Raw genomic sequence first — 72,089 nt, 5'->3', positions numbered from 1 at the left:
CACTTGTGAGTTTGATTAGGGAGGCTCAAACTGAGGGTGTTCAAGATGAGAATCAGAAGATTAAGAGAATCAGGGGTGAGATTACTTGATTTGTTCTAGACAGTCATGGTTTGTTGACCCGTTGCGGTCAGATATGGGTTCTTATAGCTGGTGGGGTCTGAAAGATTGTGTTGTAGGAGGCTCATAAGTCTCATTTTTCTATCCATCCGGGGGCCACCAAGATGTATCGGGATCTAAGGTTGAGTTATTGGTGGCTGTGTATGAAGAAGGAGATCTCCTGGTACGTCTAGAAGTATTTGACATGTAGTATGGCCAAGGTCGAGCATCAGAGGCCGCATGGCAAGCTGCAGCCTCAGGAGGTTCCCATGTGGAAATAGGAGCAAATTTTGATGGACTTCATCACCAAGTTGCCGAATACAGCAAAGGGTTTTGATGTTATTTGGGTCATCGTGGACCGATTTACCAAGAGTGTCTACTTTTTAGCAATATAGGACAGCTCGTCAGCCGAGAAGTTGGTTGATGTTTATATTTGCGAGATTTTTGCTCTCCATGGGGTTCTAGTGTCTATTGTTTCAGACCGTGATGTTCGGTTCACCTCCTGATTTTGGCAGAAGTTCCATGAGGAACTGGGCACAAGGCTACACTTCAGCACAACTTATCATCAGCAGACCGACGACCAGAGTGAGTGGACCATTCACACTCTCGAGGATATGTTGCGAGCTTGTGTTATTGATTTTGGTGGAAGCTAGGACTCCTACTTACCTCTTGCAGAATTCTCCTCCAACAACAGTTTTCACTCCAATATTGGTGCTCTGCCTTTTGAGCTTTTGTATGGACGGAGATGTCGCACCCTAGTATGTTGGAGTGATGTTGGTCACAGGTTCATGGGTTGGAACGAGGTGGCTCTGCAGACTACAAAAATGATCCATCAGGTCAGGCATAGATTGCACACTGCTTAGAGTAGGCAGAAGAGTTATGCTAATGAGTATCGATCTGAGCTGGAGTTTCCGGTTGGTGACATGGTGTTGCTGAAGGTCTCACCTTGGAAAGGTGTGATTCCAGGAAGAGGTGAAATTGGGCCCCCAATATATTGGACCATTCCGAATTGTTACTAGGGTTGGCAAGGTTGCTTATAGATTGGACCTTCCGGAGAAGCTCAGTCAGATTCATAGCACTTTCCACATTTCGCAGTTGCAGAAATGTGCATTGGATGAGGATGAAGTGATATCATTGGATGACATTCAGGTTGATGGGCGCCTGAACTATGTTGAGAGGCCGGTAGCTATTATGGAAAGGAAGATAAAGGTTCGGCGTAGCAAGGAGGTACCTTTGGTAAAGGTACAATGGCAGCAATGGAGGGGATCTGAATGGACCTGGGAGCCGGAGGAAGAGATGCGGGAACAATATCCGGATTTTTTCACCATAGCAGGCTTCAAGAATGAAGCCTAGTCTATGTGGGGGAGAGTTGTAACATCCCGATTTCTAGTTATGAGATTTATTAATCAAAAGGCAAATTTTTCTTGGAACTCGGCGAGTTGATGGCCTCAACTCGACATGTTTAAAGGCTTTGGGTTGCACATCATTTTGGACCAACTTGATGAGTTGGAGAGGAAAACTCGACGAGTTGGCGGCTGATTATGAAACCCTAAATTTTAGGGTTTGCACCCTATATAACCTCTTTGAGTCCATGAGGCTCATCTTTTATCATCCTCCAAACCTTATTATCGGTCTTGTGTATCCTAATCATCATTCAATCTCTTATTATGAGCTACTGTGGTATTTTGGCGCAAAAGAAGGAGAATATTGAGAGAAGAAAGCAACGATCAACCAAGCAAAGCTCTTATCATCAGTTTGGCACTCTTTTGGACCATTGTAAGTGTTCAAAATCCGTTTTTTAATCTATCTATGTAGCTAGATCTTGACTTTTGTCCTTTTTTCTTCTTTTTCTTGGATGTTGCAATGGACGGACTTCATAAAGTTTGCAATTTTATGAATCTCCAGGTCAAGGTGACCTTATAGTGGGTTAGATCTGGTCTTTATCCAAGCTTTGATGCCATGCATGAAGTTTAGGTCATATTTCCACTTGTTAACCCATTTTGGGTTCAAGACATGCATTGGACAAGCATTTCTATAAAGCACCAACCTTTAGACATTTTGAGGCTAGAATCTCTTCTGGAAAAGTTGGGTTCCAGATCTCTAGGATTTTGTGCTTAATGGTTAAGCCTATGAGTTTTAAATCCTTGTGGAAGGGTTTTTGAGCATTTGGAGTAGCCCTAAAGGATAATGTTGGAAACCTTATCCTTGTAGATACATTTGGAGTTCAGATTTGAGCCTTAGAGTCCTTGGAATTGATGAATCATCTGAATGTGTTAAGTTGGGGAAAACTCGACGAGTTTCCCAGCCAACTCGACGAGTTGGCTAGGGTCTTCCCCGAATTTTTGAGTATTGTAGAACTCAACGAGTTCAAGAGGTGCACTCAACGAGTTGGGTCAACATGGACTATTGACCTTGACCATTGACTTTGACTTTGACCATGGTTGAACAAGTTGGATTTTTAGGGCATTTTGGGTATTCCGACATTTTGATGGGTTTGGTCATGATGGTTGTAGGTGTGGAGTGCAAGAGGTTATAATATTGAATAACTCCCATTAGATGTTTTTCTATATGTATTAAGTAGTAGTTGGTATTCTTTTTACAAATACATAGATTTTTTAATAAACAAATAAGAAGACATTGTTTATTTACAGCAATAACAATTAAAGTGATTCATAAAAGTTGATGATCTAGATCCATCCGTGGCCTGTCATGACTTCAATGGAGTTACAACAGGAACCATTAAAGTGATTCATATTATTTGGTGATCCTGATCTATCTGTATCCTGTCATGATTTCGTTGGAACTGAAGAAGGAGCACTGCTGCCAATTATTGCATCTCGAACATAATTTGTGTGTTCAAATATTGGTCTAACAATTTTTAGTTTCTCTCGGTCAAACTAACTCATGTTTCATCAACAAAGGAAAAGATAATATAGTCTTCAACAAACGAAAATAAGTTCAAGTTTGTAAGTACAAATGTTATAATCTCCAGCCTCCGATTAAGTAAAGTAAATACGTAGTAAACACAACTACCTTGCACATAGGACATTGGTGCGTATGTAGCAAAAGCGTGACCTATCATATCTGATAAGAAAAACATTTGTACTTAATAAAAAACGAAAAGGTGTTCATCATTCCCATCTTATTTAGGAACTAAATGAGACCTTTATTCTAAATTTTTTAGCAATGCGCAGTAAGGACAACTATCTTTATGTACAATATAGGTTATTCTCCTTATATATGTAACGTAAAACAATAACAAAACTTATGAACAATGACCATTTCCATACATATATTACAAAACAAAACATTATAGCTTTTTTTTTTAAAACCAAGAAAAAATATGTTCCATATGTTTTCCTTCACAGTAAAAGAAACATAAACTAAACACACACAACAAATATTTTCATCGATACTTATTTTCATTTACATTCTACAATATGCCAATATGTAACTAGCCTTCCTGCATATATTCTAGCCCCGGTAATATGTAACATACAGGAATTCGAATAACATAGTGTTCCTAAATGTAGTTAGTGGCATCTTCAAGAGTTGAATCCAGATTGGCAAAGACAAATTCATAAAGCTATTAACAATTTTTTTAGGACAAGCCCTCCTAAGTGTATTTAGCCAAAAAAAATATCACAATTGGGTGGTTCATGATCAATAAACATGTAAACTGTAGTGCTCCAATCATCAGGAAAAATACTTCGTTTAACTTCAAACTCAATGTGCAGTGGTATGAGACCATAATCCAATGTCTGACCACATATGAGCGAGCACCAGCTTACCTTTGTTTTTATCCCAAGTTCACTTACAATGTCTTGGAGTGTTTGAGGAGTCAACTTATGACTGTTAACAAACTCAACATAAGTGATTCGCTCTCTAGCATACTTCCTCTTGGAGTGTTTGAGGAGTCAACTTATGAATGTTAACAAACTCAACACAATCGATTCACTCTCTGACATACTTCCTCTTAGGTTTCCTTAGGAAAAACCCATGATGATGCACCCTTATCATGATATACATAACATTATAATATCCGTACACATTAGAAGGAGGCCTTGTAGGTGTCGATCCTATGATCACCCAAGGGACATTGTACTTGCCCATTCTTACAGAAGGGATTTTAGAAAGTGGATATCAAATTACGTAATAAAAATAAGTTAAAATGATGAGACTAATTTATAGCATTTATAAGAGCTTCAGGGTAAATGAAAGGTCAATAAGCTTAATGGTGAAACTAAAGTTTGTTTAATTGAAGCGATGAAGATAATCATCATATTGGAATTTTGAGACTGACTTAACTAATAAAATATAGTAATTATACCATGCATGTTGGTCTTTTAAATTTAATGACCCTTTAACATATAAAGTCTTTAATGGAGACCTAGATGTATTACTTAATAAAACTAAATAGGTAATAAGTACATTTCTATACTTAAACTTTAATAACAATACTCTAAAAGTGGTGTATGTTTTGAGTAACCCCTTACATGTATATGTTGAAGATGAAATCTTGGAAGTTGCAAGGAGCATATCAAACCAAGAGAACGATGAATACATATGTTCTAGCCACATCGTAAATGGTATGTATATAGTTGAATTGGTAACAGGTACACCAAACTCTACACCAATGCCAAAATAAAATATACAAAATAGTAATGAGTAAAATGTACATTACAAAATCAAAATTAAACATAGTAAGAGTTATAAATATTGCGTATTGACATACACATCAAACCTCTTTGTGATTCAATAAACTATCCAAATGAAACCTCCATATCTAGAGGGTGTTCGAGAAGCGTCAGAGAGAAATTGATGAGACAAACTATGGAATTCAAGAACGAAGCATCCACTTGACAGTCATATATAAGCTGACTTATTCAAATTACTTCTAAACCTACTAAAAAAATCTAATCAAATTAGAAATTTATACTAGTAGATCAAAATTAAATTAAACACAGGAAATTAAGTGAAAGAAAGGATTCAAAGCAAAAGATCGAGGGTCTAAAAGGGATTTGATGTCATAAGTTCTTCATATTGCTTAAGACCTACAACAAGAAATCAAATCAAATTAGCAAGAACAGGAATAAAAGATGAAGGAAAATAAAAACATGAATAGGAGGTGGAGGCCTTAATCCTCCTTGAAAAAAAACTAGACACAATTAATAGTATGAGAGTAAGAACTTGAGGTATGAGTTACACTTATGAGAGGTTAAAGGAGATGTGAAGTTGGAGGTTGTGGAATTGTCCATTAAAGAATGAATGTGTGGAAGGAGTTGAACTACGGATACGAAAGATACTCAAATTCTCTCAAGTACTGCTAATATGGATCTATTTCATTTTGCACCGATTTTATGCATAAAATGCTTGTATAATATGTTGAGGAGTGATCGTATGCTTATATATAGATGATATGTTGATATTTGTTGATGATCAAATGCAAGTTGACATGACCAAATAATTTTTATCATCTCAGTTCTCCTTGAAGGATATAAAGGAGGAAGAAGTGATTATTTGAATAAGAATTAACTGTGAACATCAAGGAATCTCATTTTCACATTCTCATTACACTAAGAAAGTATTTAAGAAGTTCAACTATTCAGATTGTTCTCCTGTGAGTACTCATTTTGATCCAAGTTTGAAACTTATGCCAAATACTGATGAAGTAGTTTCACAAGTTGAGTATTCAAAGGTCATATGTCATTACCACATCGTAAATGGTATGCCTACAATTGAATTGGTAACAGGTATACCAAACTCCACAGCAATGTTGAAAAAAATATACAAAACAGTAATGAGTAAAATGTACATCACAAAAACAAAATTACACACAGTAACAATTTTAAATACCAGTTATCGACATACACATCTAACCTCTGTGTGATTTGGTAAAATATCCCATTAAAACCTCCATATCTAAAGGGGGTTCGGGAAGCGTGAGTGAGAGAAATTGATAAGACGAACTGTGGAATTGAAGCATTAAGCATGTAACGTCTGTAGATCCGGGCTAGTCAATTTAGAGATAATAGGGGTCGAAAAAGAATTTTTGACAAAAGATTATTTAGAATAAATAATCTTAACCAAATTGTAAAATACGTCTTAAGGGTTCCGTACATATAAAGAACCCCAAAATCCGAGTTATAATGAAGAAGTTATGGTCCTTCGAAGTTTTACGGCAAAACCGGCATGACACCGGGAGACGTAAATAGTGAATTTAGGATTGAGGACTTTTTAGCCTTATAAATCTAAAAAAAAAAAAAAAAGTTTTAGTATATGTTAAACCGAGAACATACAAAAAAAGAATGCCCAAATCTGACTTCGTATGAAGAAGTTATGAATTTTCTAAGATTTTGCTTAGCAGTGCACACCCTGAAACTCGAATTTTAGATCGAGCGGCTTTTGGTCTATGCAAACTAAATGAGAATTGAAGATACCATTAATAGTAACTAAATGGTAAAAAGATAGACGAAAACAGAGTTCGTATGTAGAAGTCATGAATTTTACGCGGACATTTAACAACATAATCTCCTCGTACTTTTAAATTTAAGATCAGTCGAGAATTAGCCAACGGAGTCAAAATGAAAGTTGTAGATCTTATTTTCACGTACATGTGGATATAAAGAACGTAAAAAATGGAGCTCGTATGTGAATGTTACGGATTTTAGAAGTCAGAAGTGTGATGTGCGAAAATGGGTGACGTGGCATAATCTTGGCCATTGCTTTCTCCCCAAGTCTTGCCAGCATATGGTGACACGTGGCACCAATTTCAGCCATATTTCACCCTATAAATAGAATCTCTCTCACCTTCATTTTCTTCACACCTTTCCCATTCTTTCTTCTCTTTACTCTCTCTCTAGAACCTCTCTTTAGCCCCGAAACCCCCCGTAAAGCCTAGGGAACCTCCCTAGCACGAGGCAGAAGCTCCGAAGTGCTTAACGGCTCCGAGAAAAAGAGTTTTTCGGTTCGGGAATGCTGCTCTAAACAAAGCCTAGCTTTCTATAAAACCTGTTATAAGTGAGCTATGCCTATGCTATTTTTAATATAGATTTTATTTAATTATAGTAACGTAATAAGGAACTTATAATAAGTACTTGGGCTATTATTATGGGTTATATAAGTATTGTTTAATGCTTATATAATAGTAATAATAGCTATACTATTAATTAGTCTCATCGAATAATAGACTAAACTCTAGTGATAATACTACTAGGTTTCGTTGAGGGAAATCATTTTTAAGAAACGAAGCGCTGAGTTCGGAATCACCACATTTTCAAGTGAGTGCATAGTTACTTTAATCTTACACATAGATATGAAGTATGTAATATAAATTATGTGTTGTGAGTGCATAGTTACTTTCATCTTACACATAGATATGAAGTATTTAATATAAATTATGTGTTCTAAGTGCATAGTTATTTTCATCTTACACATTTAATATGAAGTATTTTATATAAATTACGTCTTCGTTTTAGCACCACTTTCCACCCCTAGACGGACGGGCAGAGCGAGAGGATGATTCGGACTCTCGAGGACATGCTCTTGGCATGCGTTCTAGACTTCAGTAGTAGTTGGGATACATATCTTCCCCTAGCGAAATTTCCGTATAACAACAGTTCTGACGCTAGCATGGACCGTCCTCCTTTCGAGATGCTCTATGGAAGGAAGTGCAGGACCCCGATTTGTTGAGGTGAGATCGGTTAGTGAGTCATCGGGAGCACCGAGGTGGTGCTCAAGACCACAGAGTTGATCCAGCAGGTTCGTAGCAGACTGCAAACTGCACAGAGTAGGCAGAAGAGTTACGCCGACAGGAAACGTTTGGACTTGGAGTTTCAGGTGGGCGATATGGTCCTCCTGAAGGTATCACCCTGGAAGGGTGTTATCAGTTTTCAAAAGAGGGGAAATCTGGGCTCCAAATTCATTGGTCCTTTTAGGGTTTTGCTCGGGTGGGTCGAGTTGCTTATCGGTTGGATCTTCCGACGGATCTTAGCCAGATCCACAACACTTTCCATGTTTCTCTATTGATAAAGTGTTTGGTGGACGAGTAAGTAGTTGTACCCTAGGAGGATATTCAAGTTGATAGCAGCCTGAATTATATCGAGAGACCAGTGGCGATCTTAGATCGAAAGACGAAGACCTTGAGGAACAAGGTGGTTCAGTTAGTGAAGGTGCATTGGCAGCACCGAAAGGGTTCATAATGGACGTGGGAGTCCGAGGGGGAGATGAGGAAGCATTATCCAGAATTATTTTCCGTTGCAGCCGTAGCAGCAAACTTCGAGGAAAAAGTCTAAGATAAGTGGGGGAGAGTTATAATGCCTCATTTCTGGTATGTGATTTAAATAAAGTATTTTCATTTCTTAAGCGGTACTTGACGAGTTTGTAGCTCGACTCGTCGAGTAGAGACGGGATGATCACGCAAATTGAGTTGGCTACTCGACGAGTCCATACGCTAGGACTCGGTGAGTCCGCCTATCTGGATGAAGCCCTAATTTTAAAGAGTTTCACCCTATTTAAACGCATTAATGCACCCCAACCTCACCTCCATCACCCTCAGAGCATCCTTTACAGAACCCTAGCCCCCTTAAAGAGTGTGTGAGTGATTTTTACTTTGTGAAGGAACTTTTGGAGCAAGAAGAAGAAGGAGAAGGTTGAAGAGTTCAAGGAAGAGGAAGTAGATCCATAACACACTCATTTGTGGTCATCTTTTCTGGTAATAAAGTCTCCATCTTGCTTATTGATCTAGTAGATCTTGTTTGTCCCCAAATTGTTGCTTTTAAGCCCAAAAACCCCAAATCCTTTGTGATAAAGCGTTATGATCGGGTTATACTTCAAATCTGGACCGCCATTGCATTTTAGAAGTGTAAAGTTTCAGTTGTGGTTGTGATTGAGGTCCCTCTTGAGCTTGGAACCCCATTAAGAGCCTAGATTTGGCATTTAAAGCCTTTAAAGTCATGCATGCACGTAATGTTTGCAACTTTACGTGATAAGCATGCCCTAGAAGCTTGGATCTGTGATTTGCAGGCGCTGCATAGCTCAAATCAAGTCTGTATGGAAAAAGGACTAAATGGACTCGGCGAGTCGTAAGGTTGACTCGGCGAGTAGTATGAAGATAGCTGTGGACTCGACGGGTTGGATGAGCAACTTGGCAAGTCCGATGAAGATTGCCTTAGACTCGACGAGTTGTTCATACAACTCGGCGCGTCGGATGAGTTTTCCCAATTAAAGTAGATTTTGAGTGAAATAGCTTCATTCCTTCTGAGTTACATGTAAAGTTACATTTTCAGATGGTCCCAGGAGCTTAGATCTACGAGTTAGATGCTCTGGAATGGATTAGAATCGATTGTATGAAATTTGCACGTTAGGACTCGTCGAGTTGTTCTTCGGACTCGATGAGTCGAGTCGCGAGTCCCTTGTCTTTCTTCGATTTGTGAGTTCAGGGTGAATCAGTGAGTGGGGGAAGGGACTCGGTGAATTAAAGTCATAGTTAGTAATGGAGGGACTCGGCGAGTCTACGCCCTGACTCGGCGAGCCCAGTGAATTGGAAGTTGACTTTGATCGGGGAGTTAACTTTGACCAGGGAGTTGACTCTGATCAGGGGTAAAACAACCATTTTACCCTAAGGGCATTTATAAGTACCTGACCTAGTGTTTTGTGGGATCTGAAGCCGGACAGTTCCGGAGCAGCAGCCAGCTAGCGTTAGAGTTAGCATCTCAGCAGACAGCATTACGAGGTGAGTTTTCCTTCCAGTAGGAATGGGTCTATGGCCATAATGCCGGCCTGTTTAGTTAGCAGTAGTTCCGAACCTCGGTCCGATGTAGTAGTTAGAATTCTTGATGTCTTTGTGATTCAAGCATGTTTTGTGTTATGTGTTCTGGACTCCGGTCCAATTTAGTATGCAGTATATGTGTTCATGCTAGTTGATATGTTTATGTTTATGTTATGATTCAGTCAGTTTCGGACTTCAGTCCGATGCAGTCAGTTCTGAACTGCGGTCTAATGAAGTTAGTTCTGGACTTCGGTTCAATGCAGTCAGTTCCGGACTTTGGTTCGATGCAGTTAGTTTCGGACTTCGGTCCGATGTAGTTCCCGAACTTCGATCCGATGCAGAGGGAAAGGCCCTAGTTAGTTTTCGGACTTCGGTCCGATGCAGTTTCCGGACTTCGGTCCAATGCAGTGGGCAAGGCCCAGTATGTGCTTTATATGTTATTGTATGGTATGTGGTAATTTGGGGGATCTCACTAAGCTTTGTGCTTACAGTTATCAGTTTTGGTTTCAGGTACTTCTGTTAGCAAAGGGAAGAGCTCGGGTTGATGGCATCTTACACACCCCAGCTTCAGTTTATCCTGGGAGTTTATTTTGGATATTACTATGATTGATACATATTAGTTTGACACAGTACTATGATATTTGAGTTTCTCATTCTGTGGTTTTATTATATATGATGTGATTTTTAGTATTATTAAAATAAAAATTTTTTGGTTGTATTTTGGGTTGTTACAATTTTATACATGTTTTAAAATGATTTAAACTGTATATGTATTTTATATCCATAAATATGTTGAGTATGACATGAGTAGATGAATAATGATAGATAAAAGATGATGTGAGTAAACATTGGCAGCTATAGACTTAGTGTCTAATAAATAACATCAACAGCTATGGACTTAGTGCCTATTGGACATACACTGGTAGCTATGGGCTTAGTACCTATTAGGTAAACACGGTTAGCTATGGAATTAGTACTTGTTAGGTGTTGGTAGATATGGACTTAGTACCTGGTAGCTATGGACTTAGTGCCTGTTAAATAAACATTGGTAGCTATGGATTTAGTACCTCATAAATTAACTTTAACAGCTATGGATTTAATGCATTGGCAGCTATGGAATTAGTGTCTGTGTTATAAACCCTGGAAGCGAGGGACTTTGAAATGAACGAATGCAGGATATATGACTCTTAGGGTAGACCCTTAAAAGTAAGGAAGATAATGGGGATGGGTAATTGGGTTGATTGTTTGATATTTAAACATAATAATTATATTATTGTGGGTTGAAAACCCTATGTATTCACCAAGTTTCCAAACCTGACCCACTCAATTTATTTATGGTGTTGATATGAAGTCGCATTACACTGAGAGATGAAAGAGATATAAATCACTAGTGATAATGAATGTAAGTTCTGTTTATGCTTATGCTTATGTATTCACGATGACATCCCAAATGTTTTAAAATGAATAAAAATATTTTTCTTCGGAAATGGTTTGATAACGTATTTATCATGTTTTACTGGGAACAAATTCCGCAACATTTTTATTAAAAGAGATACTTTGATTTTTATAAAGCATAAACAAAATCGATCTTTTATGGCCGTGAAAATGGGAATGTCACAAAACATCCAATTGACAGTCATATATAAGTCGACTTCTTCAAATTACTTCTGAACCTGCCAAAAAAATCAAATCAATTAAAAAATTATACCTAGTAGATCAAAATTAAATTAAACAAAAGAAAATCGAGTGAAAGAAAGGATTCAAAGCAGAAGATCGAGGGTATGACAAGGATTTAATGTCATAAGTTCTTCATATTACTTGAGACCTGCAAAAGGAAATCAAATCAAATTAGCTGCAACAGGAACTAAAGACGAAGGAAATAAAAAAATGAATAGGAGGTCGAGGGCTTAATACTCCTTGAAAAAAAATTCCAAGATAATCCGTAGTGGGAGAGTAATAAGGTGAGGAAGGAGTTGAACTCAAGAGAGGTTGAAGGAGAAATGAGGTCAACGGTTGTCCAACTGTACAATACGTTGAGGAGTGATCATATTCTTATATATAGATGATATGTTTATCAAAGGCAAGTTGAGATGACCAAAGAATTTTTATCATCTGAGTTCTTTGTAAAGGATACGGGGGTGGCAGAAGTGATTCTGGAATAAGAATCAAGCATGAACATCAAGGAATCTCAATTTCATAGTCTCATTGCATTGCGAAAGTATTTAAGAAGTTTAATTGTTCAAATTGTTCTCGTGTGAGTACTCCTTTTGATCCAAGTTTGAAACTTATGCCAAATACTTTTGAAGTAGTTTCAAAACGTAGGTATTCAAAGGTCATATGTTGTTGCCACATCGTAAATGGTATGTCTCAAATTGAATTGGTAACAGGTACACCAAACTTCACGCCAATGCTAAAACAAAATATACAAACTGCAATGAGTAGAACATACATCACAAAAACAAAATTGTACATAGTAATAGTTTTAAATACCACTTATCGACGTACAGATCAAACGTCTTTGTGATTCAGTGAACTATCCAAATCAAACCTCCATATCTACAGGGTGTTCGAGAAGCGTGAGAGAGAAACTGATAAGACGAAGTTTGGAATTCAAGCACAAAGCATCCAATTAGCAGTCATATATCAAACTGACATCTTCAACTTACTTCTACACCTACCAAAAAATTAAATCAAATTAGAAATTTATACTTAGTAGATCAAAATTAAACTAAACAAAATAAAATCAAGTGAGAGAAAGGATTCAAAGCAGAAGATTGAGGGTCTAATCGGGATTTGATGTCATAAATTCTTCATATTACTTCACTACAACAATAAATCAAATCAAATTAGGAGGAACACGAACACAAGGCGGAGGAAAAAAAATGAATAGGAGGTGGAGGCCCTTATACTCCTTGAAAAAACCTTCCAAAGACAATCAATAATAGGATAGTAAGAACGTTGGGAACGAGTTGAACTTATGAGAGGTTGAAGGAGAAGCGCGATCGGAGGTTGGGGCACTGTACGTTAAATAAGGAATGTGGGGAAGGAGTTGAACCTAGGATACGAAAGATACATCATTTCTCTCAATTGCCGCAAATATTGATCTATTTGATTTTGCCCGGGTTTTGCGCATAAAATGCTCGTATAATACGTTGAGGACGAAAAAAAACGTAAAAAGTTCTATATATATATATATATATATATATATATATATATATATATATATATATATATATATATGTTCAGGTTCATTTGAGACCATTTTAATTTTGTGAGACTGTGAGACCAAATCTAAAAATAATTTTAAAATGCAAAATAAATGGAAAAATCCAAAAATTCTTTTTTTAAATATTATTTTCGGAACTTGAATTAACTAAAAAAAATATAAAAAAATAAAAAAAATCCGTTTTTTTTTGAAAAATACGTGAAATATTCTAAATAGAATATTACACTGACATATTATAAAAAATAATTTTAAAATGCAAAATAAATGGAAAAATTTAAAAATTCTTTTTTTAAATATTATTTTCGGAACTTAAATTAACTAAAAAAATAAAAAAAAAATTCTATTTTTTTTGAAAAATACATGGAATATTCTAAATAGAATATTACAATGTACATATTCTAAAAATAATTTTAAAATGCAAAATAAAAGGAAAAATCAAAAAATTCTTTTTTTAAATATTATTTTCGGAACATGAATTAACTAAAAAAAAAATATAAAAAAATTAAAAAAAAATAAAAAAATATAAAAAAATGCGTCTCACGGTCTCACAAAATATAGGTGGTCTCAAATGAACATAACCCTATATATATATATATATATATATATATATATATATATATATATATATATATATATATATATATATATATATATATATATATATATATATATATATATATATATATAATTTTGTCCGGGATTTACGCATAATGTTTAGGGCTAAAAAAAACATAAAAAGTTCAATAATATGTGTATGTAATAAATACATATAAAATATGTACTTATATGTTTAATACCTTAAAAATGCTTTTAAGGTTTTCTTTTATTTAATATGTTTTTTTTTTTTTCATTTTGGAAACGTAAAAATACTTATTTTTTTTCTCAAAAAGTTGTAATAAGAAAATAAAAATAATATATATAAATTAAAAAATATGTATACATATAATAAATATATATAAAAAATGTATTTTAAATGTATTTATATATGTGTTTATTTAATAATAATAATATAAACAAGTTAGAAAAATAATTTATTTAATTATGTTTTTAATAATAATAATAATATAATAATAATAATAATAATAATAATAATAATAATAATAATAATAATAATAATAATAACAATAACATTTAAATCTACAAATCTACAAAGGCTATATATATTAAATATATATTTTCTAGATTTATGGGTTTCTTATATTATAAGAAATTTTAAATTTTAATTTTTTTTTTCCAAAATAACAAGATTGTACTATAAAAAAAACCCAACAAATTACAATTCAAAAGATTTTTTTTTTTTTATGGGTTCCATAGTAGTTTCAATAGCAGCGCAGCGTTTTGTTGTGTTACTTTACAAAATCACCAAAATTGTTCAAAGTTTGGAATTCGATTGTAGCAAATTTTGGAGTTCGGTTGTCGCAAATTTTGATATCAAATTATTATTTTTAAGGCCCATTGGAGATGCCTTTTACAGTATTTTAGCAAAAGATCTTAAATACCGATACCGAATGAAACGAACAGAAAAAAATAAAACAGAATAATTATAATACTCTTTAATAATAAATAAATATATTTTTATGGTATATTACATTTTTATTTATTTTGCTACATGTAATTTTATGATTATTTTAAATTAATTTTTATTTCACATATCATTTTATGGTTTTTTTATTTTTTATTTTATTAAATGTTAAATAGTGTTTAAATGCAATAATAAACATATATCAATTTCACTAATGAACTTTTCTTCTAATTTCAAAATTACTAAATTAAATATTTATTAATTTTATTTATTTATTTATCTAAATTATTTATTTAAATTTAAAAAAGAAAAAGAAAACATTTTAATTTTTATAATTCAATATTTTCTCACTTTTCTTATAAATTTATACTTCTCAAATGTTTAAAATTTTATATTTAATTTTTCTTTTAAATAAACTCATGTAGTCATGTAATAGATGAGTCTCACGTCTAAATATATTAAATGAAAAGTGTTTAACAATACCGAAGTTTATGGATTTTACAATTTTGCCGCCTTATTTTATTCATTTTTCCACCTTTTTTTAATGTGGACTATCATCCGCTTCTTCCATACGTGTTGTTTTTCTGTGAGTTTTTTCTGTTGGAAACATTCTTTCCTACATCGATTTCACTTTTGCATTTTATGAACAATTTCTCCCACCACTTACCCCCGCCATTCTTCTTGAACACTGTTGTTCTTCCACTTTTGCTCTTGTCAATCGCACCATTACGCTGGAATATAAGGAATAATGGTATGTCGGATAGCCATTACGTTTGATGGTTTGAATATGATGTGGAAAAAATAGAGCTTCTTTGGATGTCAAATTGGGTCCTCCAAAACCAATATGAAACTCACCTTTCTTCAAAAAAAAAAAAAAAACCATTGATTTTGTCTTTTTCTACTAGGTCGCTGCTCGACTTCCTTCCATCTTCTCTCATTTCTCTGAACCTACGATGGTTGAAGTCAGGTGGCAAGGCATCAGATATGTGAGCAGGTCCCCCAACGGTTACTATTTTTCTACATACATTCGAAAGATTTCATGAAGACTACGCTCAATGAACTGTATCTTAATATTACTTTATTTAGAACCTAATTTTTGAGAAATTTCAATATAATTTCTGTTTTTTATTAGGGAAAACGACAAAATGCCCTATGAATTTTTCTAAGGTTTAGCCATTGAGTCCCGAAAGTTTTTGTCGGACTTTATGGGTCCCTAAACTAGGATATGTCCCGCTCTTTTAGTCCTTGTCAACCTCTAATAGCCGGTTCAGTAACATTTTCGACAAAAAAAAACTCACATTGTGCTCCTATAAAGCCAAAAAATAAGTTGGGAAATCAATTCGTACAAAAAAAAAAGTCTCATTGTCTTCCAAAGTCGATTCACACTCAATTTGTACCCTCCTAAGAAATCGACCGCTGCTCTTCTTTCCGTCTTCACCCTCGATCGTCACACAAACTCATCGAAAATCACAACCCTCTTCCCCTTTTAAACGATTCTCGATCACAACCCCTTTCCACTATTTTTTTACTACCACAACCAAAAAATAAGGGCATTTCTGTCTTTTCACTACCACATGGACCATTTATGAAGTTTTGAAAAAAAAATTATTTAATATTAAAGGTCTCTCTCTCTCCCTCTCTCTCTCTGTCTCTCTCTCTCTCTCAAGAACTTACGATTCCACACGGTGGCACCACCTTCCACCATAAAATCGCCACTGCCATCACCTCCTTCCTCACTGGAAACCACAACCCAACCATTCATCTTCAATCCCGTTTGATCACTCAAACCCACCCTCAAACACCACCATTTACTACCTTCCATTCACCGTTTTTCTACCGCCCTTCCCCTTTTCCTTCACTACCAAGAAACACCACTACTCCCAAGGGTGTTCTTGTTGTTGTAACCATTGAGAACCACTGTAGTTCTCCCTCTCTTACCACTAATCAGAGCAAGCTATCAGAAACCACCCAAGACCACCTTCCCTCGTCACTCTCTCTCTCATTACTCACTTCACTGGTGAAAAGGACCACCACATCCGACAATAGCAACTTCTTTGCCTCCTCCTGTCGTAACCTACCACCACTAGACATCCTGGCGTCGTTTCTGCTTTCCCTTTTGTTTCCTCCCACCGCGTGCTGTCGGATAGAAGAGAGACGAGGTAGCCAGAGCTGCCACTACCACCACCGTCACCCTCCTTCCATCGCTGACCAACTTCGTTGTCGTCATTATTGATGAAAGTCCGACCATAACCATTTTACTGCTGCTGTGAGTAAATCGGTCACCACCACTTTTATTTTTTTAGTCGATTGTTTCCCTTGTTCATAAGTCAGCCGAGATCGAAGGAACAAATGGGTATCGTCTTCAATTTCGTATCCCCCCCTTATGCATGATCTTTTTATTTTCTGAACTGGATGTACGAGGGGAATGTTTAATTTGCATGCTCTCGATATTGATAGTTTAATAATTATGTTGGAAAGTAGGGAAGATAAACCATGCACTGAAGGTGTTCGACGAATTGTTTGAGAGAGCATTGTTGCCCACATTCAGAATCTTGAGACACTGCATCAGATGTTCCAATGAATGGATCCCTTCAAAGTTTAGTGAGAGAGAGTGTGTGGTTGGGTTCTTGATGTTCGTTGGTAGAGAGAGAGAGAGAGAGAGAGAGAGAGAGAGAGAGAGAGAGAGAGAGAGAGAGAGAGAGAGAGAGAGAGAGAGAGAGAGAGAGAGAGAGAGAGAGAGAGAGACCTTTAATATTAAATATATTTTTTTTAAATAAGACAAAACTTCATAAATGGTCCCTATGGTAGTGAAAAGACAGAAATGTCCTTTACTTAACGGCTAAAAGTTAACGGAGTTAACGAAAATGATCACATGTTAAACGTTTTGAAACCACGGGGACGATCCGTGAGATTTTTGTAAATTAATGACTAAACTTCAGATTTCCGAAAGCCACAGATACCATTTTTGAAGTTTTGTCTAAGTAAAATGAAGTTTAAAGTGGAGAGGCATTATAGTAATTTATTAGCAGAGGTTGAAAACTATTTTGCAACCGAATTGAACATACACCGAAGAAGTTACACAACAAGAAAAGGATTTAAAGCCTCTATACAACAACTAAAACATTCCATTCTACAATTCGACCTTACTATTTAGGTATTTTTTTAGTATTCTTTTGGGCTAATTCCGGAAAATAGCAACCTATTTTATCCTTTTTTTTAACAATATAAGAAATTTATATTTTTTAGTCTATAATAGCAAACACGTACAAACTTGCTGCAATGCACGAACGTTTTTACTAGTTTACATAAAAGGTCTATATGTATTTTTTTTTTTAAATAAAAATGGTCATTGCCTATAAAAAATTTATAGATTGCACCACCTTCAAAGTAGACATAAGTAGATACATGCGTCGTCACAGAAGCGGGAAAAAAGCAATTTCTAGTAATTATAATTAAAAAAAACTTTGTAGTGGATATGAAAACGATTAGAAAGTGTCTTGTTATTGAGGAAAACCCAATAATAGTTTTAGACATGTGTTAAAAACCAATTAAACATAATGTACTTAAGCATATAGTTGAAAGTTTCTGAAATACAATAAAGATATATAAATAAACATAAAGTTGAAACCAGCTCCTTAAACTCTTTATTGGAATCCACATATGGATCGGTTAAATCCTTGGAGAAAAACATGTTAGATAGAAGATTCAGGGTGATTCTGAAAGCATCTCGGTTGATGTTGACTGAATCTCTGGAGTGGCTAGCTTTTCGGCAGTATGCCACGAGTTCTTGTACTTTCCGGTTCCATCAGTATTGGTTAACATCAAGGGAGCTACCGGAGAAAATGTTGGTGTTAAGGAACTTGCAAAGACTCTGCCATTGGGTAGTGACAGGGAGCCATGTCGAAAATTTTTAATGACCTCCTTTATTGTTAATTTTAAATATTTTAAGTACCATTTCAAAAATGTTTATATCTCTTTCCCCTCTTTTTCGTTGACCCATCAAGTTTTTGTACGTCCCGTTGAACTTGGTTACCGTCTTGTTCATTTCAAGAAACTAGGTCGCACATTAGTGCATTGTATGGTACTCGACATGACTTATTTTGTTGAGAAACAACTCGGTAATGCATAGTAAAAAATGATCATTTGGTTGCACATTTTTATTCATGAAATTCTTGAAAATGTCAGACCATGATTCTGCTAATACTTTCTCTTCTTCTAGTGTCCATTGTTGAGGGGCTCAATTTTTTATCGTGTTTTTTCATTTCCACTTCCTTTGGGGTCAAACGATATGAGATTGGGATTCGGGTTGCATTTCCCGAACAAACCTGATTTTCGGCTTCGTCAAGGATTGGTTTCCCCAAATGTATTTAGGGGGGGGGGGGGGGGGGGGGGGATTTATGGAATATAATTGGGCTAACAAGTGTCATAATGTAATGTGTTGATTAAGAATTTGTTGAGGTTGGGGTGGGGGAGAAAAATAAGTGTGGTCCATGGCACCACCGCACATTGGTTGTTGTGGTACTGCTATGGTGACACCACCTTACATTATGTTGTAGGGCTTGTAGACCCACCGGCCTAACACATGTTCAAAATTACCATATTAATAGTGGGACAAATAACTATTCAATCAGAAAAATGTCAACTTTTTATTTTATGTTGCTGATTTTACACTTATCAAGTAAAATTAAATGTGAAAAAAGTAATTCACCTCACGACCTGGCATATTTCATTATAGGATGTTCTTTTATCTTTAAATTTCATCTAACTAAGTGTTACTTTTCATGATTTTCTATCCAATATTTACTGCATAAAAGAAATAGACAATGGTATGTGCCATTTCTCATCAAATTTATACTACATAGCGATGCATGCATAACATATAATCTTGAAGAAATTAAAATGTAATTACATTACAATCCTTATTTACTTGATATGAGAATGACTATGATGGAAGATAATTAAAAACATTAAAATAAAAGTAAACGATATAAATACATAGAAATTAATTTATAGGGACCGGAAATACACAAAGAGGGTTTGCCTTTTGCAGGGTGATCCCATATTTCTCATTCATATCCAATTCGTTATGTCCAAGTCCACCATCAAGCTTCCAATTAAAATTATTGAGTAATGATCCCAACATCACGGGAAGCACACGATTTGCAAGTGGTAAACCAGGACAAATTCTCCGTCCGGCGCCAAAGGGAACTAGTTCAAAATCACGACCCCGAACATCAAGACTTGAAGTCAAAAACCTTTCTGGCTTGAACTTCATTGAGTCCTCCCAAAAGGTCGAGTCTCGTCCTATGGCCCATGAATTGACTAGCACTTGGGTACCTTTTGGTATAATGTAGTCGTTGAGTTTGATCTCAGTATGATTTTTTCGTGGGATTAAGAAGGGGATTGGTGGATGAATCCGTAGGGTTTCTTTCAAGATGCATGCTAAGTAAGGCAACCTTAATATGTCAGATTCTTCTACCATCTTCCCCTTACCAATAACGTCTTTGAGCTCCTTTTGGGCTCTGGTCAAGGTGTGTGGATTACATAGTATTTCTGTCATTGCCCATTCTAACGAGCTTAAAGTCGTATCGGTGCCAGCCGCAAACAAATCCTACAAACATATATAAATAATAACATATTAATTTTAGAAATGAGAAATAAAACTACTGAATCGATTTTTGGTAACAAAAATTATTTGGAAACAATCAAATAGTATTATGAAATTTATTGCAATGTTGTTGGTAGAAGAGTTTAAAATTAGTGCACACATGTTTACTAATGGAGATTGATAGTGTCAACCTCTTGTAACAAATTGAAAGTAAAGTTGAGTTAGAATTAGAACTTAAAGGAGTTGGTTATTGGGATGAGCTTTAAAATTGGACAGGAACCGAACCGATTTGGAACCAGAATCGGATTTGTCATACTATATGAGCTGAGAACCAGACTTTCGGTGTTGGTAATGGTACTGATTTTTTGGTTATTTTTAGAACAAAATCAGTTTTTGTGATTTGCAACAATAATGCACTTTCAAAATGGAACCAATTTAGAACCATGAATATCAATAGACTTTCAAAATGGAACTAATAATATCAATGCACTTTCAAAATAGAATCAAGAATAGCAATTTACTTTCAAAATGGAACCAAAATAGTAATGCATTTTCAAAATGGAGCAAAGAATAACAACACACTTTCAAAATGGAACCAAGAATAATAATGTTGAAACTATTAAAAAAAACGCAACAAATATAGGTTGTCTTCTGGGGTCTGTATATGATTCAATATCTAACAAAAATATGTCTTTTTTACATTCTAAAATAAATTACACATTTGAGAAAATGAAGTAATTCCGATTTAATACAAGTGAGTTATGTATATTTTTAAAAATAGGACAAAAATAAAAAATAAAAATGTTGAAATAGAAAAAAACAGAGCATTGATATTTATCTTTCCAAGCTTGTAACTGTTTCAATATTCAAGCAAAAGATGTCTTTTTAGTCTAAAATGGAGTACAAACAACAAATCATATGTTGGAACAAAATCAAGTAACTCCAACTTCATATGAGTGATTTATGCTTATTTTATAAAGCAGGACAGAATAATAAAATATTCTGAAAGCATACAATCAACTGCATGGATAATGTCTTTTTAAATTTAAGATCCGGTTCCGGTTCAGGTTTTTGAATAGCGTTTAGAGGACCAAACCGATCTTAAAACTGGGATTGGAATTTTTTATTTTGCATAGCCAAGAACCGAGCCGCTTGAAAATATAGGTCAAATTCTTGTTTTTCGGGTTCTTCTTGTAACACCTAGTTTTCGTGATTTTCTAATTTCGGGACATCCATTTTGCATAACCAAGAATCGCACCACTTGAAAATACATGTCCAGTTTTTTTTCCCAGTACTTCCTGTAACATCGAGTTTCCGTGATGTTCTAATTTCCAGACATTGGGTCAGAATTTGATCGAGTAAGGTCTTGGGCTTCAAAGGAATAGAGTCTAGAGCCTTTTGGATGTTGATAATTTTGGATTTAAGTTATTAAAGTCCTCGATTTGTGCCTTGAAGCAAAAGGGTAAAATTAGAAATGTGATATTTCAGGCTTCTTTCATGAACTAAGGATTTTAGATTGATACTGTAACATCCCGAAATATCAAGAGTAGAGTTGAAGGGCTAAAAGAGTAAATTGGGAAAGAGCGACTCGACGAGTCCATGTGTGGACTCGGCGAGTAGAGTCGCGACTTGGTCGCGTGTTAAGTGGCCGACTCGGCGAGTCAGTGTATTGGACTTGGCGAGTAGGCGCTGAGTGGAGAAAACCCTAATTCTCGGGGTTGAGCCTTATATAATGATCATTATGTCTTCCTCCCAGCCTCTTTATCACCCCTTGAGCCCCAGAAAACCCTAAATCGCGGAGAAGCACCATTTTTGAGTGGATTGGAGCTTGGAGAAGTAATGGTTGAAGGAATTTTGGGAAGATTGAAGGCTTGGAGCAAGGGGATTTGCTTGGATTCGAATTGCATTGCAGTTGGGGCATCACTTAGAGGTAGTATCTCGTTTTTGACCTGTTGATTATGTTGTTTCTTCATTTTGGGGTTTGTGAGAAGTTGTCTATGGATGAAATGGGAAGTCTAGAGGTTAGATCTGAGGTTGCTACCTCAGATCTGGAAGGGAGAAGAATCAGAGAGCATGAAAGTCCCTGTGTTGGGGTGTTTAGTGAAGCTTGCATGTCCCAAACCCTAGCCCCAATGTGCAAACGGCTTAGATCTCTTTGGATTCACGTAAAGTTTGCCACTTTACGTTATGGATGAGTGGTAGGAGGCTAGATCTATGTCTTGGAGCAGTTGCATGGCCTGGAATGCTTCGGAATGTATTCAGACCGGTGGTACTCGGCGAGTCACATGGGTGGACTCGACGAGTTGGACGAAGATGGCCTGGAACTCGGCGAGTTGTATGAACAACTCGGCGAGTAGGTTGAAGATAGCCGTAGACTCGGCGAGTCTGTTCTTAGACTTGACGAGTCTTGACGAAGAGTCCCAAATATTTCCTGGTTGAGTCGAGAATCGGTGAGTCAAGGGATGACTCGGTGAGTTGGGTGTGAGTGGACTCAGAGTTGTGGGACTCGGCGAGTCTCGTGGTGACTCGACGATTTGAGTCGCGATATGGGGAAGTTCTAATTATGGGAACTCGACGAGTCACAGGGTTGACTCGGCGAGTAGAGTCAGTCAAGGGTTGACCTAGACTGAGGACTTTGATTTCGACCAAGGGTTGGCCGTTGAGTTTTAGGGTTTGGACAGCGATGTGGCCTTTGGGCCAAGAGAGAGATAAAATAGTCTTTTACCCATAAGAGGGTGTTATGAGAGGATTTATTCTAGCCTCGAGAGTTATATTCATGAGAGTATTTGCCTTACGTGTTAGGCGGTGGCGAGTTCGAGATTCAAGTGTGGGGATATCTGCTTTCTGCTTGCCAGGTGAGTCTTCTCACTATACTTTACCTTGAGTAGGTAACCAGAGTTATGTGATTAGAGTATTTGTATGCTATATGTACGTGATGTGTTGTACTGCATTATTTCTATGTGATTTATGTTGTGCATGTTTATAGAGTTGGAACCGGAAGGTTCCCAGAGTTAGAACCTGAGGGTTCACAGAGTTTGGGTGCACGGACCCACAGAGTTATAGCCTCGAGTGGGTAATATGTGTTATGTGTGGTATTTTGGGGAACTCACTAAGCTTCGTGCTTACAGTGTTTTGTTTGATGTTTTACAGGTTTCTTTCTGTATCACGGGACGGCACCGGCTTGATTGTACACACCAGAGAAAGAGTCATATTTTGGAGGATCTTGGTTTTCTATGCAAGTGAAAATGGAGTTATGTTTTGTAAATCGACTATGAATAAGATTTTAAACAAGTGTTTCTAAGAGTAAAATGACTATTTTAAATGAAAAATTTGTCTTGAAATTTACGGTGTTACAAGTTGGTATCAGAGCCTTGGTTTGAGGGATTCGGATGCGCCTTCGGGTAAATCTGGACTTAAACTGAGGAAGTACGAAAAGTTTTTAAAGAAATAATTTTCTAAAAGTGAATAAGAGTTCAAAGAGAAAGCAAGAAGGAGCAGTGTGTACAATCAGCCAGAGCCCGAACGGTGATTTTCCAAAATACCCTTATTTTTGTGTTATGAGATATGTATGATGCACTTTATGAGATATTATTGCATGCTAGAGACAGGCTAGGTATTTCATATGTTAGGACTAGAGTGGCCTGATTTGTGATGCCTTAGCCTAGGACTCATTGTTATATGTGTTATGTTTTAAGTATGTGATGAGTGAGAGTATCCAGTTAGAACCCATGAGGGGTAGAGTTACAGAGTTCGGTGGTACTTTCGAGGATGAGCTGAGAAGGTGGAGTTATCACAGAGAGGGAGTCCTATGTATCCTTCGATGCTCGAATGTTGCTTGCTTTGTGCTTTGTGGAACTCTCGATGATGGGAGTCAGCTACCAAGTGAATATGACGATATTCAGGAGGTAGATGGCTGGCATCATTAGGAGCTCTTCGGCAGCTGATAGCAAAGAAGTGGGAGGACGACGGAAGAGCCTAGGGAATAACCCTATCCAGATGAGTGCGCTTGTAGAGTAGAGAATTTCGCTGGGGAGCGAGCACGCGCGATGGGATTGGTGAAAGAGCAGGTCGAGCAGCTATTTAGAAGCTCTGGGATGGTCCGTGTGGAAAGTATGGGTAGATGTGGCAGGTAGTATGGGCCCGTACTACTGAAAGCAGAGGACCCATACTTGACACAGGGAGTATTTTGAAGGTTCTAAAGAGCAGATTGAGGAGTGATGTTATGGTTTGAGTACCATACATCGGAGCGGATCGAGGAGTGATATTATGGTTCGGGTACCATACATCAGGGCAGGTTGAGGAGTGATGTTATGGTTCGGGTACCATACATCAGAGTAGATTGAGGAGCGATGTTATGGTTTGCATACCATACATCGGAGCGGATCAAGGAGTGATGTTATGGTTCGGGTACCATACATCAGGGCAGATTGAGGGGTGGTGTTATGGTTCGGGTACCATACATCAGAGCAGATTGAGGAGTGATGTTATGGTTCGGGTACCATACATCAGAGCAGATTGAGGAGTGATGTTATGGTCCGGGTACCATACATCGGAGAGAATTGGGGAGTGATGTCATGGTTAGGGTACCATACATCGGGGCATATTGAGAAGAGATGTCGTGGAAGGAGTACCATGGTTCGTAGTGAATGATGTTTGTGGTTCTCTGGTTATTCGGTCACGAGTAAGTTCGAAGAGGCATCCCTTGAGAGGGAGATCGAGAGTCCCTCAGAGTATTCTAGTAAGGAGTCAGTGGAAGGGAGAATTTCGATCTGAGTTGAGTGATCAGTCGATAAAGGAGATGTCACCTCTTATGATCGGGGAGGTACTAATTATGTAAGTGTGAGAATATGAGAAGCATGATGTTTTGGTTTTGGGTTTAGGGGTAAACCTTGCAGGTCGTCATTGATGATGATTTCCCCCCAGAGTATCAGGTAACATGTGTGCCGCGAGGCAGTGATCTATCATGAGCAGATAGTCAGTTGGGACTAAGATAGTCGAGGGCCACGCTATACCTAATTGAGTATAGTCGGGTGTATGGTAGTGGTATCAGTGGGGAGTTCAGTCGAGTTTAGCGGTGCAGAGAGTTTTCTATCCATGGGGTGTTGAATATGGGAGTGGGTCCTTGTTCGTGGGGTGATCCCGGTGTTGGAGCGTTGGTTGATGAGTTGAGGTGAGGGGTACGGTGATTTTATGGTTCAGTCTATGAGCCAGGGATGTTGTTGAGCAGTTGATTTGTTGGTACTAGATTGGTAAGATATTTGGAACGACTAGAGGCAGACGTGACGAGAAGTTCTTGAGGAGTTCATCAGAGGTTCAGAGTATATGAAGTCGATTCATTTCCGTAAGGGGGATTATCGGGCGTTGTGTAGCACTTCCGGGGGCAGGTGCGATTTTGCTGGAGAATATAGTTATGGAATAGTTGTGTGCTATTTGGTGACGGTTTGAACCCTAAGTGGGGGAGAACCGGGTGCCGTATGTAAGAAAGCAGAGATTTGTCAGGAGCAGTTATAAGTGGAGTATAGAGATATGCGGTAAGAAATCATGAGACCATAGATGTCGGTGATCGAGGAAAGGGGTCGGAGTGAGTTAATGCGGGAAGTACTTGTTTGAGAAGGATGAATGTCTCCACGACAGGTGTTTATTAGTCAGGAATCTGGTATTGGTCAGTGTTGGGGCAAGTAGATAAAGAATGATTGGGCAGCCAACTCCCGGGTCGGTATGCGTATCCTTGTTTGGGTTTTGAGTGGCGGGAAAAAGGGTTTCGGAGAATTATCAGCGTATTTCGTAGCGTTAGCGTTTCTTCGTATTGCAATTGGGAAATTGAATACACCGAAGTTGCAACTTGGGAAAGATGAAGATCTAGTTACGGGGTTCAGAGGGAATGTATTATTGCATCTATATGGTGCTTGGGGCAGGAAACCTGTGGTTGTGGCAGGATCTTGTGATGATCGGTGGGGGTGTTCCGAGGTATCCGGGTATTGATATCTTTATTTCGAAGTTATTCGTGAATCTTGAGTTGAGACGACTTGTGGTATATCAGGTATCTATGGAACTAGTGATAGCCCTTCGAGTATGGGCATCCAGGGAGATTACTTGGGAGAGTGGATCTTCGCAAGGGTGGGCATCTGTTATGACGATTGCCTCCAGAGTCTGTGATGAATATTCGAGACGAGTATGGGTAGCCGCCTATGATAGTCTGTGGAGCACGAGCTAGTGGAGTCAGAGGGTGTTGTGATACTGCGGGGAGCCGTAGTACTCACTAGTCAGAGGGTGTTGTGATACTGCGGAGAGCCGTAGTACTCACTAGTCAGAGGGTGTTGTGATACTGCGGGGAGCCGTAGTACTCACTAGTCAGAGGGTGTTGTGATACCGCGGGGAGTCGTAGTGCTCACTATATGGCAAGAGAGTGTGATGATGGAATGTTCTCCGATCAGTGTATGATGTGGAAGAGTTTTGGGCTTGAGTAGCCCTAGTATTGAGTTTTTGGAACCTGGATGTTGGACCGGGGACGAGACTGGGGTCCCCGTCTCTGTCGGGGAATGTGGTGAGATGGCAAGGGATATGCGCAGCAGAAACCAGAGATCAGAGTGGAGATGATCCTCGGTTGGATTGTACTTTCTTACATAAGGAAAAGAGAATTTCTTGACTTGCGTGTCACGGGGCCGGGATAGTGGTCACGGGGAGGAAGTTAGTGGGATATTTGGATCATGATTTGGGTGACCTTTGGAGGCTCAGCTGTGGAGTCAAAAGCTGACCTGGTGCTCAGTTTCGAAGAGGGATATGTGATGAGCTAGAGCTTATCCTGATGATGTCGGAGGACACCTCAGAGGGAGTGAACGATTCAGACGCTCAAAGACATGCTTCGGGCATGTGTATTAGATTTCGGAGGGTGTTGCGGCACGTATTTATCCTTGGTTGAGTTATCCTATTTCAACAGCCATCATTAGTGCATTGGTATGCCACCCATTGTGCTGTTGTATGGGAGGAAGTGTTGGATCCTCATTTACTGGGGAAAGTGTTGATTCGCGGAAGTGAAAGTTGTAGTGAGAATGGATGATTTGGAGTATGGTGGTCGAACACTGTGTCTGTGACAGTGGTATGGAATGACATCATGATGGGATGTCTGCTGAGGACGCGGAAGGATTCCGCGGGTGTAGAGCCAAGAGTCTCAGGATGGATGTAGGGATGGAGTCTGGGACTCCCAACTTGATTCTGATCGAGGGCTGTGTGCGTAGTGGTGGTTTCTCCTGGGGATGTTAGAGACGTCATCATTGTGACGGGTTTTCCTAACCCGAGAGTGCGAAGGTTGGTGCGGCATGGGTGTGTGATTGCAAGAAGAGGACTCATGGGAGTTGCTCTGGGATTTAAGAGTGGGTCTTTCCGTCGTCACGGATTGGATAGAGAGGGATTCGAATCGGGGATCCGATGGTTCATGTCTTCTAACCCTTATGGGTCGAGTGATTGTTGAGATTTGGGGCAGTGATACTTCATGGGTAATTCTCGGATCGATGTGTGTGGTCATCAGAGGGTGCATCCGGTGCCCGGTTCGAGACAATGGTCAGGACACCGTAAGGAAATGGAAAGTGTGTTCGAGTTTCGATGGGTATGCCTTGTGAGATCTGGTCCGATTAAGGCCAGGTGGCACGTTGTGGGAGTAATTCTGGAGTTGAGTTACTGTAGGCTTCGAGGGCGAAGCCTAATTTAAGTGGGGGAGAATTGTAACATCCCGAAATATCAAGAGTAGAGTTGAAGGGCTAAAAGAGTAAATTGGGAAAGAGCGACTCGGCGAGTCCATGTGTGGACTCGACGAGTAGAGTCGCGACTTGGTCGCGTGTTAAGTGGCCGACTCGGCGAGTCAGTGTATTGGACTCGGCGAGTAGGCACTGAGTGGAGAAAACCCTAATGCTCGGGGTTGAGCCTTATATAATGATCATTATGTCTTCCTCCCAGCCTCTTTATCACCCCTTGAGCCCCAGAAAACCCTAAATCGCGGAGAAGCACCATTTTTGAGTGGATTGGAGCTTGGAGAAGTAATGGTTGAAGGAATTTTGGGAAGACTGAAGGCTTGGAGCAAGGGGCTTTTCTTGGATTCGAATTGCATTGCAGTTGGGGCATCACTTAGAGGTAGTATCTCGTTTTTGACCTGTTGATTATGTTGTTTCTTCATTTTGGGGTTTGTGAGAAGTTGTCTATGGATGAAATGGGAAGTCTAGAGGTTAGATCTGAGGTTGCTACCTCAGATCTGGAAGGGAGAAGAATCAGAGAGCATGAAAGTCCCTGTGTTGGGGTGTTTAGTGAAGCTTGCATGTCCCAAACCCTAGTCCCAATGTGCAAACGGCTTAGATCTCTTTGGATTCACGTAAAGTTTGCCACTTTACGTGATGGATGAGTGGTAGGAGGCTAGATCTATGTCTTGGAGCAGTTGCATGGCCTGGAATGCTTCGGAATGTATTCAGACCGGCGGTACTCGGCGAGTCACATGGGTGGACTCGACGAGTTGGACGAAGATGGCCTGGAACTCGGTGAGTTGTATGAACAACTCGGCGAGTAGGTTAAAGATAGCCGTAGACTCGGCGAGTCTGTTCTTGGACTCGACGAGTCTTGACGAAGAGTCCCAAATATTTCCTGGTTGAGTCGAGAATCGGTGAGTCAAGGGATGACTCGGTGAGTTGGGTGTGAGTGGACTCAGAGTTGTGGGACTCGGCGAGTCTCGTGGTGACTCGACGAGTTGAGTCGCGATATGGGGAAGTTCTGATTATGGGAACTCGACGAGTCACAGGGTTGACTCGGCGAGTAGAGTCAGTCAAGGGTTGACCTAGACTGAGGACTTTGATTTCGACCAAAGGTTGGCCGTTGAGTTTTAGGGTTTGGACAGCGATGTGGCCTTTGGGCCAAGAGAGAGATAAAATAGTCTTTTACCCATAAGAGGGTGTTATGAGAGGATTTATTCTAGCCTCGAGAGTTATATTCATGAGAGTATTTGCCTTACGTGTTAGGCGGTGGCGAGTTCGAGATTCAAGTGTGGGGATATCTGCTTTCTGCTTGCCAAGTGAGTCTTCTCACTATACTTTACCTTGAGTAGGTAACCAGAGTTATGTGATTAGAGTATTTGTATGATATATGTACGTGATGTGTTGTACTGCATTATTTCTATGTGATTTATGTTGTGCATGTTTATAGAGTTGGAACCGGAAGGTTCCCAGAGTTAGAACCTGAGGGTTCACAGAGTTTGGGTGCACGGACCCACAGAGTTATAGCCTCGAGTGGCTAATATGTGTTATGTGTGGTATTTTGGGGAACTCACTAAGCTTCGTGCTTACAGTGTTTTGTTTGATGTTTTACAGGTTTCTTTCTGTATCGCGGGACGGCACCGGCTTGATTGTACACACCAGAGAAAGAGTCATATTTTGGAGGATCTTGGTTTTCTATGCAAGTGAAAATGGAGTTATGTTTTGTAAATCGACTATGAATAAGATTTTAAACAAGTGTTTCTAAGAGTAAAATGACTATTTTAAATGAAAAATTTGTCTTGAAATTTACGGTGTTACAGATACGTTTTTAGTCAAAAGTAACTAGATAGATATGTGGGACTCGTTAATACCTTTTCGTGCATATAAAGATTGATGAAAATGGAGTTCAAACAAAGAATGTATGATTGAGTGAATTTGAAATGGAAATTGGGAAATTTACCCGATTGTAGGTGATGAATAGAGGACACAAATATAATGACCTATGTTGAGCGTAGGTTATGCTACATTGATCATAGTTGTTGCATACCAAAACCCTAACCCTAAGGTTTTGAGCCATATTTAAGGGCTCTAACTTCTTGGGATCATTCCCATGACTAGCCTCAATTACCTCATATCATTCCTTAAGAAACCCTAGACTCCACTCGATTGTTTTGAGCCTTGGCATCTTTTGTGAGCTTATTTTCCCCATTTGATGGTTGATTCTTGAAGATCAAGGTGTTTGTAAAGTGCATAGAATAAGGGTTCACATATAGATCCAATAAGGTTGCTTCATTCTTGCACCATTATGAGTAAAAAGCTTCTAACTTGCTCATCGGTTTCATAGATCTTTTTATTTTTTATATTTTTCCCTTTTTGGTTCCTTGAGTTAGTATTTAGAAGTTGAGACAACTCCAACAGAATTTGAGCTATATGGAATACTCTTGGGACTTGTTGGACTTGGTAAGTTATGCTTTGGTGCTTGTTCTTTAAGCCATGCAAGTTGTGTTAGCATTTTTTTTTTCATTTTAGTGCTTAGAGTTTAGATCTTGCTAGATGGGAGTGTCTTAATGGGTAAAGTTGGAAAATTTATCCACTAAGACATTACAAAGGTCAATATTTGAAAGTTTGATGGATCGACTTTTTGTATTAAGAGCTTAATAGAGTTTTTAGACTTCCGAGGCTATGCTAAGCATAACATTGTCTATGCTGAGTATAGGAAGGTCCTCTACGTTGAACATAGAGCAGTATGCTCCACTGAGCATAGGTCAATTGAGGGTTGACCATTGACTTTTTGACCGATTTGACTTTTGGTCAACTGCATTGGGATTTAGTCTTGGATGGGTAAAATGGTCTTTTACGCCAAGGAGGATTAGCTATGAACCAAGACTTTTTGGGAGTTAGTTATAACCTTAATTGTTAATTAGGGTTTTATTTTGTGTTTAGCATGAGGATGCTTGATATCCTGAGCTCGAGTTTGTGGTTCATCTTGTATGCTGATTGATGTGAGTTTTCTCGCTATAATTTGTACGAAAGTATATGTCCTTATATGTATGATGTTGTTATGATATATTTTTATGTTAGTCTGACGGATCTGCTATGATTAACGGTGTTTGCGTGTTATTGTTTTGGTGCACATGTCGACATAGTGTGGTAAGGTTGAGGCATTACTGTTTCATATTGTAGGCCAACAAACCCGGGAGCGGTCCAGCTTTATGCTGTAGGCTCAGGGACAATCCAGTCTTATGTTGTGGGCATGATGGGGGCAATCCAGTTATATGTTATGGACCCAGTAAAGGCAATCAAGTCATATGTTGTGGGCTCGGTGGAGGCAATCCAATTTTACAATGTGCATACATTGTATGTGTACTGTTGTATGAGGTATTTTGGGAACTTATTAAGCCCTGACTTATAATTATGGATTAATTTAAATGTTTTTAGGTACTTATCGAATTGCGAATGTGAGACTGTACACGCGCACGTCAACAAATTTATGGTTAAAGATTATGCATCGTTTTGCTTATAACTCTGATTCTGAATTATGGTTTCTAAACAAATGGTTTGATTTAATGTAACTTTATAAAAATAGGTGTTTATTATATTTTAAAAATAAAAAATTTTATTCTTAAATTTGTGACGTTACACTTCCGCTTATCCCTAGTGAGTTACGATGATACTATATAGTTGGTTTTGGTGAAAGGCTACGTATGCTTTTAATAAATTCTTAAAAAACTAAATTCACTTTCATCAATTTAAATACACAACTAAATTAAATGATTCTCAACATATGTATTGTTTTAAAAAAACACAAAATATGAATATAAGTCTGCATTACTATGTTTTTTTAAAATAATAATAAATAAATAAATAAATAAATAAGCAAATAAAAGGTTGCTAACAAATATATAATTATTAGTCATTGAAAAAGATCAAGAGCTTGTAAATTTATAATTTCACTGAAAATCTTTCATTTGTGGCTTGAGGAGTTTTTTCAAATTTCTAATAGTTTTTATTTTGAAAAAACTCCTTAGCTCAACTTCAACAACTACACTAAAATTTTGAGTTTTTGACATCATAGTAATGAAGTTGTTACTTCAACCACATACTAACACTTTATACTAAAAACATATTAATTTAATATTTTAGTGATTAAATTATATATTTTTTTTACTGTTTTTTTCACTTATGTTATATATATAATATCGGGCTTATCTTAAAGTTCTTAATGTAATATTTGTAATTATTTATTATCTAGAAATTAGTTTTTGACATTTATATTAATTATCTAACAAATTACACACTTTTGGCGGAGTAGCACACCATTTTGGTTTGTTATCGTACAAAATCACTAAAAAAAAGTATGGAAACCGGTTGTAGCAAAATTTGACACCAAATTATTATTTTGAAGACTATTGGAAAGGGCTTAATAGCTATTTTAAAAAAAAAAAAAAAAAAAAAAAAATCTTCGTAGGACATCTCCGGAAAAGCTCTTAGATGTCCAATGAAACAAATAGCACAGACAATAATAAAATAGTTATAAATTTAAAAAGAAAATGAAAAAAAAAAAAACGAAAACCTTTATAGTAAATTAGGAAAATAAAGAAAAAGTGTCATGTTTTTTTGGGAAAACCCCAATAATAGTTTTAGCCTTTTAGACTTAAAGACCAATTTAACTTCTGGGTAGTTGAAAGTTGAAACCAAGTCTGAAATACTAAGAAAAATAAATAAATAGGTACCAAAAGCAAGCTCTTGATGTGTGTTCGATTCATCTGATCTGGATTCTCTTCACTGAATTTCAAACACTCGTTTAATACATCATCCTGATTCGATCTATTCCCCAACCTATCTTCAATCAACTCCTCAAAAACCTCAAAAGCCTTCCCAATATAACGAGTCAATCTCCTCCTGATCCCTTGTGGATCGATCTTCCTTAACACCGGAAAAAAGTCCACAAGATTTGGCTTCCCGGCCTCCTCCATCATGTTTCCAACCAGCTCCTTAAACTCTTTACCAGAATCCTCATACGGGTCTGTTAAATCCTTGGAGAAGAATGTGTTGGAGAGGAGATTCAGTGAGGTTCTGAAAGCAGCTCGGCTGATGTTGACTGAATCTCCGGAGTGGCTAGCTTTCCGGCAGTATGCCACCAGTTCTTGCACTTTCTGTCTGCGTAAGTGCTGGTTAGCATCAAGGGAGTTTCTAGAGAAGATGTTGGTGTTAAAGAACCTGCGAAGACTCCGCCACTGGGTGGCGACAGGGAGCCAGACCACGGAGTAAGTGGAATGGTTGTGGGCGGTGAGGGCGTCGGGGATATGGCGGGAGGAGAAAGCAAGGTCTTGCTTTTGGAGGACTTCTTTGGCGGCGGCAGCGGTGGAGATGACTAGTACGGAGGTACGACCAAGGTTTAAGAACATGATTGGGCCATGTATAGCTGCTAGCTTGGCTAGAGACTGGTGTGGTTGGTTGCCGAGCAAGTGGAGGTTTCCGATGATCGGCAGCGGGGCTGGGCCTGGTGGTAGGTTCTTGGGTTTGCCGACTCCAAAAATTGAGAGTGTGGCTCGAGTAAGAGCGTAGGATAAGAACAAACCAAGAGCAATAAGCATAAACTCCATTAATGGTGGCAAGGACGTAGGTGTTGTTGGTTATGCCTGAGTTAAGTGTGTGATATGACCATATATATTGTTGTTTATAGTTAGGTCCCTTATAGTTACCTTGTTTTGCCCACGTTTTAGTTATTTGTTAATTCGAGATGCTTTTTTATACATATTTACAGTTTAAATTAATTGATTGCATAATTCCATCAGCATGAATTAGCATATATAACTTAATATCTAAATTATTGTACCTCGCTAAAATCGCAACCTGTAGTAAATTTTTTGATTTCAGGTCCCCACGATTATCTAAAAAGTAAACATATTTTTAGAATAAACTAAGGTTGTTTATACCCTTTATCCAAGTATTATTAGACCATTCGATATAGTTGGTTTTATCATCTATGACTTTTTCTTAGAGTAAATTACATGAATTGATTAGGTTAATTTGCATGTTTGGTGCTTAACTTATCTTTTTATTTGGGTGATCTCTACTATTTGTTTTTTTTACGCGTTTGGTCTATATCTTACCTAAAAAGACTATTTTGTCATTGAGTTTTTAATTTATTTAAATACACACATCCCCAACCCCCCTCACCTTATCTACCCCAACAGTTTTTAATAATTTAAATAAAAGTCTTTTTAGGTAAGATAGAGACCAAACGCGTAACAAAAAACAAATAGTAGAGACCAAACCCGTAACAAAAAAGATGTGAGATGGTAAGAGAGAGTCGAGTTACCCGACGCCACCCTCGTTGATACTTAAACGCAAACAAAAAAAGAAGTGTTTGACATCGTGATCATGATTTTTTTTAAATGAGGTTGTTTTTGGTTTTGTTTTAAAAATAGTGTAACATATGTTTTTCGGGTACGTTTAATTATTTATTTTAACGAAAATCGGAATGAGGGTTTTGGGAAGAAAATGACTCCGCGAAGAGCCATTTTTGGTCGCGGGGCATGCTAATAATTAAATCACGATGAGTCCTTAAGTGGTTCGCGAAACGTCGTACCTATCAGCCCAAATCATAAACCTCAGGTTTGAATACTATTTAAAGGAACTAACTCTTAGAATTTTCTCTCTTATCAGACTCCATTCTCCAGAAACCCTAGAGCAAGAAACCGTAGCTTCCTCATATCTATTCATGTGTTCTTGGTTCCTTTGGTGTGAAACTTGAAGAAGAAGCTCGTGTATTTGGTGCAAATGATCCAACTTGTACCAACCTTTTGCCATCCTATATTGCTCTATAAGTAGTAAAGTTTGAATCTTTATGACTCTATGCTGCCAAATATAGTGTTGTAAGCATCTTGTCTAGATTTGTAGTGTGCTCTTTCACAAGTTTGTCAAGCATACTTTTGACTGCTACTTGAAGAGCCAGTGGATGAAGCAATAAGAGTATCGAGCTTCGCGTTCAGAACTTTGATATCCTTCTGAGTGAGAGGGGTATAATCATCACTGTCTTCTTGGATTGAGAAAGGACTATAGTGAAAGGTATCGAAGTCAAGTCCCTCAACCCCAAGAAAGTCCTTCGAACCATGGTGATTTTGAGGAGAAATGGGAGATGTAGTAGTAGTAGTTGCAAAACCTGAAGTCTTTGCTCCGCATCAGATGCGTTGACATTGACCGGAGGTTCGACTGTGGTGGTAGTTGTAGTGGTTTCAGTGAAAATGGGTGTTTGCTGAGGAATAGAAGTAGATGGTGCAGTAGTAACAGGTGGTGATTGAATAATGATAGGTGGTGGAGAAGGTGCTATTGTAATTAGAACATACGTTGAAGTTGGTGATGGCTGAGGAGATGGGATTAAATTTACCTCTTGTTCGTTTCTATTGAAATCGTCGTCAGATTCATCTCGATGTACATCTTCCGATTCGCTGTCAGACTAGGTTGAGGAGGGAACATGAATCTTACGATCTTGCTTCTTCACACGCTTTCTCTTCGGGGAAGAGGGAGAAGGCTTGGGCGAATCAACTTTTGTCTTTTGCTTTTTGGAAGGCAAAGTTAGGGTAGACGGAACCTCTTTCGTCTGTTTTGGTTTGCCCGCTTTCTTGATATTATCAGCCTCATCAAGGGTCTGCTGCATCTTCAGAGTGACGATTCTTGGACCTAAGACTGGACTCTTTTTGCATTCCCCAATCCGCTTGCTTGCCCCGACCAAGTCTCGTACATGGATTCGGGAATAGAACCCATAAAAGTGAACTTATAATTGTTAGGAATTATGATCTTTGTAGTGTGAAAGGTAGCGATCGAAGACTTCAATGAATCTGCCATGACTGGAATGTTAAGCTTTGCATTTACATGCTGGACCACAATAGTCCAAAAGCGACCCATGGAGATTTTGCTGTGGCAAGCAGTGGAGTTCATGCTTTGTACCAGTTAAGCCCACAATACTAAACCGTAGTTGAGATAGATCCCATAGTAGAGGCCATAGAGGATCGTCATGAATGATTTACTCCCACAATCTGAACCAGTGACCCTTTCAGAAAACCCCTTGAAGAGAAGCGTGAAGAAACCATTCCACATTGGAGGAAGGTTTGATTTCTTAAGCTTGGTGATGGAGGGAATGGGATCTGTTTACCGTATTTGGTAGAACATATCGATAATTTATGCAGTAGCGATTGAATCTGGGTTTATCAGTGTATCATCATGAGCAAGCCCTAAAAGAGAGCAAAACCTGGCCATCGTGACTGAAGTTTTGTTCTCAAACACTTCAAAAGTGATCCTTTCATCCTCCTTGACGTAGGCGGCGATCGAGTAAGCTTTGGACAACAATGACATTGGTACACATTCGACCTTTGTCAAAGCGATGACCAAAGGTGAATACTTCAAGCATTCTACGATTGGCAACATAAAGGAATCACATTTAAATGGAGCCAAATTGAGAATTAAGTTTTGATGTTGCTTGATTGTGAGGAGAGAGGACTGATTAGTTTGTTCTTAAATGGATGAAGAGTCAACCATTGTTACAGGTTGTAGAAGGAGATGAACAGTTGGCAGAGAAAGTGCCGTTTGGGGTTTGAAATTTCTTTGATAATGATAAAGGATAAATCTTCAATTGATTTAAGTATTTATAGTGAGAGAGAGAGAGAGAGACAAAACGAAGCGATGATTGCATGACGACTCCTGATTGGATGCCTTGAAAAGTGTGATTTGACAACTATAGCGGCTGAAAGGTTGTCATCATAACCACATGCGGCGTGAGAACTAAAACCGTTTAAAACTCCACATGCCTTTCATTTCAAAATCTTATCTTCAAATGTTGCGTCAGCAACCTTTATCCCCAACGTTTCAAAATCCTTGACATCTTTAAATTGAATATGCACCTTTCGCTTTTGAGAAACGAACATCAGAAGTGCATATAAGAGCGAGACTGCAAATCTGAAAAATGCCATAAGTGTCACGAACCTTACGTTTTAAAAATCATAAAAATCTTCGTGAGAGAGTGTGCCAAAGATAAAAAAAATAAAACGATGTATCTTAGTGGGATTAAAGTGATGTCAATAGAGACACGAAACTGAAGATCTCGGGCACAAATCTCTTCCTTCTAAGTCAAGAGAGACTAAAAAGTGTATGTGTGGTTTCCCATTGAAGTACGATCATTTGTTTGTTAAGAAACAATGAAAGGCATCTTTTAATTTGGCTCATTGGGTGGCTAACCCTCCAACAAAACAACGAACTTAATATAAGAACGAATGTAGGATGAAGTACTCGTGTGACCAGTGTATTCAGTTGAACGAGTAGGCTTGAAATATTTGAGTGTCGAGATAAAAAATTGAAATCTCAAACAAAAATAAAAATGGATCTTTTGTGAAGAAGTGGCTTGGTAATAAAACACTTCTCAAAGATCTCGAAAAAATAAAAAGAGATTTCACGGTACAATCCACAAAGGTGGAGTTTTGTTAATTCCATGGTGAAAATTTAGAATTTTTTATGGTTCACCATCAATTCGTGTAAGTGTGTTGGATTTAGGGTTTCACTCAGTTTGTGGTGACCGAAGCTAAGATCATGAACACAAATGTTTCGTAACCATAAACCTCAGTGGTATTGTTGAGAGTCTCAAGGGTTACCTTTATGAATGCGAAGGCTAATGTAGAAGAATGAAGGTGGTTAAAGAACCGGAAATACCTCTGCTAAACTTAGATGACCAACCAGGTAATTCTTAACTCGATGTGAGAAGAGTTGAAGCATCCCAAAAATATGGTCCAAAAATTTCGTTTTCAAAATCAGTTAATAAACATAGACATCATCACCATAATATCAAATCATAACTCATGTGTCTAAAATGTCATAATATTTGTCAACATGTCACTAATCTCATATGAAATATCAGAGTATTCTCCGGGGCTAAAGAACTGTGGTGTGTGCCATGCAATAAACCCGAGCCCCTCCCCTTTCTAACTGAAGTACTTGAAACCAAAATTGAAACTGTAAGCACGAAGCTTAGTAAGCTCCCCCAAAATACCACATACCATACACTTAGCATATAACAAATAACATAACTCTGGGACTACTCCTAACTGCATCGGGAAAATCCCGGCATCGGTTTACACGACATCGAACACCTGTCCTACATCAGCCTCCCCCTAGTATCCGACCGCATCGGACATCGAGCTCACCCCAACATCGGGCTTACCCCAACACATACACAACATAACATATACGATAAAGACATAATATAATTACAGAATCTGCATCGGGCTTGCCCCGACATCGGACCGAAGCCCGAAACATATAACATATCACATATAAACTAGCATACATCGGGATTTCCGTGAAGCACATATTACATGGTGTAGGATAAATATGTTGCGTCATGTGCTTTGTTTGTATTTACCGGATTGGGCCTGTCCATTACTTTGATTATCATTTTGTAACCCTAAAACACCTCTACAGTCGATGTTCTTCGTCGAGCTCTTCTGGGGTGTTGAAGTTTAATCATTCATCATTGTTTGAGCTATTCCTGTATCTTGTTCTTATTGCTTTATTCACTGTTTAGAACATATCGATCCTACTAGAATTTTATTTCCATCAATTGATATAAGATCCGAAGACTGTGTAACAAATACACATTCCTTCTATTTGAAGAATACTATAGGGTTTCCGCTTTTATCAAATATATAAGAGCCGTCGTTTTCTTATCGACGGAAACTGGTGTTTTTGATAAAACCGTATTCTCAAGTTTACAAGTCAGACTCTAACACTTTCAAGGAAGGCTCATCATGTATCAAGACGACGTCCAATCTAATCCTATCAACATCTCCAACAACATTGGATCCAATGAACGCCTTGATTGTTCAAGAACAATTGATTGTTCAAGAACAATTGATTGAGAGAAGAGAGAGTGAAGATGATGAAACTTATCATATGAGAAAGCTTGAAGAGATAATGAAACTTATCATATGAGAAAGCTTGAAGACATAATGAAGAAGAAAACTAGTGCTGGTCCGATGAACGCCTTGATTGTTCAAGAACAATTGATTGATGACGAATTTGGCGGGGTTGAAGTGTGGTCCACGGATTCAGAGGATGAAGAGGTGAGAAGGCCAACACATGGTAGAGCTTTTGTGACGATACAAGAAGATGAGAAAGTGACTAGAAGGTGCCTGATGGTGACGGCTGGAGTAAAAACCGAGAGTAAGCATAAGGAACCGAATCTACATGAAGACAAATGTTTTGCAGCCAAGCCTGTTAGTGAAAAGATCAACGACTGCGATTGTTTGATCAAGAAGGTACAATTCCTTCTTGAATCTCTTAAAATTCTAGCAATTGATCATGAAAGGGAATTAAATGAACTAAAATTCAAATTTAATAATCTAAGCGGAAGTCTCATGCAAACTCGCTTAACAGATTCTAACCTAACTGACCAAATTAGCAGGTTGTTAACGAAGAGTGAGGAGAGACGAATATGGATTGAGCTAAAGGAGCAGGAGTTAGTTAGGGCTAGGGATGAAATAATTTATTTGCAACAAGAAAATTTGAGATTTTTGAAACAACGTAATGTTTTTTGCTTGATTGCTAAACGTTTATATACTAATATCACACAATTTCATTTAGATTGTGAAATAGGGAAAAATATTCATAAAATGATCTTGCCCTTCCTTGGGTTTAAGGAGGATGTGGTCATTGCTGAATGCGAATCAATCATGTGCTCGGAAGAAGCTTCCATTCCTTATAAAATAGGTTTGGAAAAAATTAAAACTTTCATTGATTCTAAGGAACATAAATGCATGTTAAAACTGATCTTAGATGAAAATGATAAGTTAAAAATTAAAATCGGGACCTTAAATTCATTAAATGCCAAATTGATGACCGAACATAAGATGAATATTGAGAGTACATCTGAGTTTGATGATGAAAGTGAGATGAGCGAGATCTCCGTGGAAGACGTAATCGATTGCTCAGAGTTTCTGAGGAGCAAAGCCGATACTGAAAAACCGCTTATATCCGAAAACTCAGTTGAATATGCTCGCTTGTCGGATAACAAGTTGAAGAAACTCAAAGAAAAGGCAGTGGTCTACCAAAAGGTACAAATGGTTCCAAATCAAGTCTACGCTGTTACAGGAGTACCTGAAAGACAAACAGCAGAACTGAAAATTTTGGTAGATCAAGACAACGCTGGAGGTTGTGACGATTTCTTCTAGTCAGCTCCTATTGATAATGCAGACGAAACTGTTGGCTTGTTAGAGCAAACATCTTGGAGGGTGAAAGGTAGATACGTTCCATAACCCATTAACAAACCCTCAAGTTTTGCCAAACCAACCACAAGTGGAACAAAAGAGATACCAGAAGAACCCAAGAAGAAGTTCCATCCAACTGTGACTCATAAGGAAAATCCAAATCCAAATCCAAAGCCAAAACCAAGCTTCAATATCCATAAATCTCAAAAACAATTGGCCGATTAAAAGCGCCAAAGAAATCAAAGGTACATGAAAAACTTGAGTGAGAGAAAACAGTTTTGGTAGTCTCAAAATCCTGACTTTGTCCAAATCAAGAAGGATGCCCAAGCTGGTAATCAATCATACAAGGCAGGTAGTCAGTTGAACCGAAAGCCAAGTTTCAGTCCAAATTCCTTTTACTCTAAGAACCGAACCTCCAGTTTCGGTCCTCAAAATACCAAAGTTCATAACGAACATCCCAATTTTGATCCTAACTTCATATCCCAGAGCCAAACCTACTATCTCGGTTCAAAACTCAAGGATCAGAGTCAAACTTCCAGTCACGGTTCAAAACCCAAGGAAGAGAGCCGAAAATCCTATTTCGGTTATTCTCGCCAAACACACAAGAAACAATCCTTGAAAGATGTTAAAGGAAAAGGAAAGCTTGACTCTGAGACAGATAACACCAATACGAAAAAGTCAGTTGTACCTAGGAATCCAAAAAAAATTACTTCTAACAAAACACCATCTAATACACCTCAATTTAAACAAGATAAAAATAAAATAAAGGTGTACACCATCAAACACAAAGATGAAACCACTTTAGTTAAAAGAACATATTTGGCTGATTTTGTTGTTGTTATTCCCTTTTCTATGAAAAACTTACCAGGGCCCAAGAAACTTTGGGTTCCTAAATCTGCTTAAATTTACAGGTGTTAAGTGACGAGCAGTTTGACAACGAATGTTATATTGACAGTGGCTGCTCACATCACATGACAGGAAGGAAGGAAGAGCTGAGGGACTTTCGGTCCCTAAAAGATGGTGGATGTGTGAAGTATGGAAACAACTCATTTGTAACAATAAAAGGATATGGTATGATAACAAATAGTGAATTCTCAATTAAAAAAGTTGTGTACGTGGAAGGTTTGCAGCATAACCTCATCAGTGTTTCGCAACTAGTGGTTGGAACTGGACTGAAAGTGTCATTTGATGATGAGGGATTAGAAATCATTGATAACAACACGAAGAAAGTTCTGTTGAAGACACAACGCAAGGGAGAGATGTATCCTCTCAATCTCAACCCCATCATGGGCAAACCTACGATATGTCTACTGGCTAAAGCAAAATCCAATGAAACTTGGTTATGGCATAAACAACTCTCGCATCTAAACTTTAATGACATCAACAAACTGGTGCTGGGTGATCATGTTCGAGGTCTTCCTCCTCTGAAATTCGATAAGGAGCACCTTTGCACAACATTTGAGATGGGCAAGCAGAGCCGAAAGAGTTATTACACGTGCATTAATACAAAAATCATTGAACCTCTTGAGCTTATGAATATTGACTTGTGTGGACCTTCGGCTATCGAAAGCATCATTGGTAGTAAGTTCATATTTGTTACTGTAGATGATTTTTCTCGCTTCACCTGGATTTTCTTTCTTAAACAGAAATCTGAAGCAAGTCTCAAGTTGAAAGCATTCATCACGCAGGTCGAGGTACAACTACGAAAGACTGTAAGGAACATTTGAAGCGATAACGGGCTTGAGTTTAAAAATAAGGAGTCTGAAGACTACTTGGCTGAAAGAGGAGTAACTCATAACTTCTCCGCTCCTTACACTCCACAGCAAAACAGAATTGTTAAAAGGTGAAACCGATCTCTATGTGAAGCTGCCCGCATGATGCTATCTTTCGGTTCACTTCCTCTGTAGTTCTGGGCTGATGACATCGCATGTGCTTGCTACACTTAGAACCGATCCCTTCTCAACAAGAGATTCACCTTAACCCCATACGAGATCCTAAACAATAGAAAGCCTAACATAAAATGTTTCCATGTGTTCAGTTCCAGATGTTTCCTTTTTAACTCCAAGGAGAACTGAAACGAGTTTGACGTCAAAGGAGAAGAAGGGATATTTCTTGGGTATTCACTGAACTCAAAGGCATATAGGGTTCTAAACAAACAATCCAAGTGTCTCGAAGAAACCTACTATGTTATCTTTGATGACAATTATGTTAAGAAAATTCAATCAACCAACAGAACTGCACTAGAAATCTTCCTTGAAACGGGTCTAGTCTCAACTCCAATTTCCAACTAGTTTGAAGAATACACAAGGTTATTTGATGAACCAAAAAAGGCCATCAATTCGGAGGAAAATGCAGCCGATAACAAAGTTGATCATCTGAAGAAAATCATCGATGAAGCTGTACATGTTGCGGAAACTGATCCTCTTATAGCAGCCAAGAGTCAACCCTCTGTTTCCAACACAGCAGAACAACATGTCGAGGGAGCACATCGAACTCCAACTAACAAAGCTCAAGTCGAGGGGGAGCATCCAGCAGTAGTGGAAAATCCATCTCCAACCGAGGGGGAGCATCCCACTCTAACTGAGGGAGAAATACCTGAACCTGACGTTGGATATACTTCGCCATTTGAGGGGGAGAATAACAATACAAATGACGAAGATGATGAATCAGAACTCACAGAAGAGGTCAATGCAGAATTGGATCCAACTTATGATTCGAATTATCCTCCTCTGATTAAATGGACAAGGGATAACCCCAAAACACAGATCATTGGTGAATCATCAGAAAGAGTTCTTACTCGTTCTCAAATGAAAGCGAAGCAGACTGCATTATTTTCTCAAGTCGAATTTTTCATTTTAATTAATTTGTCTCCAAAATTGAAACAAAGAAGGTCCATACTGCACTTGATCATACCGAGTGGGTACAGGCAATTTAAGACGAACTGCATGAGTTCGAAAGAAATCGTGTTTGGAGATTGATTCCTACTCTAAGGATGCTTCTATGGTCGGATTAAAATGGGTATTCAGGAACAAGATGGATAAAGACGGCAACATCATACGGAACAAGGCTAGGCTAGTAGTGAAGGGATACTGCCAAGAAGAGGGAATAGACTATGAAGAGACGTTCGCTCCAGAAGGTATATTTATAAATCAGGAGGCTTATACCAAGAACTTGCTAACAAAATTTGGAATGAAGGGAGATTCGAAAGTGAAGGTTCCTATGGAGTTTGGCACGAAATTGACACCATCTCTAGATAAAATGGTTGTACACATGACACTCTATCATCAAATGATAGGATCTCTCATGTATCTGACGGCTAGTGGACTAGATATAATGTTATCAGTCTGCTATTGTGCCAGATTTCAAGCTAATCCAAGAGAACCTCATATGATAGCCATGAAGAGCATCTTTCGCTATCTGAAGCGAACTTCATCTCTCGGTCTCTGGAATCTAGCAAATTTGGGTTTCTTTATTCAATCATTTTCAGATGTAGATCTTGGTGGATGCGGATTGGACCGAAAAAGCACAACGGGAGGATGCCAATTCCTTGATGGAAAACTTGTCAGCTGGCAGTCAAAGAAGCAGACATGTGTGTCACTTTCAATAGCCGAGGCTGAATACATTGCAGCTGCATCCTGTACATCGCAAGTCGTATGGATACAAAGTCAGCTCAAAGATTATGGTTTAAGTATGAAGAAGATTTCACCTTACTATGATTCTGAAAGTGCGATAAGGTTATCCCATAATCCAGTGCTGCACTCCAAGACCAAACACATTACACTGAGATACCACTTCATCAAAGACCATGTTGAAGATGGAAATGTGGAAGTTCACTTTGTTCGATCATCAGATCAGCTTGCCGATATTTTCACTAACGCATTGCCTGAAACGACTTTTCATAGAATACAACATGGCTTAGGTATGATCGAAGCAGAATTCGTATCGAAACATCTTTTGTCTATGTAAAAGGTTAGCTAAGTGTAATAGAATGTGGCTCGGTCTATTTTAGTTTCATGAAAATTAAGGAACCGAAATGAACCGAATGCTCGGTCTATTTCGGCTCCGTAATTTTAAGGAACCGATATAAGCTGACCGCTCGGTCTATCTCGGCTCCATACTTTTCAGGAACCAATATTTGCTGAACGCTCGGTCTATCTCACTTTAAAATCTCTAAAGGTCAATTTCGGTTGTATAATTTGTTCACAATTTTTTTCCTCTTATTTATTTTAATTTTTATTATGTTTTTTTTTATTTTATTAGTTATTTTAACAAAAACACAAAAATATTTTTTTATTAAGTTTTTTTTTTTAAATAAATATTCCAATTTTTTTTTTTGCTTTTCGTGTGGTTTCTTAATTTTTTTAGGTCTCTAAAGCATAGAAAGTTCGTGCTCTTAAAACAAGGAAAGGTATGAAATTTCTCATTGTACAACTAGTTAGGTGTCCCTAGAAGCATGCTGCTGCATGTAGACCGAAACCTCAAAGAATTTGAGTAAGGCCTTAATGATTCGATCTATACCTATCGTTTCTACCTAATCAGGCCAAATTTTCTCATGTCACGAGCTACCTTACTCTTCTCAAAGTAGTTGAGAGTTTACTACTTTGTCAATCGTTAACAGCAGAGGTACTTTTTGGTTCTTTAACCACCTAATCAATATTCTTCATCTACTTTTGGTTCACAAACGTAACCCTTGAGACTCTCGGTTTTTGCAACTGAGGTTTATGGTTACCCAAAATCTATGTTGATGATCTTAGCTGCGTATACCACGTGCTGAGTGAGTCCCACAATCCAATACCAATATGGAATTAACGGTGAATCTTCAAATTCAAGATTTAACTTGTTACCGGTTGAAATCTCTCTCTTCTTCTTTTTTTTTTTTTTTTTTTTTTTTTTTTTTTTTTTATGCGAGATCTTTATGAAATTGTCTAACACCAAGACGGTTCTTCCCTAAAGGTCCAATTTTGTTTTATTTTTGAGATTTCAATTCCTAACCACTTATACACATATCTCACCTACTTGTTCAACAGACCACATCGGTCTCACAAGTACTTCGCCTAACCTTCGGTCTTACATTAAGTATCAAGGTTCGGTTGGAGATAAGTCACCCTTAGAGCCGATAGTTGAAAAGAAGCCTTTTGATGCTTATTAGCAGACACTCGACCATAATTTTTCGGGGAACCATGCAAGCACTTCAAGTCTCTCTTGACTTTGAAGGAAGAGATTCGTGCCCGGAATCAACTGCTTTATGTCGGTTTAAGACATCACTTACATCCTATACACGTTTGATTTATTTCTTTATCTTTGTCACTCTTGCATGATTTTTTTTAATTTTCCACAATACTAATGATCATTTTCAAGTGCCTTTTGATTGACCTATTTGTTGTGCAAGCAGAAAATTCAGATGACGAGGCATTGTGTGGATGCGAATTTGAACCACTTTAACAGATAAGGACGGAAATGGGCGTGCGAATTTGAAACAGCTCCTAGCCACACGCATGATGATGTTTATATGGGGAAACCAAGATATTAAATCCCACTTTTTCAGGTGATGGTTTAGAGATCGTGTAATCATAACAGAAGATTCTTTCTCTCTCATGGCAATGGTATATAAAGGGTTTCTCACACCCATTGTCATTTCCTACCTTCTTCACCATCTCTCGAATATAACAAACGATTCTTAACTGTTCATCTTCTTTAATTCAACAATGGCGGATTCATCTTCTCACCATGACCAATCTACTTCATCTTTCCTACTGGTGATCAAACCCAACCAGAACTTGATCATTGATCTGAATCCATTTTTTTTTACGACTACTACATGCTCCAGGTTGTTGAATGCCTTAAGTATTCACAATTGGTTTTCGCACTATCTCAGGTGGAATCTATTATGATGTCTCTGTTATCAGAGGTTTACTCTAGTGCTTCATATGATAAGAACAAGGGTAGGATTTACTTTCAGATCTTCAATCGCAAAACTTCGATTTCAAAAGTTCGATTCTGTTCGTTGTTAGGGCTTGCAGTTGATGCCTCTGTAATCTCTCCTGATTTTACTACAAAAACTCAGCTCTTTTCCATGTTCTATGAGATGGGCTATACTGAGGTTCTTGTTTCTTTTACGAAGTTTAATAAGTCATGTCTACCACCCCAATGGAATGGGTTATAAACTCTACTTCACAAGGGTTTGGGTGAAAGAGTAGCAGGATCAGATGGTTCCAATAGGTGCTTCATGACCATTCTGTATGGTCTTTACAATGGCCTCAATCTAGACTATGGGTAATTTCTTTGGTCTCAGCTGGTGCAAATCCTCAATTCTTCGACCAAGCATTCAGAGATTTCTTGTGGAACGCAAAGAGCCATCTCTTCATTAAACATTCTGGTGATGAAGGATGTTTTGTTATCCTATGTAGCCACCTTTCACACCAAGAAGGTGATTATCACCAATGAATCCAGATACACTCATCTTCGCTCCATCCCTGAGACAATGTCTCGCTATCTTCCAATCAATAGCACAGTTATGGAGGCTTATCGCAAACTCAGTCCTATTGGTCCTCGCCAATTAACGCCTGAGATGAAGGCAACTTTGGAAGCCGTGGAAAAACCTTCTAAACGTGGTAAGAAGAAGGAAGAAAAACCTGCTGATCCAGGAATGGGTGCGTCTTCAAAAGTTGACAAATCAACGAAGGGTGATAAGGAGGGATCGAAAAAGAGAAAATCAGAGAAAGGGGGATCTTCAGCTCATCCCAAGAAAATTAAAAAGATGGCAAGAAGGTCTATATCAGCTGTTGATGAAGAAGAAGATCATCTTGAGGATTCATGAAGAGGAGACACACCTCCTAGATCTCGAACTCCAACTAATGACCTCCATACCAAGGTACCTACTCCACCTGATTCATCATCGAAAGTTACTATTTTAGAATCAGTTGGTCCAATAACTCCAATTTCTATAGCACAACTGATTTCTTCACCAATCCCACCACCACCTGTTGGCACTACTCCTATAATCACTACAACACATATTATTACCTCAACCATAACCGATCCACTGGTGAATGTTAATGTATCTACTACGGGGGTATTTACTGGTACTGGACCTCCTGTTACTACTAAACCTATTACACCTACTGCTTCAGATGACTCTAATCCGATTCTTGGAGGTGGTGATTTTGAGTATGACTCCACTTACTATAGTCCTTACCGGCTCCCGAATGATGGTGATGATGCTGCCCCTATTACTAAGAACCAACTTGATAGTGCTCAGGAGAAGCTTGACAAGCTGCTTGAGTGTTATCAGAAACCTGTTGAGGTTATCTTGAAAGCCTTCATGGATAAAGCCTTGGAGCAATATACCCAATCCATGGAAAAGTGCTCAGCTGCTATGGATGATTCTACTTCCCAGTGTAAACAAGCTACTAAGGATGTTAAGGATCTTATTCAAGAATCTAAACTTTTCTTAGATTCGCTTTAGGGTCATGCCAACTCCAATGCTACCAAGGTTAATGCTTATGTTGACTCTATAACCCACTCACTTCAATGAGAACAAGCAAAATTTGAAGCAGTTCGCGATGATCTTCAAACCGAGAATAAATCTCATATTTCCTCTATTGGCTCTCGGTTAGAGAAACTCAAGGCTGATTTAGCCGTTGAATGACAACTGAGCGATGAACTTGCTAGACAGACTGCTACTGTGGCGGCTCAGAAGGTCCAGCTGGAACAAGCAGAAAAAAAGATTGAATTGTTGAAGGTTGAACATGCTGTTTTTAAAAGCTGTTCTGGTGATGTCCTGGGTAGACTGAACAATGTCATTCATGCTCATGATCCCATTTTGATGTTGACTATCAGGAATCATCTCACTACCAAACTCTTCCGGCGATTGCACTACTTCATGAAATGAAGGGTGTTTTGAAGCCAATGGTTGCTTCGCAACAAGGGGAGAAGGTGTGCAAGTTCCAGTAAAAAAGCCTTCAGGACAACCTCTTATTCAACCGAAAGTTGTGATCCAACCTGAACTGAAGGGTAATGAAGCTTCGGGTTCTAATGTTAAAGAAATGAAGGGTCCATCCAATGATGATAGTGATGACAACTAGAAAACAATAACCGACATACTCAAAGGAAAGCAAAGAGATCAGGAGTTAAATGAGACTCAGAGGATTGTAAAGGAAGAAGAGGAGAAGGAAAAGAAGAGGAAAGCAGAGCATGATGCTCTTGAATGTAAAGTGGTCCTTTTTCCCACATTGACTAGGGAAAAGATGATAAAAGAGGCGATTGAATTCCCAAGTGTTTTCTGGTTAGAACTAGTGGCTTCATTTGATATTGAAAACACGACAGATTCTCAATTCGATATGCCTATGACGAGGAAGGCTTTCATTTTTCACTACTTTGATTTTACTGATGAAGCCCCTTCGCCTCATCCTCAGATTGATCGAGAGCTTATAGATTTTTATCTACATTTCAGTCAACCTCAGTACTTTACGTGGAGTGCATATAAGATCACGTCAGTTAAAGTGCTGAAGCCTACACCTACGGGAAAGTTTTTCAATGTTCGATTCAAAGTTACTCGAGGTTCAGACAACTCAGTCTCTATAACTTCCCTTGCAGATCTCCCAAACTTGAATCCTCATGATTGGATTTTGTTATACAACATTTTGCATACAAATGCAAAGGAGTATGAACCGATACCGAATCATTTAAAGACGATGTTGGGGTCGTATATTTATGAAGTGGCTAAGATGGTGTGGCAACCCGAAAAACTTCTCGCATGCACTCTTCAATTCTTTCCAATATTAGACTTATTTTTCTATATAGTAGTACCCTTTAGAGCCTAATGAAGCATTCTAAATGCAATATAATCAAGGTAGGAGTGTTAAAAAGGGTTAACTCGAAGCGTAGGAATCAAAATCGGGCTAAACACTCCAACGCATGGAGTGTGCGGCCGCACACAGGGAGTGTGCGGCCACACACTTGAGTGTGCGGCCACACACTCTTGTTTGCGGCCTCACACCTCCCTAACTTCACACTCTACATATATATACCACCCTTATCTCATTCTTGAACACTACCTTCACTTTTTCAAACATAGAAGACAAAAATCCTCTCAAGTATCATCCATTCTCCTTGAAGATCTTCATAAAAGCTACCAGGAACACCAAGAACACCAAGATCTTCACCTGGCAGCACACATGGCCGCACACATGTGCTGGTCGCACACAGGGCCGCACACATGTGCTGGCCGCCCACTAGGCTGCACACCTGGCCGCACACACATATAGTGTGTATTTTGGCCATACACCCTCTTGTATAGCCTTATAAACCCTCATACAGTCATATATGATTATAACACTTCATTATAAGTGTTTACTAGTCCCTATGATAGTCCCAAAATCATCAATTAGTTGTTCATAACACTAATTATATCCATACATGTGCCAATATATACTAAATAGGCTTCACGTGTGTACTCAAGTCACCACTTGACACCTAGCATCAAATCCAACTCAGTCATTAGAACAACTCACTACAGGTGAGTTCATACCCCTGAATGAACCTTTTAATGTTTTCTTTACATGTTTTATATGGGGGGGGGGGGGATACAAGTTAACCATGCCAGTTATCATATCAATCATATGTAATTGATAACCCGCATGAACAAGATTTTACCACACTGTACATTGTTTTACCGAGTAGGACACTATAATGGTTCTCAAAAAGGTTTTCAATTATTTCAAAACTCTCACTTATACTACTTTGTCAAAGTACATTTTAAACTGTTTTATGGAAAGTTTTAAAAAAAAATTTCTAAAGGCTTTCAAACTCGTTTTACCAAAGGATACCAAATGGAATTTTCCTAAGTATAAAGGTTTTCCAAGGTTTTTGTCAAATTCTCTTTTACAACGTATACTTGTACTTGTTTATTCCTCCTGCTCCGCTTTACTTATTTAAAACTCCTACTTGATAACGCTTCCACTTCTTGATACGCTTATACCTGTTATTGCCTCTATTTCGCTTATACTTGTAGTCACTTATAGTTGATAGATGTCCTACCCCATCAGTTGTCGATTCCACTTCGTGATACACTTATACCTGGTGCACTTATACTTCACGGTTCGATTATTCCACACTATTCGCTTACACTGTAGGATTCCGTATTTCCACACTATTCTCTCACACTGTATGATTTCGTATTTCCACACTATTCGCTCACACTGTATGATTCCGTATTTCCACACTATTTGCTCACACTGTATGATTCCATATTTCCACACTATTTGCTCACACTGTATGATTCTGTATTTCCACACTATTCGCTCACACTGTACGTTATACATCACGATTCGGTTATTCCACACTCAATCGTAGTTAGATGTATGTATGTACTTGTATAGGTGCATATAAATAATGATTGAAGGACTTAGGAAGGTTTGTCCGCCCTATTTCCTTTTCTTCGTTGAGATGTGGTCTGGTGGGATCGGATGGCCGTCTGAAGGTCGTTTGATTCATTAGTTGTATGTTATGTATACGAGCATAGACATATAGGTTTACTCTAGTCAGTTCAGTTAAGAGTCTCTACCTCTAGTTCAACACTTATATTAGAAACACACTACCCATTATTTGGAAGTCTCTACCCACTCTTTGGGATGCATCTTCAGGACACGACCTTCACCGTCGTCTAGTTGGTAACCAGAGTCTCCTGCAGGGAGAGCGGACATTGTGCGTATAGATCTATACGGGATTGACACCCCCGCACCCTGAATGCTAGCTACAGTCCACGGCCCACCAAGCCAAGGGGTGACAAATGTCATAATTTATAGACGCTTGTAGGGCGTCAGGTACTCTAGTGTCGGTTAGTATGGTTACGAGTATCCCAGGTTGCCTTATAATTCATGGCCTTAAGGTAACGGTATTTCACCGGCAATTTACACAGTATACTGGTAACTCATTTTTAGAGTCACACTGTTTTGACCTTGCAAGATGTATCTTTCATTTGATACTGTCTACGGTCTGTATTCTCCGTTTTGAGCTTGCAAGATGTATCTTTCATTTGATACTGTCTGCGGCTGTGTTCTTTGTTTTGACCTTGCAAGATGTATCCTTCATTTGATACTGTCAGTGGTCTCTATTCACATTTTTAGACCTTACCAGCTGTACCTTCCATTTGGTACCTTGTGGGGTCTGTGTCTCCATTTGTTAGACGGAACCAGGCGTGTCGTTCGTTCGATACTCTCCTGGAGTCTATGATCCCTTTGCCTTAGTCAGCCGTCCTCACTGCTGAGGCATATGTTATTTCCCTGTCTTCTGGTGCTTCCTTTAATAATCAAATTCAGTATTTTGATAATGATAGCGATTAAAGGAAAACTACTTTTTACCACATAACTACGTCCGGTCTTGGTAGAAGGCTGCTTTTATTTAAAGAAAATATTGGATTTTCTGGAGAGAACTCTAATACACTGTAAAGTCTTAAACTACTACATTATAAAGTTAATTGAAAAAAATGTCACTAAATACTTATGAACTCACCAGCATGTGTAAAAATGCTGATACTCGCTTTTCAAATAACTTGTATTCTCAGGTCAGCATTAGACAGGTACATCTCCGGAGCTGTTGTTGAAGATAGCTTAGTACCATACTGTTATTATTATAGTTACTTGTATTACTTCGATATATTGTAATGTGAACCATGTAAAACTATTACTATTAATGCAATGTTTTGTTGTACTTTGATTACTATAATGCATGTGTTGTGATACTTGACATGACATCAACCACCCCAGAACGTTTCCGCCGTTCCAGTTTTGGGGTGTGACAGATTGGTATCAGAGCATTGTTTATAGTGAGCTTAGTATATCAATTCATAAAAGATATACAGCCTATAAATGCAAAAAGGGATAAAACACTCTGACCAAGAATTATACTTTAAAATATAACCATATTTTACCAAAGTATAATAACATCCAGAATCTAAACACTTGAACACAAGTATCACAAGAAGAACAATAATAAAAGTCTTCGGATGTTGAGCACTACAGTCAAACCTGGGTAGTTATGTAATTGTACGCTGGAATAAATGTAACCTGATCAACTACATTTATTCGAGACGCGATGAACGTGTGTTTGGGAGTGATAGTGGTGTTACAACAGGTCTGAAACTTACCAACTAGGAATGCTAGAGCCAAACATAAAGTTAAAATACTATAGGAGTATTTTGGAACACTAAAAGACTCATGTTAATCCTAGAAGCATAATCAAAAGATAAGAAACAAACAAGAAATTAAAATACCATAGGGGTATTTTAGGATATGTAGATAACCTTGTGTGAAGAACTAAAAGATTCTTATTGATATACCTACAACTACAGAGAGTATACTTCCAAAGTCATATATAATGAGGATCCCATAGGCTAAGAATGTGTGGTTTTGCCCTATTTCCTTTTCCTCGTTGGGATGTGGTTCTAGAGTAGTATCACATATTCGAAGGTCTATCGGATCTAAGCTATATGTGATTTGTATACCCTGTGTAATCATAGCAGGACTCGATATAGATCATCCAGTGAAATGTTAATAATCTCTTAGGATTCTTTAGATGTTTCCATTCTCACACGAATCCTGTAGAAAACCCTATCCACTTCAGTACTCGGCAGAAGAGTTGATTTCGACCCCGAAGAAGTTCATTTGGAAGATTTCCAGCTCGGAAACGAATGAACTAGGTCGAGACTATTAAATTCACCAAGTGCCTATATCTTTTAGGGACATCGGTGAGAGATTCGCCTAAATTTCTGAGATTTCCAGTCATCTATCATGTAGTGATGACACCCATAGTGAATTCGGAAGTAAGGCGGGGTAGAAATTCAATATATCCATACGAGAAGAGAACCCTAGGTAACTACCCGAAGGAAACCAACGCCGATACCAGTCAAAGATACGAGGCAGACAGAGGGAGCCAGTGCATGGAATCCGAGAGTTGTCTTTTCCTCGTGTTCGTCACACTAATAAACCCTTAAAAATAATACAATTTAGGGAGTTAGTGGTTACACTACTCACGCTATGTGTTAGGTAAATCGCCTTGTTCCCGTTGCCAATGATGCGCTTAGAGCGGATCCCCACACATCTGTTGAGGTTGTTTAGCCATAAGTCTTGATGAGCCTCTCTTTCCACTATTTCGTTTCGAACAGTTCTCAAACCTCTCCAGATCAGAGAGTGAAACCTTTCCCAGTATAAAGGTAACTTAGTAGGAACGACTTGCATCTTATGGCCTTTTTCCAATACTCACACTCTTACCTTGTACACTAGGACTACATCATAGGGATGTAGGTCGACACTCAGACAACCAGTACTTGAGGCACGGGAAAAATTACTGCTTAATACAGTTAGGACAGATATGTCCAGGGTTTAGCCATCGTCTCGCATTTTCATGCGTTCCTTTCCGTGTAGGAAAACCATGCCTCCGAAGAAGTGTAACCAATCCACAAGCAAGAAACCTACACACTTATTCGATGAAGCTACGTTCCAAGCTGCAGTTTCAGCAGCCGTAGCAGCTGTCATGGCTCACCTGAATGCTAACAACACTAATGTTAGCAAGGTGCCTATTAGGATTTCCGATCCTAGCAATGGACAGCAGCAACCAACACCTTCATACCCAACAACCCAAGAACCTCACTCAAATCCACTGAAGAGAAAGATCAAGATCGAGGAGGGAAGTAACTCGGCTCAAGGACCTTCCGAAGGACAACGAGATGAGATGATCAAATTCCCTACCAACCCTTCCATCCCTACACCTAGGAGACCATACTTAGGAAACCTTCCCCATTGCAGCAAGTGCAGCTACCATCATCATGGTATGTGCCAGGAACTCTATTGTGCTAGGTGCCACATGTTGGGGCATACTGCCCGCATCTGCAGAACCCCGATTGAATTCATTACATGAACCACCAATGTGGCGACCCGTACAGTTTGCCACCTATGTGGTGAAATAGGACACTTCAAGAAGGACAGCCCAACTGAAGGGAAAGACAAAGACACAGGAGAAGTCTAACTCTAATGCTTAGGGAGAAGCATCAAGGAACCTAGTAGATTTTGGTACGTCTCTCAATCTCAGATTACTAATGCAAAACATTAAAAGACTAATTCAAATATAAATACTTCCTCATTAAGGCGAAAGTCGCAACACTGTTATAAAATTAAAAAATAATTCATTAGGTAAAAACTGTAATGGCTAAAACATATACGTTACGGCCATGTATAGTTAAGATGGATCGACCTAGAGTGGGTGAATACCGCCTCATTTCCTGTTCCTCGTTGGGTTGTGGATTTAGGGCGGGGTCGCTCAGTCAACAGTCCTCCCCACCTTAATTATACATGACTAGTATATGTTAGGCGATTATAGAAATGCCTTGTGAAAATTCATTCATGAAAAGGTACTCCACTCAGAAACCCTTAGAACACTCTATAGTTCCGCGTCAACTCTATCGGTCCAAGTATCCGCGATAGTGATACATAGGACGAAACCCGAGACACCTAGAACTTGTGTGCCTATTCGGCGCATGACTCTATCGACCCTCACTTTATATCATGTTGGAGTGTGCCAACTTCGATGACTCTATCAATCATGGTTTGACTTCATTCAACCATGTGTTCATCCCTAGTGCTGTGTAAAAAGAACTTTCTCCGTAGCCCTTTCGGCAAATAAAGGTTCTTCCGAACCTAAACATAATACAAATAATCAAGCCTAATGCGATCCGTCGGTCGTCCCTCTTACCTCAAACCTTCCAAAGTACCCAAGAAAGGGGTACCGCGCGTTGTTAACCGACCCTGCTTAGACAAATAAGAACCGAAGCGAAAGGCACTGCATGCATTCCAGAAGACGATAACCACCCGAAGCATACCTAGTAGATTCCGTAGAAAGACCCTTCATCCTATCCCATGGAACGGGAGCTAGAGTCAAGAGAACCCTACATTGAGCTACTATAATGACCACAAATCCGAAGTTGTGTCATTCCGCTTGAGCCAACCTAGTAGCTATCACCCTCGGTTGATAAATAAATCTGAGCCGTAAACATCAAGGACATTGGCTACAACCATCCATTCACGCGTAATGCCCCGAATTAAGCATCGTGGCGAATATCCTGGAAATCCAAGAGCTGCGATAAAGTAAACCCTAAGAAGAGTGGATGAAAAGATTACAGTTCCGAGTGATGGGAATCTATACTCACTAGATTTGATCTAGACCAAGAAGACTCAGAACCTTCGGAAGAGTAGTTGCAGTAGATGCTCGCACTACTCAGGCACTTCGTCCACCCTGTTATAGATAAGTGGTGCCCAGGATCCTCCGCCCTCTCACATGGAGGAAGTTATCGTCGCCTTGCAGACGATAGATTATATTCTCCAAAGTAAACACAAGGATACCGAGAACCCCAGGATAACCTTTGCAGCCAAGAATACTTGATCAAAGTGCGATAGTAGTGGCGTTAAGCCTCATGACCCAGATCCCGAGGAGATTATATACTTGACACCAGCCTTAGTGTTAGTCGAGGGGTTATGCAGGAACATGCGCTTTACACACTATAATAAACCAAAGCCTTAGAGATTAATTGGACTATTAGGTGTTCCATGAATACTATCTCGCCCAGAAATAGTAGAACCACCTCCTGAGATAGTCCAACACTCGTCTGGTGAAACCCTATCTCTCTAACTCTCAGGGTTTCCGTATCTCAAGATTCTTTAGTGCAGGTTCATTTTGCCCCAGCTTGAGGTAGACACTCTATAGAGGACAGATAACCATAGTCACACAACCCATCCGATGATCTAGAAAGTCTCTATCAGCCAGTTGACAGGAACCGCGAGACTAAAGACCACCCGAGCTTCCTAAGAACCAACCTGAAGGACTACACACCCAGTACAACTGAGAACGTTAGGAACTTCGGAATGGCGATCACGCCAGTGATGATCTTGCCATAGAAGTACACTACGTTTTAAGTACTGAAAAGCTCTACCCTTCTCAGAGCGCAGGACCATCTGAGAATCCTCACGGAGATTTGGTCCAACCCTCATCAGACCACTACTACTTTCGGATACTCCACAAGTTTCACACCTGATCAATCCACTTCTTAGACTTGATATGCGATTATCAGACGTCACTCTTCGTACCCCACTCATCTTGATAGAAACCATTGAGAACTCTAACCTCGTAGATACCCCAGTTGGAACCCACTAGCTACACGAGACGGAAACCGCAACCCGATTGTGAAGGTTCGCTGGAACGCCAAGCACGGGCCGGAATTCACTTAGGAACGCGAGGATCGGATAAAAATGAAATATCCTCATCTTTTTACTTAGTTATTTGTAATAATCCAGTAACTTAAACTAAAATTTTGGGACGAAATTCCCTTAACAGGGGGATGATGTGGCAACCCGAAAAACATCTCGCATGCACTCTTCAATTCTTTCCAATATTAGACTTATTTTTCTATATAGTAGTACGCTTTAGAGTCTAATGAAGCATTCTAAATGCGATATAATCATGGTTGGAGTGTTAAAAAGGGTTAACTCGAAGCTTAGGAATCAAAACCAGGCTAAACACTCCAACGCATGGAGTGTGCGGCCACACACAGGGAGTGTGCGGCCACACACTTGAGTGTGCGGCCACACACTCTTGTTTGTGGCCTCACACCTCCCCAACCGCACACTCTACATATATATACCACCTTTAGCTCATTCTTGAACACTAGCTTCACTTTTTCAAACATAGAAGACAAAAATCCTCTCAAGTATCATCCATTCTCCTTGAAGATCTTCATAAAAGGTACCAAGAACACCAAGAACGCCAAGATCTTCACCTGGCAGCACACATGGCTGCACACAGGGCCGCACACATGTGCTGGCCGCACACAGGGCCGCACACATGTGCTGGCCGCACACTAGGCCGCACACCTGGCCGCACACACACATATAGTGTGTATTTTGGCCATACACCCTCTTATATAGCTTTATAAACCCTCATACAATCATATATGATTATAACACTTCATTATAAGTGTTTACTAGTCCCTATGATAGTCCCAAAATCATCAATTAGTTGTTCATAACGCTAATTATATCCATACATGTGCCAATATATGCTAAATAGGCTTCGCGTGTGTACTCAAGTCACCACTTGACACCTAGCATCAAATCCAACTCTGTCATTAGAACAACTCACTACAGGTGAGTTCATACCCCTGAATGAACCTTTTAATATTCTCTTTACATGTTTTATATGGGGGGGGGGGGATACAAGTTAAACATGCCAGTTATCATATCAATCATATGTGATTGATAACCCGCATGAATAAGATTTTACCACACTGTACACTGTTTTACTGAGTAGGACACTATAATGGTTTTCAAAAAGGTTTTCAATTATTTCAAAACTCTCACTTATACTGCTTTGTCAAATCACATTTTAAACTGTTTTTTGGAAAGTTTTCAAAAAAATTTCTAAAGGCTTTCAAACTCGTTTTACCAAAGGATACCAAATGGAATTTTCCTAAGTATAAAGGTTTTCCAAGGTTTTCGTCAAATTCTCTATTACAACGTATACTTGTACTTGTTTATTCCTCCTGCTCCGCTTTACTTATTTAAAACTCCTACTTGATAACGCTTCCACTTCTTGATACACTTATTCCTGTTATTGCCTCTATTTCCCTTATACTTGTATTCACTTATAGTTGATATATGTCCTACCCCATCAGTTGTCGATTCCACTTCATGATACACTTATACCTGGTGCACTTATACTTCACGGTTCGATTATTCCACACGATTCGCTCACACTGTATGATTCCGTATTTCCACACTATTCTCTCACACTGTATGATTTCGTATTTCCACACTATTCGCTCACACTTTATGATTCCGTATTTCCACACTATTTGCTCACACTGTATGATTCCATATTTCCACACTATTCGCTCACACTGTATGATTCCGTATTTCCACACTATTCGCTCACACTGTACGTTATACATCACGATTTGGTTATTCCACACTCAATCGTAGTTAGATGTATGTATGTACTTGTATAGGTGCATATAAATAATGATTGAAGGACTTAGGAAGGTTTGTCCTCCCTATTTCCTTTTCTTCGTTGAGATGTGGTCTGGTGGGATCGGATGGCCGTCCGAAGGTCGTTTGATTCATTAGTTGTATGTTATGTATACGAGCATAGACATATAGGTTTACTCTAGTCAGTTCAGTTAAGAGTCTCTACCTCTAGTTCAACACTTATAATAGAAACACACTACCCACTATTTGGAAGTCTCTACCCACTCTTTGGGATGCATCTTCAGGACACGACCTTCTCCGTCGTCTAGTTTGTAACCAGAGTCTCCTGTAGGGAGAGCGGACATTGTGCGTATAGATCTATACGGGATTGACACCCCCGCACCCTGAATGCTAGCTATAGTCCACGGCCCACCAAGCCAAGGGGTGACAAATGTCATAATTTATAGACGCTTGTAGGGCGTTAGGTACTCTAGTGTCGGTTAGTATGGTTACGAGTATCCCAGGTTGCCTTATAATTCATGGCCTTAAGGTAACGGTATTTCACCGGCAATTTACACTGTATGCTGGTAACTTATTTTCAGAGTCACACTGTTTTGACCTTGCAAGATGTATCTTTCATTTGATCCTGTCTACGGTCTGTATTCTCTGTTTTGACCTTGCAAGATGTATCTTTCATTTGATACTGTCTGCGGTCTGTGTTCTTTGTTTTGACCTTGCAAGATGTATCCTTCATTTGATACTGTCAGTGGTCTCTATTCACATTTTTAGAGCTTACCAGCTGTACCTTCCATTTGGTACCTTGTGGGGTCTGTGTCTCTATTTGTTAGACGGAACCAGGTGTGTCGTTCGTTCGATACTCTCCTGGAGTCTATGATCCCTTTGCCTTAGTCAGCAGTCCTCACTGCTGAGGCATATGTTATTTCCCTGTCTTCTCGTGCTTCCTTTAATAATCAAATTCAGTATTTTGATAATGATAGCGATTAAAGGAAAACTACTTTTTACCACATAACTCCGTCCGGTCTTGGTAGAAGGCTGCTTTTATTAATGAAAATATAGGATTTTCTGGAGAGAACTCTAATACACTATAAAGTCTTAAACTACTACATTATAAAGTTATTTGAACAAAATGTCACTAAATACTTATGAACTCACTAGCATGTGTAAAAATGTTGATACTTGCTTTTCAAATAACTTGTATTCTCAGATCAGCATTAGACAGGTACATCCCCGGAGTTGTTGCTAAGATAGCTTAGTACCATAATGTTCTTATTACAGTTACTTGTATTACTTCGATATATTGTAATGTGAACCATGTAAAACTATTACTATTAATGCAATGTTTTGTTGTAATTTGATTACTATAATGCATGTGTTGTGATACTTGACATGATGTCATCCACCCCAGAACGTTTCCGCCGTTCTGGTTTTGGGGTGTGACAGATGGATCAAGAGATTTCCACTATCATGAACAAGAAACCGATTGTGAAGCCAACTTTGAAACCAGGAGGTGTGAATAAAATGACAACCGGTGAAATTGATCCTACGCATCTAACAGTCATGTTCACAAGAGCCAAACATAGCATATTTTTATTTGCTCTTGTGGATAAGCATCTATTCTCAACCAATTACTTGGAGCACATCATCAACATTATTCATCGGTGCATGAAGAACAATGAGTCTGATAAGAAGAACTTCACAGACATGCTTCGGTGGTCTATTACATTTCATCACACTCTTCTAGCCATTATATCAAAGCTGTTCAAAACTGTTAAGAACTCTTCTGTTGCTCAACTGAATTGAGCTTTCGGTTCCATGGATGCAAAGGGGGAGATTGTAGGATAAATATGTTGCATCATGGGCTTTGTTTGTATTTACCGGATTGAGCTTGTCCATCTGTGTTTTGTTAGGGTTATGTAGTATATAATGCATGAATGTATGCATTAGACTCTTTCTTGAGACTATTACTTTGATTATCGTTCTGTAACCCTAAAACACCTCTACAGTCGAAGTTGTTCATCGAGCTCTTCTGGGGTGTTGAAGTTTAATCATTCAGCATTGTTTGAGCTATTCCTGTGTCTTGTTCTTATTGCTTTGTTCACTCTTTAGAACATATCGATCCTATTAGAATTTTAATTCCATCACATGGCATAATAACTAACATACATCGGGCTTGCTCAACATCGGACCAGAGTCGGGAATAGATAACACATAACACAAACATGCATGAATCAGAAAGACATCAAGCATTCGTAACTACTTCTCGGGACCGCCCGACATCGGACCAAAATCCGGAACATATAAATTGCATCGGGCTTACCCCAACATACTATAATTACTTAAACAGACCGGCATTGGTGCCTTAGTCCCGTTCCTATCGAAGGAAAACTCACCTTGGAAAGCTGAATGTCTGCAAAAATCCGAACGAGAAATCCTTGCCTGCTATTCTGGTGACTCCGCGGCTATAAATTCGATAAGGACAGTTAGTCAAAAACTGATAACTACTCTTACAGTAAAATGACCATTTTACCCCTAGCCAAAGTCAACGTGCTGGTTAAAGTGAACCTCCAGTTGACTTGACTCGCCGAGTTGGTCCACCAACTCATCGATTCCCTATCCTTTCGAAATGACTCCATCCCTGACTCTACTCGTCGAATCTAGTAAGAAGTCTATGAGTTCTCCTTTAACCATAACATCGGGACTATCTTCAACCGACTCGCCAAGTTCATCCTTGAACTCATCTAGTTCATCTGCATCATATGAATGGGTCCAATTTATGACTCGCTGAGTTATATAAACAACTCGTCGAGTCCGTATTCATGGGTTGGACTTGCCGAGTTCCTTATACACTCGCCGAGTCCGATGATTTCCAGGTCCCTAATCATGCCCATTTTATTGAGTCCCCCTTCTAGACTCAAAAAAATTCCTCAGAAACAACAAAGGTTGGGGAACCAATCCCCGACTCGCCGTGTCCCAAGAACGAATCGTCGAGTCCCCTAAATTCCATGACCATAAACTTGATTTCGGTTGAGCTCATCTCATCCAAAGGGAAGATCTAGCCTCTTAGGGTTGATATAACATGTAAAGTTAAGAAATTTAAGTCCACACATGGGTCCTTAAGCTCAAAAGAACCAAAAATGAGGTCTACAAGATGCATGGGGCTCTCATGGCCATAATGTTTGCACCTTTATGCCATGTAACCCTCCCTAGGACCTAGATCTGAGATATGAACCACTTGGGATGTCTCAACACCAAGGACCAAGTTTTTTGAGCCAAAAACTTTTAAATTTGAGGGAAAATAGATCTAAGACAAAGAAGATCAAGTTGGAAGCTTGATTATCAGAAAATATGGCAAGTTGGAAGCTTGATTACCAGAAAAGATGGAAAATAGATCAGGAGGACCATATTGCCCACCTGAAACTCCAATTCCGAATGCCGCTTGTCAGCATAACTCTTTTGTTGATTCTAAGAAGTCTGGAGTCTGCTCTGGACTTGCTGAATCCGCTCCGTGGTCTTGAGTACTACCTCCGTACTCCCCATGACTCTCTGAACGACCTCGCCCCAACAAATTGGGGTCCTACACTTCCTCCCATTGGGCATCTCAAAGGGAGATCTGTCCATGCTGGAGTGGTAACTATTGTTATACGAAATTCGACTAACAGAAGGTACGTACCCCAACTTCCACCGACATCTAACACGCATGCATATAGCTTTTCCTCGAGAGTTTGAAGCGTCCTCTCGCTCTGACCATCCATCTGAGGGTGCAAAGCAGTGCTGAATAGGAGACGAGTACCCATCTCGGCGTGAAACCACTTACAAAACTTGGAAGTAAATTAGACATCTCGGTCTAACACCACCGAGATAGGCACTCCATGACGTGCCACTTGTTGGGTTATGAGCATTCTAACACTCTTAAGTGTACATGCAACCCTAAATACCTTGGATCTATGTTTTCTCTATTATACATGCAAATATGATATCCAAGGTATTATCCTAAACTAGCATACAAAACTATCAATATAACAAGATAGAATACATACCTCTTTGATGGTGCTTGTCTTCATGAAGCTTGAGTGCCTAGTGCCCCAAGTGTGACACCTCAAATGGTTCACAATCATCAAAACACTTAGAATAGCTTAGAGAGAATTCTACACTTCATGAAATCGGCTAGCCCTTTCTTACTCTCACTAGTGGCCGATTTTTCCTCAAGAATAAGATGCTTATATAGTTATACAATTAGGGTGAACCCTAATTGTCATGACTTTCCATTTTCTTGGATCCATGGGTTCAAATACACCATGGAGCATCCATGGAGCATCATATGGGTTTTGGCCCAACTAGATAATCCATGGAGCATTAGCCCACTATACAAGTATGGATGATTTACACAATCAACCCACATATTTAATTAGTCTTCTTTTGATCACTCAATTAATGCTAGATTAATTCTTGATCAATACTAATTAAATAATCTCATTATTCTTATTATTAATATACTAGAACTTATAATATATTAATAACCATAAGTGTCTTATTTCTCTCATTTAGTCTATCCAAGTGCATGATGGTATGCAACCCAAATGGACCATGCCGGGTCGGGTCAAGTCTTACCAATTATAGTTATGGACTTAGACATTAATCCAACACCACTATCTCTCGCACATAAATCTTGGCCAGCTTATCAGCCGATATGCTCTTTTGGATCGGTATGAAATGAGCACTCTCGGTCAACCGATCCATGATGACCCATATTGAATCGACCCCACGTGCGGTCCTGGGAAGCTTAGTAATGAAAGCCATTGTGATATGCTCCCATTTCCACACAGGAATGTCTAACGACTGCATCTTGCCGTGAGGCCTCTAGTGCTCCGCCTTGACCTTCCTGCTAGTCAAGGATCTATCCACGTACCAAGCTACGTCCCGCTTCATGCAGGGCCACCAGTAATCGGGTCGAAGATCTCTGTACATCTTCTTCGCCCCTAGATGGATGGAGAACCGAGACTTGTGGGCCTCATCCTTCAACACCTTCCGTACACCGCCCCAGTATGCAGGGTGAACAATCTTCGATTATCGTAGTCAAACAAAGCTACTCATCCCACTATCTTTTCTCATTTTAGGCGCTCCTCCTTCAGGCCCTCAACCTGCGCCTCCTTAATATGCTCCAACAGTGGAGTCATCACTGTCATCCCCAAACAGATATCTTGGATCCGGGCCGCTACTGCCTTGCGGCTCAGGGCATCAGACACTATGTTGATGTTGCCCGGGTGGTAAAGGATCTCATAGTCATAATCCTTAACCACGTCTAACCACTGACACTTCCTCATGTTCAAATTTGGCTGATCCATGAGGTACCTCAAACTCTTGATCTCCTCTAAGTTTCGCATGTGGTACGTCTCATCATCTTTTCTTTCTTTTCTCTCATTCAACTTCCTTAGCATACAATCCTCGGCCAAATGGTTTTTTCCATGATAATAGTTACAATCATAGCTAGAGTCACCAACGACCTTTTTCTCCTTTTTCTCATCTTCCTTTTGAAAAGCGCTTTTACTTTCTTCCTTCACCTTTTCTGAGCAATAAATCCCTTGCCAATTTGTATTTTTGTTCAATGGGAATTTTTTCCTTGCAAATAGCTTGGGATTCGAAATCATCAAGGTATAGTCCTCATTTGTAAGATCACATTCAAAGTGATCAGATTCAGATTCATCTTCTGCCACGGTCTTTACTTTTGCAACAAGTGCTAATGACCCCATACCGTAAACAAATTTCGCTTCCTTCGACACTTAACTTTCATGAGACATAAGAATTCCAACCAACTTAGCCAATGTGTAAAATTTAAAATGCTCTTTTTCCTTAATTGTAGATATAACTGCCATGGATTCAGACCTAAGTGCGTCTATAACGGTAACCTTCTGCTCGATCACTTCTCGTCCAATAGTATGTTTGGTCATCCTTCTGAGAAGAGGATTGTAGCGATTAAAAGTCTGACTCATATTTTTTTTTCTGGCTATTGTGTGAAATCCCCAGACTCCGAAAGCAGAAGTGTTTGTGTCGAATGCTCAAGATATGCGTTAGTTGAGTAAAGTTCCTCGAGCGTGTCCTATATAGCTTTCGCAGTGTCACACAAACTAACCAAACGAAATGTGTATGATTGCCAACTAAATCTGATGATTCTCATCGCTTTAACATTGCTAACAAGTTTTTCTTTCTCATCTTGAGGCACGTCTTTAATGTCAAGAAGCAGTTGGTTGTATTCTTTATGAGTTTTGATGGTTCTTTTAGTCTCAGTGTGAAGGAATAGACATAGAGTAATGGCTTCCCATATCAGTTAGCCATTATCATCTGAACCAAGAACACAGTCTTCAAAATGGAGCCCCCAAACTTCCTACTCATGAGGAAAGAGTATTGGGATCCTTGTAGTTGATTCAATACTGCTTGAGATATTCAAGGAGTCAATGCCAGAGTCATCGTGTTGCATTTTAACATGATCTTTGTAACCTTTTTACGAATCAGATGTGCAACTAAACAAATAATAGGGTAATATAAAGATCATAGTAAGTCGTTAGAAAACCAATAAAGATGGCTAAACAAGATCCTATATTAGCAGAAACCCTAGTAGCTCAACAAACAGAGGAGATGCATATAGATTACACAATCTCTTGCTCTGATACCAGTTGTTGGGATATAAATCTTTAAAGATCGATTAGATTCAACAGACAAGCAAAGAACACAAAGGTAATTAAAATGATGCCGAATGATTAAAAGTAATTCGCTAAATGAATTCGGAGAAGAATTTCAATTGTAGAGTCATGGAAGGGTTTACAATGTATATCCTAGCAAAAGCGTTCACAATCTACGATGCATGGATGCACTATTAATACTTAAACCCTAATAAACGTGACAGATTGGATAGGCCCAATACCATAAACAAAATGGACTAACTATTACAAGCCCAATGACACAACATCTAACACTTAACACATATTATGTTGCTACATTTTTTGGGTGTTTCCAAGTCAAGGTCTCGAGTTTTCAGTGTTATTTCCTGGGTTATATCAATTCCAAACACTTACAAATTCATATCTGGTTTATAAATGTTATTTTTTCAAGTAAGATATTATTTACAAATAAACTACTAATAAAATTGATACACATACGTGTTTAACATGTTACAACTAGTGTAAGTAACATAATATTTTAGTACAACAAAGTTATGATTTTATGTGACAATATATGTCAAAAATCGCATGTCATAAAAGACTACCACCTTTGTAGTTTTTCAAACTCATATCACATATATGTGTACTTGTGATGATTACTATGAGATCTACCAAATATTTAAGAGAGTATTGTACACTTTGACGTATGTACTTATCGAACATACTCAAGTTTTATAAACCTTATGCAACATAAATCGTTTTTCCCAAGTGACTTATCCACGTATATGTTAGGATAGGGAGTTTTCGGTACACACTTGTTAATGCATTTTATAGTGAGAAACTATTCATTTCCCTAGGTAGAAATACTTATAAGACCCTTACTACTATTACCGTGAATCATTCGGAGAGACACACATATGTATACATCTATACATGTTGACACCCCCACCTGCGATTGCTAGTTACAACCACGATGAGAAATCAAAGCGGGTTATATTTATCTTATCAGTGCTATGACGTACAATGAAGTGTCGTATAGGGTACTCTAGTCATATAGCTCGGTTATGGAACTCACTATAAACATTGATAGTATCTCTACATACCATTAATTTTGTTTTTCCAACTTCAAACAACTATAAAAACATTTTAGTTTTTAGAGTTTCTTTAAAGGCTCTTTAAAACTCATTTTTAAGTATGTTATTCATTACAAAGAAAATACTTGTTGGTCATTTTAAAAGTATCATTACCACTCTTGTAAAAAACCTGTAACTCTCACAGGCCAGCTTTGTGTTGACCCTCAAAACTACATGTATTCTCAAGAAATCACTAAACAAGCATTTCAGACGATGGAATAGTCATTGGTTTCGGACAACCTAGTTTTTCTAGTTTTTATTATATCTACCTAGCTGTTTAAGGAAATTCATGTACTCTATTATTATCTATAAGAAACTTGTATTCAAACTTCAAGATGGAATACAACAACTATTTTTTTATCATTATACTTGTGTTATATATCCAATTGTCTATGATCTACGGACTAAGTCTCACCTCCCGGCATGTTCTGCCACATCAGTCGGGGGTGTGACGCTATGGCTTTTAGAAACGAACATAGGTCATATAGAAAGCACTGTAAGTGTTGGATCCTAAAAATGTTCTAGGCATCCTAATCTTACACATTCTATTATAAGATTATTGAATAGTTATAATTTTGTTGTTTAGGAATAATCTTTGATTAAAGTCTTTTAGTATTATGGATTCACAAGACTTAACATATTTTCAAAATTTATTGTCTGTCATGATGAAATTTTGGGAAGCATAACGATTAGTTCTATAACAAATTCTAGGTTTCAACCAACATGAAACCAACAATTTCCATGAAACCACTAAGTTATATAAACCATATGATATGTAATTTCATAATAAAATAATTCTTAAATATGAGAATCAATTATAGTATTATATATCACCACATTCATAGTTTAGTAAAAATGATTTGTATTCTTATAATAAATATAGAAATATAATCAACCATTTTTCACTACTAGAAAACAGCCCTTTAATGATGCGCAAGCAATGACACGCGCTAATAGATGACGCTCATTTGTACGTGCCTTAAAAAATAATGTCAGATTTGCAAAAATTGAAGGATAGAAGACACGCATTTTTACGTGCCCTTAGATTATTGTCGAACAAAAAATATTACAAACACGTAGGGCGCTTATGTTAAGTGTGTGTCATCTAGAAATGTTGCTTTATAATTTTTTAATTAGACGCGCGTTTTTAAGGGGGGAAAATGAATTCTCTAAAATTCTAAAAAATTTAAGTGCCCGCTTCTCCACTCTATCCTCTTGATCTCCTTCCATTCTCTACCTCTATTCTCTGTGCAACCCTAAGCCATCGCCATCTTCCTTCTATCTAGGATGTGCTATGGTTTTATTTTATTTTAAGCTTAACTTCTCCTGATTTACTCTCTCTACCCCTGCTGCTCGACAACCACCCACCACCCTTCGTCTTCTCTCTGGTTCACCATTGTCTCCAATAAAGCCCCAATATACCACCGACACAAGATACCACAAGATCACCACCCCTATTTCGCACCAACATCGTTGGTTACTAACACCACCATTTGTATAAAAACCCTAGAACCACCAGGCCACCCTTTTCCGCCATCCATATACCTCCTTTCTATCTATCTCTAACAGACCACTGCAACATCGCATTCATGGTCGACGCAAGCTACTTATGAGTTGGAATAAATTGGTAGGTAGACAACAACACCTCTAACAGCTCATCCATTCCCTATGTCTCTATCTCCGATGGCGATACAATGAAGCGCAGGTTTAAGAAATCGGAGGAGGGATTGAGAGAATAGGAAACACTATAAATGGTTTGACTAAGTCGAAGTCTTCTTCTCCTGTCTCAATTTGATATCTCAACTCTTCTTTTGCACTGAGTACACACATGTAGTTATCTATTTTACCCAATTTTAACACATGTTTGATCCTATTTTACACGAGTTAGAGCTACAAGCTCTCTGGATCTTCAGCTCTTACCAGAATACATTATGAAAAAAAGCACACGCACACTTCGCTCATTCTTGCTCTTCTCCGACACCATTTCAAACGAGCCAAAGAAAAACCCTAAAGTGCGAAATTGATGGTTCATCCTCAAATCAACAACTCTATCTTCCCCGTTAATTTTGACACAGGTTTGTCTTCATCTAATTCATTGTCAATTTTGACAAAAGCTAAAATTAATTTACTGGTGTTTAACATTCGTAATTTCATATTGTTTGCTATAAGCAAATATTGTTGTCTTCAACTCAGCCGTGGCTGACCATTTCGAATGCACAAAAGTTAGTTTTATAGAAAAACAGAACACCCTCAAGAAACTTGAAAAACGACAATTCAATGAAAAAAAAAGGTTCTCATTTGCGATAGTCATTGAAAACCCTTATTACACCTTCACAAACAGACCCTTGAGTTGTGATTTATACGAAATTTGTTACTAAACAGAGATCAACATACATTTTTCGTAGGTCATGTTCATCATTCTGATACTCAAACAGTGAGGAGATTCAGTGCAGGACACACACTTTCCGAATGAATTAATAAAATGTCGACTCAGGGATTTGACAAGAACTCAGGTCCTGGTACTCAAAAACAATAGCCCTCCTTTGGTTTCCGACCTCCTTCCCAATCACCATATACATGGTATAGTCTTCTTAAGATTTATGTCAGATTTACATTATGTATATGAGTAATCTATTTAAGTGTATCTTAGAAGTCACTAATAGCTCTAATCTCCTTAGGTTCAATGCTTCTTCTCAAAAACCCCAAGTTAATCAAGGTTCTGCACTACAACCTATTAATCCATCACATAGCCCTAGAACCGAGACTCCTACCAAAAATCAAGTTCAAGATTTGAAAAGAACTAGATCACCACCTTTACTCCCTACCTATAAAGACATCCTGCAAAACTCAAGAACTGTTGTAGTGAGGCAAGTTACTTTCTTTCTTTTCTTTTTCAAGATAACAATTACACTTACTATCATCATTCACGTTATTGAACAATGAACAATATTCTTTTTGTTGACTTTCTAGGCCTTCTGTATCTCCTCCAAGATCAACTGCAAGGCGCAATCCATACACTGATCCAGAAAATCATATTTGGTCTCCACAATATATTGATCTTGATAAATCTGAAACACCTGCAATCAATCCAAGTTATATACCTGTTCCAAAACGGAGCAGATTACCTTTTACACCATCAAATGATCCTGTTCTTGATGACAGTGAAAGGTAACTTATTGAGCTAAACATATATATAAGGACTTTTCTATTTCTTACATACTCTACTACAGAGAATTGCAAGCTAAAGCGAAAAGATTGGCCCGATTTAGAGACGAAAAGATATGTGTCCAGGTATCTTTTTGTTCAAGGAAATACCATTTGAGTGCCTTGAGGCCTTGAATTTAATTTTTATTTTTTTTATTTTTATACAGAGCAAGAAAGAGCAGAGAGAGAGAGAGAGAGGAAAGGAGATCTTGATCAATATGAACGTTTGGATGGAGATAGAAATCAGACAACTGAATCTCTTGCAGTTAAGAAGGTAAGGGGATGTTTGGAATTCTGTTTTATTTAGGGGAGCTGATATTGCCACTTTAATTTTTGATGGAAAAAAATATAAATTGTCAATTATGCCCCTATTTATTTAAAAGAGAGAAATATCAATCTTTTTTCCGAAAAACCCCATGATCTTGGCCTGGTTGTTTCCCTCGTAAGTCATAAATATGATGTAGGTATTCAATCATTTGTAAAAGTAGAAATTCGTATCATAATCAAAATTAAAAAATGGATAACACAGATGAATCCGAAACTCAAAAAAGGTTGATACTATCGACGATGAATTGGTTATTGGTTTGCTAGATGTGCGTTTTGTGAAAACAAAATAGGATTGCTTTCTTTTAATAAAATAAGGGCATAGTTTTCAATTCACAGTTTATTTAAGTGGAAGGATTAAAAGTTGCAGTGGCAATATCACCACCCTTTATTTATATTTCTTGATTGTAATATGTATAATTAAAATTTTTATTTTTACTTATTTCAAGTACACTAGGACAGCTGAGAGGGAAGCTGCACTGATAAGACCAATGGCAATCCTGAAAAAGACAATGGAGTATCTTTTAAACTTGTTGGATCAATCCTATGATGATCGATTTCTTGGTTTATACAACTTTTTATGGGATAGAATGAGGGCAAGGGATTTTTTAATATCAATTGCATCTCAAATGTCAAGGCCAAATCTAGGTTCAGATGAACGAGTTGTTCAGTTACTTGTTCAGGTTTCAATTTAAAAAAAATTAATAAATTTCTAATTCTTGTTATATATGAAAATTGAATTATTTATATTATGGTTGTACAGGTTTTGACGCTACAAGCTTCACTATAGTGCTTTCTGTTATAAGGAAAATAAGGTAACTCATTTATCTCTTTCTCCCCCTTATCATATCATGATAATACTTGAATTAAAAATGAAAAGAACTCAAGGTTAACTCATTTATATGTTTAATTACCTTTTTGCCCTTGCTGTTTCTTTCAAAATGATCTTCTTTTACCCTTCAAATCCTTGGTGCTGAAAAAGCCCTTTTCAGGTCAAATATCATGATCCACAACCACTAAAACTTTCAGCTAAAAACAATTAGATATTAATGTTGATCTCGTACTGATTTTAATGTTGATGGTGTAATGGTTGATTGCTAGTGGAGTACATTTGAAGCACATGTTCCACAAGAGTATAATTAGAAGGGATATAAACGACTATTTTAATATGGACCGGCTCTTGTCCAAAAGACCTAAATGCCCTCCCCAAAAAAAGCTTAGCCTAATTGGAGTGTTATAAAGATATAAAAATGTAGCAACAGATAAGGTTGTATAGTTTTAATATTATTAGGAATGTGTAGATATGTTGGGCATTTTCTATCTATTTGGAAGCTATTGTTATTCTCCCATAGTTGGTTCTGCTGCAGCGAAGTGGAAATATTGACAATTTGACCGGTCAATATGTTTTCTTTCTTGGGTATTCTCCCTTCTATATTTTGCATTGTATTGTTAGCGCATACCGTGCATTGTATATTCTCAACTGGATTTTTTGGTATCTCACACAGCCCCATTTCAATGGATGGATATGTAAGTTAAAGCTTTTCTCTTATTCTTATTGTCTATACATGTATTTCATTTGACTTTTGTTTTGTTTGTTTTCAGCCTAGTTCCTTTGCTTAATACAAACAGCTCTTTATGCTGATTTCTTCTACTATTACTTCATAAGGTACTCAACCTCCATTCCCATTCTTTATGTTCTGTCTTTTACTTTAAGCATAATCATAATAACACATGATTTATAAGGAAGGGCATTTACGTCTTTATTCTTCGCCTGGCCTATTATCAAGTTTTACTTTCAAGAAGGCTTCTAATGGGTTGCCTCATCTCTAGTTTAGCAGCAATTTGTTGCCTTGACCTCAGCAGGTATTCCATATGCAGAATGAATTAGTTCATATTCGAATACATTACAAAAGAAATATTACATATAAATTTCTTATTTTTGTTTGAATTCATGGATTTATGTCACTGGTAAGAGTTATGGTACCAGGTTAGACATTTTAGTCCAGTAAGTGGTTAATAATTTTAAAAAACAAACTCCCCCTAAATGTATCAATTTATATTAAGGCTAATTTAATTTATTATTTAAAAAACAAACATCAATTTATTTGCTTTGCTCTTATTGCCCCTGATCGGGATCAATATGGATTCCCATAACAACATCGTCAAAGATAAGGGCAGGATTTAAATCTTATTATATTATACCCCTCACATTTTCCCAAATTACCCCTTCCTCTACAATGTTTTTTTGTTTCTATGTATTTTATGCATCAGGTAAAGTTGATGGATGAAAGGAATATGAAGCCACTTGATTTAAATCTTGCAGCATTATCAACAAGATGCAGTAAAGACTTGGAGTTGAATTTGGCTAAGTCATTATTGTGTGAGATGGGCCAATGTACAACTGCTTATCCATATAATCAACTGCTTGGAGCATTAGTGTTAAAGAATTATGAAATGCAAGATGCAACTTTACTTAGTTGGAATTTGATGTACATAGTAGATTAGATGCAAATTTATATATTGTAAGAAATAGAATTG

The 72,089-nt window shown here is 38.3% G+C and overlaps 1 protein-coding gene across 1 annotated transcript; it reads right to left on the bottom strand.

Moving 5' to 3' along the window:
- Positions 1–19,513: 19,513 nt before the first annotated feature.
- LOC145037071 (7-ethoxycoumarin O-deethylase-like) lies at positions 19,514–33,638 on the bottom strand. The gene is made up of 2 exons (XM_078985638.1): positions 32,685–33,638; positions 19,514–20,224 (listed from the first exon to the last, which is right to left on the bottom strand). The coding sequence occupies exons 1-2, from the start codon at positions 33,555–33,557 to the stop codon at positions 19,616–19,618; spliced, it is 1,482 nt and encodes a 493-aa protein (XP_078841764.1). The 5' UTR covers positions 33,558–33,638; the 3' UTR covers positions 19,514–19,615.
- Positions 33,639–72,089: the final 38,451 nt, after the last annotated feature.

Source organism: Lactuca saligna, chromosome 3 (genome assembly GCF_052625555.1).
Source record: "Lactuca saligna cultivar CGN05327 chromosome 3, ASM5262555v1, whole genome shotgun sequence".
NCBI lineage: Eukaryota > Viridiplantae > Streptophyta > Magnoliopsida > Asterales > Asteraceae > Lactuca > Lactuca saligna.
The sequence above is the reverse complement of the archived record's forward strand: the minus strand, read 5'-3'. Positions and strand labels throughout refer to the sequence as shown.

What these genes read in the sequence shown, in the direction of transcription:
- LOC145037071 (XM_078985638.1), bottom strand. Translation starts at nt 33,557, where the DNA reads ATGGAGTTTATGCTTATTGCTCTTGGTTTGTTCTTATCCTACGCTCTT. An exon ending in ACATCAAGAGCTTGCTTTTG is followed by an intron (nt 20,225 to 32,684) that starts GTACCTATTTAT and finishes ATATGTTTGTAG; the next exon opens with GATTTGTTTGCGGCTGGCAC.